This window comes from Hemibagrus wyckioides, linkage group LG02, assembly GCF_019097595.1.
Source record: "Hemibagrus wyckioides isolate EC202008001 linkage group LG02, SWU_Hwy_1.0, whole genome shotgun sequence".
NCBI lineage: Eukaryota > Metazoa > Chordata > Actinopteri > Siluriformes > Bagridae > Hemibagrus > Hemibagrus wyckioides.
In genome coordinates this window covers 20260714-20332802 of record NC_080711.1, presented here as the reverse complement: position 1 = coordinate 20332802, position 72089 = coordinate 20260714, and the positions used below count along the sequence as shown (strand labels likewise).

The following is a 72089-nucleotide window of genomic DNA, read 5'->3' as shown; positions in this document are numbered from 1 at the left end:
AAACACATTATCAAACTATCAAACTAAATAGGAGATCAGAAATACAGCAACATAAACTCAAAACTGAAAGAGGTAGAGGAACAATGATGTTCAGCAAACACAGAGGAAGACTTTATATAATCCATGAACAGTAAAAAGTCTATTTCATGAATATATATTTTCTTAAAAATTAAATTGTGGACCCTTATATACAAACTTGAGTAACTATTGATTTTCTAATTAAAATCCTCAGCTTTGCATTTTCTATGTTTACTTCGGATGGTCTAATCTGAAGGCGAAACAATAGAGGTAGAAATGCCCATTTTAATAACTTCAAACCTTTTAAATTTTTTTTTGATAAATCACATCTGAAAAATGTTATTTTGTCCCTCACACCCACCACATTACACCACAAACACCAACATTGTTGTTCTGATAAATATGTACATTTCTTTTTTTAATTAGATTGAGACACATTTACATTAAAAAAAAAATTAAAAATTAAAAAAAGAAATCTTGACAGAAATTATAGTGTGTATGATTGTTAAATTTTCAAATATTTATGAAATAGCTTGTAGTGTGCTGTGTGATGTGATTAGAGGTTGTGTGGTCCTACCTTCAATGTTCACCTGGAGAGTATAACTGCCTTTACTTCTCCCATCTACATCATAGATGATTAAAGTGTATGTTCCAGAGTCGTTCCTCTCCGCACTGGTTAGTATCATAGTTTTATTATCATTAACAAACTGCCATTTTGGGAGATGTGGTGTTGGTGGGGAACTTTGGGTTTTTCTATATCTTAAAATTAAACTAGTGGTCTTTAGGTCAAACCCATCCTCCTGGGGCATTTGCAGTTGCAGATGTTGTCCCACAGCTACATAACACTGATTCCTCTGAGTAAATCTACAGACCACATGATCCTGAAACAGCAAACCTGCAGAGGAAGAAAAAAAACATCATCAGCATTCTGTTAATATTATTACACACTGAAACACACCTCTGATCTGTGTAATCTTATTATAAACTTATCTTATCTAAGTGATTATTTACTTATTTGGTAAACTTTGGAATAAAATGTCAGGAAAAAACATTATAACAGCACAGGTGATTAAAAGATAGAAAAAATGATATTTCAGCAAACTGTTGAATCTTCTTGAAGAAGAATTTTTTTCTAAAAATATCATCCAAAGACTAGATGTTTAATTATACACAAAAATTATGCAAATTGACATAAAATAGATGATGCACCATTTGCATGAACACATAAAATTTTCCCCAGAATATCAGATCTTGTAGAATCATATTGTAGTAGCATATTGACTTTAAGTATTGTGATTAAATATTTTTGTCAGATCGCCAATCCCTAAGCTGCACTGTGAAAACTGCATTTGTTTAAGACTCCTTTAAAGCTACATGTTAACACTGATGATGGAAAGGAAAAACCTGCACAGGGTAAAGACATAGGATCAGAATAATTACATATTAAAATATATTAGACTTTTTTTATTAAATCATAATTTGATTGATGAAGAACATTCTCTACATTAGATGTACAGGAAGTATTCACTAAAAGACCATGAAGCTGAAACTGTACAACTGCAAAAGAATCATGCATTATTAGATAATAAAACCTATAAAACCTACCCATGGCATCTTGGGTGTAAATCAACAGGACTCCAAAAATGACCTGTATTCTCATTTCACCCAGAGAGCCGTCCTCTCTCTGTACTTGATGGAGATCTTGGTACTGAGGGATGAACGACTACAAAAGCAAGATGAAGCTCTTTCACAGCACTAATAACACTTTACTGAGAAAAAGTTCTGTGCATCATCTAGGCCTCTTCGACTGTGTAGAGCACCACTGTGGTTTGGTCGTCTTGTCTGAGTAAACATTTTTCACGCTTATACTTACATGGTCACACATGGTCTATAAACCTCTCACACCAGCCTGGTCCTTTTTTTAGGTATCATCATACTTCCACATCTTTGTTGTCTCATCATTATTGTGTTTTCCATTTCCCCCATGATCATGCTCACCTTTGTTGGATCATTCCTTTAGTTCCAAATCATTTAAGTGCATGTTTTCTCATTGTGTCTTGGTCTTGCTACTGATGCTACCATGTGCCTCATCCTTGTCCTCATGTTTGTATCTTTTAAGTCAGTGACAGTCCTAGTGTTTTTGTTTAGTTATCCTGGTTCACATATTAAGTTCTATTTGCACATTATAATAAATAGAATCTGCATTTATATCCACCTTTGTTTATTAGTACTACACATCCATTTAATCCTGAAATCCTGAGTTTGATTTTTCTATGTTTATTTCAGATATATTAATCTTAATAGGACCTGAAGGTGAGAACAAAAATCGAAATCAATCAATCTTCAATCAACCAGGGACGAACGATTCATCATTTATTTATTTATTTATTTATAGAAGCAAGCACAGCAATTACTCTCCATGAGACATGTAAGCTAAAAGACATTATTATTTTCTTACAGAAATATTAGAGAAATATGATTTCCATTAATTATTACATTATAACACAATTTTGAAATCTATATTTATAGGTTTAAAAAACAAACAAACAAAAAGAAACTCACTGTCTTTGCGGCCTGATCAGCCAGTCGCCTGCAGAAAAAAAAGTTTCTGCCCCGAGTTAACAGTGGTGTAAAACCTCAGGCGTTAACTCTTAAGGCACGATATCACACACACTCATAAACACAGTCTAACTGAACAAATTCCTTTTCTGGTATCATTTCACAGAAAACAAAAAGGAATTGTGCTGAGGTCTTATAGTGATAGATAATACAGAATATCAGGAATGAAATATACTTATATTTTTAAAAACATAATTTTAATAAATCAGTAATGAATGGGGTGGACACCACCGATGGTGCGGATCAAACCCGGATCTCCACCATAAGCTCGATCCCCCACAGTAGCAGATCAGACCCAAACACAGGGATCCAGTACATGCACTGCTTTCATTTAACAAAACAAAATACAACTACATTAACATTAACAGAAATAAACCAGAACTATGACATGGAAACTTAAATAACCTCAACAAAACATGACTATAACATAAAAACCTAAATAACACAGCGTCCGGCCTTACAGCACACATACACCGTTACGTCCACACATATATAAACATAATGACTGACACTGACCAAGACAGAAGGACAAACATATATAAAGCAGCGCATCAAGGGAAAACAAGGGACAGGTGAGAAATCGAGAAAACACATGAGGAAAGGGCGTGGCACCACCAACATAGGAATAACAATAATAAATAAACCACTTGTCAGGACCCCTAGAGGTCTGGAAAGGAACTGTCCCTATAACTCCTGACAGAATACAAGCCACAGACATTTAAATCAACACCAATGAAAGTTTTAGTCATCATATAAACTGAAAGTCTATTTACCGCTGAACAATATTAGACATTTTGATCATTTATTTCACTCACATAATCTTTTTTTTTAATAAAATATAGAAACTTCTTATATGCAGCTCTTTTGTTCAATAGAGAAGCAGAAATGTTATGATTAAGGACCATGGTGATGGCACAAGTGTGAAAAGAAGAAAAAACAACAGCAAAACTTACACATAAGCCTTTATTTCTAAACAAGAATATGGATATTTGTTAAGATATCTAATCTATAACAGTCATCTGAAATGCATCTCTCAGACACACACACACAAAGGGAAATTTAGCATAGTCAATACACCAACTAGCATGTTTTGGGAGGTCAGAGGAAACCACATGGATGCAGTGAGCACATGTAAAACTACTGACAAACCATTGTGCTGCTGTTCAGCCTGAAAAAATCAGCAATTGGATAACCAGATACTGAAATAGTTTCACTGTAAGTGGAGTTTAGTTTGTATGGGTGGAATGTCATCAACTTTCTCTACCAGGATGATCAGAGAAACAAAGCTATGTACAAAGGCTGAGATTGTGACACTCACTTACTGTGCTGGACCCCTGAGTACACACACTCTTCCTGTACTTTGGACACTTTGCTCTTCTTTTGTACAGGAGTGTTAAACACCAGCTCTCCGTACTGCACCTCGTCCTCTTTCTTCTTCTGGTTAGAAGTGACCACTGTGCCGTACTCCACACCCTCGTACTGCACTGGGGCTGAACCACAAGACAACACCACACAGAGAAATCACAGATGAAATTAAATTCATTCATGTACACAGTATTAAGCAGACTTTTAACTTATAAAATGGTAGATTCCATAACTATAACTCCTGATCAATTATACAATTATCTAATCAAGTGACAGCAGTACCAGGCATACAAGTCATGTAAAAAAAAAAATGGGTAAAGAGCTTCCATTAGTGACTTTGATTGCAGCAAAATCATTTCAGTGACTTTGACTATGGCATGATTTTGGTTCCAGGTGAGATTTCATGACTGTTTCAAAAACTGTTGATCTCCTGGGATTTTCACATACGAGAGTATGGCATCAGGGGGTGGGGGGGCATGGTTGAGCATTAGCTGTGGGTGGAGAGGAGGCGAGGTCTTATTACTGCAAGTTTACATCTGTTTGTTATGTCAGAGCTGAGCAGCACAAAACTCTGTGTGTGTGTGTGTGTGTGTGTGCGCGTGTGTGCACGTATGTGTATGTGTGTAAATACAGTCGCTGAAATGAGAGTCTGCCTAAGTTAACAATGGTGTAGAATGAAGTCAAAGGAAGCACACATTCAAATTAATCCACATTGCTGGGAGTGAAGTCACGCTTGATTCTATCTTCTATTGCACTTTTGTCTAAATAAATTCCTAAATAATCTGCAGATTATTCAGACTCCATGGCTCAGATTTGGAGAACAACTATTAGCTAAAATGTAAAAGAACTTACCAGACAAGGTTAACTGACTGGCACTAATAACTAAGAGCACAACAATAAACAGCATTAAACATTTCAGATTTCCTATATTATGTCTCAATACTGATGTATCAAAAGTCACGTACTGGGTCTTGTCTTTGTCCTGTTCATGGCTGTATGGGAGATAAATATGACTATATGTCAACAAAACACACATCTATTAAACTACATAATGCTACAGAAGATCACAAAAGATTCAGAAATACACTCACCGTCTGCTTTATTATCCTCTACACCTGACACATGATTGGCTGTTATAAAATTACACAAGATCATACATGGATGTTTGATCTCTGAATGTTAAATGTATTTTGGACAATCATTCTGAAGTGATAATGTGTTTACAGGGCTAGTAAGTGGGTTTATGGGAAAAGGGTATGTTGGAGTGTATATGTATAAATATATGCGCATATCTATATATTGAGGTATATCTCTTTGTATGCATGTATATAGAGTATGTGTATGTATGTGTGTATCCTACGTGTGAATTATCTCTGAAAGTTATATGTAGGTCTAGTCTCTATTATGAGGAAACTCATGTTTCAATTGTTCACTAAGAAAAACTGTTCAGAGCTGCTGTCAGAGGCTAAAATGGAGGTCTCTCAAGTTCGAATAGCTCAGAAGATTTTTGTAACACATAGAAGCATAGAATATGTTCTAGCTGTTTGAAAGCACCTATGTTTGCACTGTGAGAGAAGCCATAAAAAAACAGCGTATACACTGATCTGTACCAGAACAAATGCAAATGCTAAGATCATTTTTGCTTAAAAGTCAGAGTTGGACTTTGTTTGAGAAGAGTCATTTGAATGTGCTATGCTGATGTTGAGCAGGATCACGAACTGACCCTTGGACAAGCAAGCAGAAAGGTTTAACAGTTATTAAGTGTTGATGAAATAAAAAGATGCAATTTGGGAAGAGAAACAAGCGGTTCGTGTCTTCATTCCTGTGAACATTTCACCTGTTTTTCAGGCCAGCCCATGCAGAGAGGGAAGCCATTGACTACAAGATCCTTATGTTGCTGAGACACTCATTCTCTTTGTGCCCGTGACATTTATTTATTTGTTAAAAGTTTGAAGAACGTTTTACACAAACCTGGGTAGAGCATGATGGTTTAAATGACAATGAGGATCTGGACAAGGATACTAACATGCCTCTAAAAACTTCATTTGTGAAATGACTGAAACCTGAAATCTCAAGAGCCCTCAAAATTCGAACAGCTTTCAATCAAATTATTAAGTGGTCAACAAAAATCGAAAGAACACATAAGGTTAAGCTCAGAACTCATCCTTAACACACATTAACCGGATCATGGGAAGTGATGTTCAAGAACAGAAAGTCGTAAGTATACATACAAAAAAAAAAGGAAGATACAATTATTGCAAAAAGAAGGACCTTGGGTTTGTGAATGCACATTTTCCCATCAGAGAACAGGCCGAAAAATTTATTTAAATTTGTTTACTGTAAACAGATTACTGTAAACAGACTGGTTAAGGAGCTCAACAACAAGGAGTGTAACTCCTTGCCTGCTATTTCTCGCCAAGCCACTCAGCAAATTTGGCACGGTCAGAAAAATAAGATGTATTTTGGTCAGGATGTGCATCATCACAAAGGTGAAATTAGTGATGAGGTAATGGTAAAGAACTGAAGAGATTCAGTTTGCAAGCTCTGCCACAAAGACTGACAACATGTTAAGAGCTCTCACAAAGATCAATTAAAATCATAAAAATCAAATTCAAATTCAAATTTTATTTGTCACATACATATACATACACAGTACAACATGCAGTGAAATGTTTTTTCATGACTGTCCGGTATGTAAACATTTATAAAAAAGTATTGAGAAAGAGATCCATAAAAATAAAGATAAAAATAAAGCTAGATTATCTTAAAAGTAAGAAAATAGAAAATAAAGTAAAATAAAATATAATGTAGATAAAAAAATTAAATTAAAATATGAAAATATAGGTTCAAGTAGATATGTTGTTATACATACATACATACATATATATATATATATATAATGTTATAATGTGTATATGCATATATTGAGGTGATCCAGTGTTTATCATGTGCTGGAATAATTGTATTATTCATATGTAGTGACTTGTGCCAGTCCAGTGTCAAAGTGTCAGTTTGTGCAAATGTGCGTGGTTGTGCAAAGTGATGGAAAGTGATGAGAAAAAAAAAGAAAGAAAAGCAGAGATAGTCTCCGTATCTGTATCAGGTGTTTCCTGGTTCAGACTCCAAAGGGCCTGCGGGAAGAAGCTCCTCCTCATTCTCTCTGTGTTTGCCTTCATGGAGCGGAAGCGCTTCCCTGAACGCAACAGAGAAAAGAGTCCATTGTTGGGATGGCTGAGGTCCTTCACAATCTTCCTGGCCCTGATCCGGCACCACTTGCTGTAGATGTCCTGCAGGTCAGGGAGCTCCACTCTCTGGAGGGCTCGCCTGTCCTGCATGGTGCTGTTTCCAAACCAGGAAGTGATGCTACCCGTCAGGACGCTCTCAATGGTGCAGATGTAAAAAGTCTTTAGCACCTGAGAGGGAAGATTAAAGTTCTTAAAGCGTCTCAGGTGGTATAGACGCTGCCGGGCCTTCTTCACCAGGGTGTTGGTGTGACAGGACCAAGTCAAGTCCTACGTGATGTGAACACCTAGGTACCGGAAGCTGTCCACTCTCTCCACTGGGGTTCCGCTGATCGTGGTCGGTTGGTATGACCGCTCCTGCTTTGTACTGAAGTCCACTATTAACTCCTTAGTCTTGCTGATGTTCAGGAGTAGGTTGTTCACCAGCTCTCCAGGTTTTTAATCTCCTGTAGGTAGGCCATCTCATCGTTGTTTGAGATCAGGCCCAACACAACAGACTTAATGATGGTGGTGGAGTTAGAAGTGGCCACACAGTCATAAGTGTACAGTGAGTACAGCAGGGGGCTCAGAACACAACCTTGAGGAGCTCCAGTGCTGAGGGTGATGGAGGATGAGGTGTGTTTGCCCATCCGTACGGCTTGTGCTCTGTCCATCAGGGGTGTGCTGAGACCTAGGACCTCCAACTTAGAGGTGAGCTTGGAAGGAAATATGGTGTTGAACGCTGAACTGTAGTCCACAAACAGCATTTTTACATAATTCCCTTTTCTGTAGTCCAGGTGGCTTGTTGTTGTGTGAAGGAGGTGTGAAATGGCGTCCTCAGTGGAGCGGTTTTGCCTGTACGCAAACTGTAGTGGATCCAGTGTGTCTGGTAGTGATGCAGTGATGAAGTCTCTGACCAGTCTTTCAAAGCACTTCATCACTACTGATGTCAGGGCTACAGGGCGGTAATCATTGAGGCAGGTGGGCTGGGGTTTCTTCGGGACAGGAACAATGGTGGACTGTTTGAAGCATGAGGGGACTGTAGACTGTTTCAGGGAGAGGTTGAAGATCTCGGTGAACACCGGTGCTAGCTGGTCAGCGCACGCTTTCAGAACCCGACCTGTGATGCCATCTGGTCCTGCTGCCTTCCTCATGTTCTCTCTCCTGAATGTCCTCCTCACGTCATGCTCCGAGATGGTGAACGCGTTAACCTCACCGGCTCTCTCAGCGTGCATGCTGTTTGTGCCGCTAGCGTGATTAGCTGCAGCCTCGAAGCGAGCATAAAAAGTGTTTAGCTCGCCTGCCAGAGAAGTGTCCGCATTCCCCATTATGGAGGATGGTGTTTTATAGTCCGTGATTGTTCTAAGTCCCTGCCACATGCTCCTAGAGCCGCCATGTTGGAACTGCGACTCTAGTTTACTCCCGTAGCGCCGCTTTGCCTCCTTCACCGTTCTGCGCACGCTGTAAGACGCAGCCTTGTAGTCGTCCATGTTCCCGGTGACAAGCCCCGCATTGTAGGCAGCAGAGCGGGATCTCAGGGCATCGCGGATGGTCTTATCCACCCACGGCTTCTGGTTGGGAAACGTCCTGATGATGGTTTTCTGTACCGTATCATCCGTTAGTTTCCCTACAAAATCTCACAACCACTTCTGTAAACATGCTGACATCATCAGAGCTGCGCCTGAACGTCCCAGTCTGCGTCATCAAGCACGTCCTGCAGAGCGGCCACCTATTGGTCCGTCCAGCGTGCGACCTCCCTCTGCACAGGGGCTTCCTGTTTCAGCCTCTGTTTGTATACAGGCATGAGGAAGATGGCGGCATGGTCTGATTTCCCAAACGGTGGTGGTGATTGTGCCTTGTAGCTGTTCTTAAATGGTGTGTAGCAGTGGTCTAGTGTCCTTTCACCCCTGGTAGGGCAGCTGATGTGCTGATGGAAATTCGGCAGTGCGAGCTTGAGGTTGGCACAGTTAAAATCACCCAAAACAATGAGTGCGGCGTCCCGGTGCTGTGTCTGGTGAAGGTTTAGTGTCTTGTGTAAGTCCCATATCGCAGTGTCCGTGTCCGCTTGAGGTGGAATATAAACGGCACTGACTATGACCGAGCTAAATTCCAGAGGGAGATAAAATGGGGCGACATTTGATGGTCAGAAGTTCAAGATTCAGTGTGCAGGAGCGTGAGAGGGGAACAATGCTCACACTGTCACACCAGTGGTTGTTCACCATCAGGCACACTCCACCTCCCCTTGTCTTCCCCAAGTCCAGTGTTCTGTCCATGCGGTAAACCGAGAAGAACTCGGCCGGCTGGATGGCGTGGTCCGGTACCACTGGGTTCAGCCATGTCTCGGTGAAGCAGAGAAGGTTGCAGTCCCGAATGTCCCTCTGGAACTTGACCCTTGCCCTGAGGTTGTCGAACTTGTTTTCCAATGACTGGACGTTGGCTAACAGCATACTAGGTAAGGGAGCATGGTGTGCGTGTGCCCTCAGCCTGTTCCTGACGCCGGCTCATTTTCCTCGTGGATGCCGGTATGGGTCGTGTCCTTTGTTCTTCCTCAGGATCTCACTCGGCCAAGATGGGTCCGGGTTCAAAAACGGCGAAAGGTGAGTGCAATGTGCAACAGTACAAATAAGAGTGGCCCTGTCAAACGTAGTGATGGCCATCTTTCAAAAAGAAACCGGTGTGTGTGTGTGAAAAAATACGAAAAATATACAAAAACAAGCAAGGTTTGGTCGGAGCAGTCGTGACAGTGGCAGATCTGAGGTTCTTTTAGTAACTAATGCAGCAGTTAAGGTAACAGGGAAAAATAAATGAATTCATATGAAACATTGCAAATTAGCTAATACACCTAGAGATTAGGGATAGATGGCAGTTGTGGCTCTAAGCTCTAGCTTGTCACCTGAGGATGAAGACATGAACATTCCACCACTTCCACAAGATCGCAATATCAAAGTAAAAAAAAAGCATTCAAGAGGATTCATATTTCACCATGAGCTCTTATTCTTTCATTTTAATTAATGGAGCCTGCATACAGAATACTGTATTCATGATCCATGAAAAGTTTAATTTGTGATCAGAAATGATCAAGGGGGGGATTGAAAGACTGTTATCATTAATCAAATAGATTTACATTGTGACTGCCTCTCAGAAAGAATCAGCTGTGTCTGTGGGGGTTTCATCAAGATGGCCCATACAGGAGACGGGTGTGGTCCAGACGACACACAAAGGACATTCACTTTTGTGTATTGAGGACCCTCCACAGGAGGTCCTTACAGTTCTGTATTCTTGTATAACGATCTGTCTCACAGACAGATCTTTGGGTTAAGATACTTTGAAGACCGACCGGCTAACACCACTGTTGAAGACCCGCTACACTGCTACCTTCCATAAATTCTTCTCCTCACAAGAACTCTGGTCAACCTTACTTATTTTATGTATTAGAGAAATCTGATACATTGGCGAGCCACCCAAACCACTGCTTAGCCAAATACAGCAAAATCTAACAATACATACAGAATGTTGTAGAATCATATTGAAGTAGCATATTGTCTTAAGTATTGTGATTAGATATTTTTGAATTTTATCAGATTGCTTTAGACTTCTTTAAAGCTACATGTTAACACTGATGATGGAAAAGATAAGGCTGCATAGGTTAAGCATTAGGATATATATATATATATATATATATATATATATATATATATATATATATATATATATATATATACACTATATTGCCAAAAGTATTCGCTCACCCATCCAAATAATCAGAATCAGGTGTTCCAATCACTTCCATGGCCACAGGTGTATAAAATCAAGCACCTAGGGATGCAGACTGTTTTTACAAACATTTGTGAAAGAATGGGTCGCTCTCAGGAGCTCAGTGAATTCCAGCGTGGAACTGTGATAGGATGCCACCTGTGCAACAAATCCAGTCGTGAAATTTCCTCGCTCCTAAATATTCCACAGTCAACTGTCAGCTGTATTATAAGAACGTGGAAGTGTTTGGGAACGACAGCAACTCAGCCACGAAGTGGTAGGCCACGTAAACTGACGGAGCGGGGTCAGTGGATGCTGAGGCGCATAGTGCGAAGAGGTCTCCAACTTTCTGCAGAGTCAATCGCTACAGACCTCCAAACTTCATGTGGCCTTCAGATTAGCTCAAGAACAGTGCGCAGAGAGCTTCATGGAATGGGTTTCCATGGCCGAGCAGCTGCATCCAAGCCATACATCACCAAGTGCAATGCAAAGCGTCGGATGCAGTGGTGTAAAGCACGCCGCCACTGGACTCTAGAGCAGTGGAGACGCGTTCTCTGGAGTGACGAATCGCGTTTCTCCATCTGGCAATCTGATGGACGAGTCTGGGTTTGGCGGTTGCCAGGAGAACGGTACTTGTCTGACTGCATTGTGCCAAGTGTAAAGTTTGGTGGAGGGGGGATTATGGTGTGGGGTTGTTTTTCAGGAGCTGGGCTTGGCCCCTTAGTTCCAGTGAAAGGAACTCTGAATGCTTCAGCATACCAAGACATTTTGGACAATTCCATGCTCCCAACTTTGTGGGAACAGTTTGGAGCTGGCCCCTTCCTCTTCCAACATGACTGTGCACCAGTGCACAAAGCAAGGTCCATAAAGACATGGATGACAGAGTCAGGTGTGGATGAACCTGACTGGCCTGCACAGAGTCCTGACCTCAACCTGATAGAACACCTTTGGGATGAATTAGAGTGGAGACTGAGAGCCAGGCCTTCTCATCCAACATCAGTGCCTGACCTCACAAATGCGCTTCTGGAAGAATGGTCAAAAATTCCCATAAACACACTCCTAAACCTTGTGGACAGCCTTCCCAGAAGAGTTGAAGCTGTTATAGCTGCAAAGGGTGGACCGACATCATATTGAACCCTATGGATTAGGAATGGGATGTCACTTAATTTCATATGCGAGTCAAGGCAGGTGAGTGAATACTTTTGGCAATATAGTGTATATATATATATATATATATATATATATATATATATATACCGAACAAAATTATAAATGCAACACTTGTTTTTGCCCCCATTTTTCATGAGCTAAACTCAAAGATCTAAGACTTTTTCCATGTACACTTCTTCTTTCGGCTTTTCCCTTCAGGGGTCGCCACAGCGAATCATCTCTCTCCACCTATTCCTATCTTCAGCATCCTCAACACTTGCACCCACTAGCTTCATATCCTCATTTATTACATCCATATACCTCCTCTTTGGCCTTCCTCTTTGCCTCCTGCCTGGCAGCTCCATGTCCAACATTCTCCTACCAATATACTCACTCTCCCTCCTCTGGACATCTGTCTAACTTTGTCCCCCAAACGTCCAACATGAGCTGTCCCTCTGATGTACTTGTTCCTAATCCTGTCCAACATTGTCACTCCCAAAGAGAACCTCAACATCTTCAGCTCTGCTACCTCCAGTTCTGACTCCTGTCTCTGTCTCAGTGATACTGTCTCTAAACCATACAGCATGGCTGGTCTCACCACTGTCCTGTACACCTTCCCCTTGATTCTCGCTGAAATTTTTCTATCACACAGAACTCCCGACACCTTTCTCCACCCATTCCAACCTGCCTGCACTCGTTTCTTTACCTCTTTCCCACATTCTCCATTACTCTAGACTGTTGACCCCAAGTACTTAAACTCCTGTACCTTCTTCACCTCTTCACCCTGTAATCTTACTGTTCCACTTCCCTCCCTGTCATTCACACACATGTACTCAGTCTTACTACGACTGACTTTCATTCCTCTTCTATCCAGTGCAAACCTCCACCTCTCCAGGTTTTCCTCCACCTTCTCCCTGCTCTCACTACAGATCACAATGTCATCTGCAAACATCATTGTCCAAGGAGACTCCTGTCTGATCTCCTCTGACAACTGGTCTGTCACCATAGCAAACAGGAAGGGGCTCAGAGCCGATCCCTGATGCAGTCCCACCTCCACTCTGAACTCCTCTGTCTGCCCTACAGCACACCTCACCACTGTCCTGCTCCTCTCATACATGTCCTGCACCACTCTGACATACTTCTCTGTTACTCCTGACTTTCTCATACAGTACCACAGCTCGTCTCTTGGCACCCTGTCATATGCTTTCTCCAAGTCTACAAACACACAGTGCAACTCTCTCTGACCATCCCTATACTTCTCCATCAACATTCTCAGAGCAAAAATTTAATCTGTTGTGCTCTTTCTGGGCATGAAGCCAAACTGCCGCTCACAAATTTCCACTACCTTCCTTAACCTAGCTTGCACTGCTCTTTTCCATAGCTACATTGTATGGCTCATCAACTTTATCCCCCTATAGTTGCTGCAACTCTGCATATCACCCTTATTCTTAAAGATCAGCACTAATATACTTCTTCTCCATTCCTCAGGCATCTTCTCACTCTCTAAAACCCTGTTAAACAGACTAGTTAAAAATTCCACTGCCACCTCTCCTAGACACTTCCAGACCTCCACCGGGATGTCGTCAGGACCAACTGCCTTTTCCAGTTTTCGTCCTCTTCAAAGCCTTCCTGACTTCATCCTTTCTAATCTTATCTACTTTCTGTTCCAGAGTTCACCCCATCTACTCTTTTTTCCCTCTCATATTCCTCATTCATCAGCTCTTCAAAGTACTCCTTCCATCTCCTCTGTACACTCTCCTCACTTGTGAGCACCTTTCCATCTCTATCCTTAATAACTCTAACTTGCCGCAAATCCTTCCCATCTTGATCCCTCTGCCTAGCTAACCTGTACAAGTCCTTCTCTCCTTCTCTATTGTCTAACCTAGTGTACAACTCATCATACGCCTTCTGCTTGGCTTTAGACACCTCCCTCTTCACTCTGCGCTGTAACTCCTTGTATTCCTGTCTATTCTCTTCAGTCCTGTCCGTGTCCCACTTCTTCTTGGCTAACCTCTTCCTTTGAATACTATCCTGAACTTCCTCATTCCACCACCAAGTCTCCTTATCTTCTTTCCTCCTTCCAGATGACACACCCAGCACGTCAAAGTCATCCTACACACCACCATTCTATGCTGTCTGGCTACACTCTCTCCCACTACCACTTTACAGTCACTAATCTCTTTCAGATTGCCACTTCTACATAGGATGTAGTCTACCTGTGTGCTCCTACCTCCACTCTTGTAAGTCACTCTATGCTCCTCCCTCTTCTGAAAATAAGTGTTAACCACAGCCATGTCCATCCTCTTAGCAAAGTCCACTACCATCTGTCCTTCAAGGTTCCTTTCCTTAACTCCAAACTTGCCCATCACCTCCTCATCACCTGTGTTCCCCTCACCAACATGTCCATTAAAATCTGCTTCTATCACCACTCTCTCACCTGTTGGAATACTCTCTATCACCTCATCTCATTCACTCCAGAATCTCTCTTTCTCCTCTAACTCACAACCTACCTGTGGGGCATAACCACTAACAACATTCAACATCATCCCTTCAACCTCTAACCTCAGACTCATCACCCTGTCTGACACTTTCTTCACCTCCAGAACATTCCTCACAAACTCCTCCTTCAGGACCACACCTACCCCATTTCTCTTACTATCCGCACCATAATAAAACAGCTTGAATCCTGCTACTATACTACGAGCCTTGCTACCCTTCCACCTGGTCTCCTGTACACACCGTATATCCACCTTCCTTTTCTCCATCATATCAGCCAGCTCTCTACCTTTCCCTGTCATAGTACTAATATTCACAGTTCCTATTCTCAGTCCTACACTCTTACCTTTCCTCTTCTCTCTCTATCTACGCACTCTCCTTCCTCCTCTACTTCTTCGACCAACAGTAGCCGAATTTCCACCAGCGCCCTGTAAGTCAACGGAAATATAAAATAATCCCCAAAAGATCAGATATCGTAGAATCATATTGTAGTAGCATATTGATTTTAAGTACTGTGGTTAAATATTTTTTGTCAGATCGCCAATCCCTAAGCTGCACTATGAAAACTGCATTTGTTTTAGAGTCCTTTAAAGCTACGTGTTAACACTGATGATGGAAAAGAAAAACCTGCACAGGGTAAAGACGTAGGATCAGAATAATTACATATTAAAATATGTTAGACTTCAATTTCTTAGGATTTTTTTTTTTTTACTAAATAATAATTTTATTGATGAAGAACATTACTTTTGATGTACAGGAAGTATTCACTAAAAGAACATGAAGCTAAAATTGTACAACTGCACAGTAAGTAAAAGAACCATGCATTATTAGATAATAAAACCTATAAAACCTACCCATGGCAACTTGGGTGTAAATCAACAGGACTCCAAAAATGACCTGTATTCTCATTTCGCCCAGAGAACCGTCCTCTCTCTGTACTTGATAGTTCTTGGTACTGAGTGATGAACAACTACAAAAGCAAGATGAAGCTCTTTCACAGCACTAATAACACTTTACTGAGAAACAGAGGAAGTTCCGTGCATCATCTAGGCCACTTGACGTTTAAGCAAGAAACTTGGAAGTGGTAGAGCACCACTGTGGTTTGGTCGTCTTGTCTGAGTAAATATTTTTCACGCTCATACTTACATGGTCATACATGGTCAATAAACCTCTCACAACAGCCTGGTCCTTTTTTTAGGCAACGTCATAGTTCCACATCTTTGTTGTCTCATCATTATTGTGTTTTCCATTTCCCCCATGATCATGCTCACCTTTGTTGGATCATTCCTTTAGTTCCAAATCATTTAAGTGCATGTTTTCTCATTGTGTCTTGGTCTTGCTACTGATGCTACCATGTGCCTCATCCTTGTCCTCATGTTTGTATCGTTTAAGTCAGTGACAGTCCTAGTGTTTTGCTTAGTTATCCTGGTTCACATATTAAGTTCTGTTTGCACATTATAATAAATAGAATCTGCATTTATATCCGCCTTTGTTTATTAGTACTACACATCCATTTAATCCTGAAATCCTTGTTTATTTCAGATATATTAATTTAATAGGACCTGAAAGTAGGAATAAATCAAAATTCCATTCCAATAATAATAATAATAATAATAATAATAATAATAATTATTATTATTATTATTATTATTATTATAAAAATAAAAATAAAAATAATAAATGAACGTTTTTTAAAAGCATTGCTTTTATTTAACAAAACAAAATACAACTACATTAAATGTACCATAACATAACATAAAAGCATCTGGCCTTACAGCACACACACACCGTTACGTCCACACATACACTATGTTGCCAAAAGTATTCACTCACCTGCCTTGACTCGCATATGAACTTAAGTGACATCCCATTCCTAATCCATAGGGTTCAATATGACATCGGTCCACCCTTTGCAGCTATAACAGCTTCAACTCTTCTGGGAAGGCTGTCCACAAGGTTTAGGAGTGTGTTTATGGGAATTTTTGACCATTCTTCCAGAAGCGCATTTGTGAGGTCACACACTGATGTTGGACGAGAAGGCCTGGCTCTCAGTCTCCGCTCTAATTCATCCCAAAGGTGTTCTATCAGGTTGAGGTCAGGACTCTGTGCAGGCCAGTCAAGTTCATCCACACCAGACTCTGTCATCCATGTCTTTATGGACCTTGCTTTGTGCACTGGTGCACAGTCATGTTGGAAGAGGAAGGGGCTAGCTCCAAACTGTTCCCACAAAGTTGGGAGCATGGAATTGTCCAAAATGTCTTGGTATGCTGAAGCATTCCGAGTTCCTTTCACTGGAACTAAGGGACCAAGTCCAGCTCCTGAAAAACAACCCCACACCATAATCCCCCCTCCACCAAACTTTACACTTGGCACAATGCAGTCATACAAGTACCGTTCTCCTGGCAACCGCCAAACCCAGACTCGTCCATGAGATTGCCAGATGGAGAAGCGCGATTCGTCACTCCAGAGAACGTGTCTCCACTGCTCTAGAGTCCAGTGGCGGCGTGCTTTACACCACTGCATCCGACGCTTTGCATTGCACTTGGTGATGTATGGCTTGGATGCAGCTGCTCGGCCATGGAAACCCATTCCATGAAGCTCTCTGCGCACTGTTCTTGAGCTAATCTGAAGGCCACATGAAGTTTGGAGGTCTGTAGCGATTGACTCTGCAGAAAGTTGGCGACCTCTTCGCACTATGCGCCTCAGCATCTGCTGACCCCGCTCCGTCAGTTTACGTGGCCTACCACTTCGTGGCTGAGTTGCTGTCGTTCCCAAACACTTCCACGTTCTTATAATACAGCTGACAGTTGACTGTGGAATATTTAGGATCGAGGAAATTTCACGACTGGATTTGTTGCACAGGTGGCATCCTATCACAGTTCCACGCTGGAATTCACTGAGCTCCTGAGAGCGACCCGTTCTTTCACAAATGTTTGTAAAAACAGTCTGCATGCCTAGGTGCTTGATTTTATACACCTGTGGCCATGGAAGTGATTGGAACACCTGATTCTGTTTATTTGGATGGGTGAGCGAATACTTTTGGCAATATAGTGTATATAAACATAATGACTGACACTGACCACGACAGAAGGACAAACATATATAAAGCAGCACATCAAAGGAAAACAAGGGACCCATGAGAAATCGAGAAAACACATGAGGAAAGGGCGTGGCACCACCAACATAGGATTAACAATAATAAATAAACCACTTGTCAGGACCCCTAGAGGTCTGGAAAGGAACTGTCCCAATAAATCCTGACAAAATACAAGCCACAGACATTTAAAATCAACACCACTGAAAGTTTTAACCATCATATAAAATGAAAGTCTATTTAAAGCTGAACAAAATTAGACATTTTGATCATTTATTTTACTCACCTAACTGTGTTTTTTTAAATAAAATATGGACACTTATTATGTGCAGCTCTTTTGTTAAATAGAGAAGCAGAAATGTCGGTTTGAAAAAAAATTGCTCAACTCAAATAGTGTGTGATCTGCTTATGAAGCTGCAGCTTTGTGGGTTAACAGTTAAAACTACAAGAAACTTCCTTTTTATTTTCTCTACAATCATTAAACAATTTTTAATCCCAAAGGCCTTACTTATGATTAAGGACCATGGTGGTGGCACAAGCTTGAAAACAAGAAAAAAATTAAGCAAAACATATATATAAGCCTTTATTTCTAAACAAGAATGAAGATATTTGTTAAGATACCTTTTTGTGCTGTGAGTACAGAATCAGTGATGGGTGTTTTTGATTAAAATAAATAACTAACTATAAACACTGTTTAGTGTATAAACATCTATAGTCTATATGCAGAGTCTATAACAATCCTCCTCAATGCATCTCACACATGTACACACACACACACACACACACACACACACACAGGGAAATTTTGCATAGCCAATACACCAACTGACATGTTTTGGGAGGTCAGAGGAAACCACATGGATGCAGTGAGCACATGTAAAACTCCACACAAACAGTTACCTGAGTTCTAGAAAGCAAGACGGACAAACCATTGTTCTGCTGTTCAGCCTGAAAAAATCAGCAATTGGATAACCAGATACTGAAATAGTTTCACTGTAAGTGGAGTTTAGTTTGTATGGGTGGAATGTCATCAACTTCCTCTACCAGGATGATCAGAGAAACAAAGCTCTGTACAAAGGCTGAGATTGTGACACTCACTGACTGTGCTGGACCCCTGAGTACACACACTCTTCCTGTACTTTGGACACTTTGCTCTTCTTTTGTACAGGAGTGTTAAATACCAGCTCTCCGTACTGCACCTCGTCCTCTTTCTTCTTCTGGTTGGAAGTGACCACTGTGCCGTACTCCACACCCTCGTACTGCACTGGGGCTGAACCACAAGACAACACCACACAGAGAAATCACAGATGAAATTAAATTTATTCATGTACACAGTATTAAGCAAACTTTTAACTTATAAAATGGTAGATTTCATAACTATAACTCCTGATCAATTATACAATTATCTAATCAAATAGCAGCAGTACCAGGCATGCAAGTCATGTAAAAAAAAATGGGTAAAGAGCTTCCATTAGTGACTTTGATTGCAGCAAAATCATTTCAGTGACTTTGACTATGGCATGATTTTGGTTCCAGGTGAGATTTCATGACTGTTTCAAAAACTGTTGATCTCCTGGGATTTTCACATACGAGAGTATGGCATCAGGGGGTGGGGGGGCATGGTTGAGCATTAGCTGTGGGTGGAGAGGAGGTGAGGTCTTATTACTGCAAGTTTACATATGTTAAATATGTCAGAGCTGAGCAGCACAAAATTGTGTGTGTGTGTAAATACAGTCACTGAAATGAGAGTCTGCCTAAGTTAAAAATGGTGTAGAATGCAGTCAAAGGAAGCACACATTCAAATTAATCCACATTGCTGGGAGTGAAGTCACGCTTGATTCTATCTTCTATTACACTTTTGTCTAAATAAATTCCTAAATAATCTGCAGATTATTCAGACTCCATGGCTCAGATTTGGAGAACAACTATTAGCTAAAATGTAAAAGATCTTACCAGACAAGGTTAACTGACTGGCACTAATAACTAAGAGCACAACAATAAACAGCATTATTCTGCATACACAAGCTCCTTGTCATCCTGAGAAGAGGCTGTCAACAAAACACACATCTATTAAACTACATAATGCTACAGAAGATCACAAAAGATTCAGAAATACACTCACTGTCTGCTTTATTATCCTCTACACCTGACACATGATTGGTTGTTATAAAATCATCATAAAGTACAATTTATACAAGATCATACAGATACAGATCAAGCGCAAGCACAAAAAAATAAATATGTGATCTTATACACTATATTGCCAAAAGTATTCGCTCACCCATCCAAATAATCAGAATCAGGTGTTCCAACCACTTCCATGGCCACAGGTGTATAAAATCAAGCACCTAGGCATGCAGACTGTTTTTACAAACATTTGTGAAAGAATGGGTCGCTCTCAGGAGCTCAGTGAATTCCAGCGTGGAACTGTGATAGGATGCCACCTGTGCAACAAATCCAGTCGTGAAATTTCCTCGCTCCTAAATATTCCACAGTCAACTGTCAGCTGTATTATAAGAACGTGGAAGTGTTTGGGAACGACAGCAACTCAGCCACGAAGTGGTAGGCCACGTAAACTGACGGAGCAGGGTCAGCGGATGCTGAGGCGCATAGTGCGAAGCGGTCGCCAACTTTCTGCAGAGTCAATCGCTACAGACCTCCAAACTTCATGTGGCCTTCAGATTAGCTCAAGAACAGTGCGTAGAGAGCTTCATGGAATGGGTTTCCATGGCCGAGCAGCTGCATCCAAGCCATACATCACCAAGTGCAATGCAAAGCGTCGGATGCAGTGGTGTAAAGCACGCCGCCACTGGACTCTAGAGCAGTGGAGACGCGTTCTCTGGAGTGACGAATCGCGTTTCTCCATCTGGCAATCTGATGGACGAGTCTGGGTTTGGCGGTTGCCAGGAGAACGGTACTTGTCTGACTGCATTGTGCCAAGTGTAAAGTTTGGTGGAGGGGGGATTATGGTGTGGGGTTGTTTTTCAGGAGCTGGGCTTGGCCCCTTAGTTCCAGTGAAAGGAACTCGGAATGCTTCAGCATACCAAGACATTTTGGACAATTCCATGCTCCCAACTTTGTGGGAACAGTTTGGAGCTGGCCCCTTCCTCTTCCAACATGACTGTGCACCAGTGCACAAAGCAAGGTCCATAAAGACATGGATGACAGAGTCTGGTGTGGATGAACTTGATTGGCCTGCACAGAGTCCTGACCTCAACCCGATAGAACACCTTTGGGATGAATTAGAGCGGAGACTGAGAGCCAGGCCTTCTCGTCCAACATCAGTGCCTGACCTCACAAATGTGCTTCTGGAAGAATGGTCAAAAATTCCCATAAACACACTCCTAAACCTTGTGGACAGCCTTCCCAGAAGAGTTGAAGCTGTTATAGCTGCAAAGGGTGGACCGACGTCATATTGAACCCTATGGATTAGGAATGGGATGTCGCTTAAGTTCATATGCGAGTCAAGGCAGGTGAGCGAATACTTTTGGCAATATAGTGTATGAGTAACTTGTTGTTTGTCAGATGGGCTGAATTAAATTTCAGAAAGTACAAAAATCCTAAAATATGATTTTAAAAAAGTGACTTTAACGGTTGAATGTTTGTGAGTGTCAGGCAACGAATTTCACACGTTTTTGAGCCAACTCTGTGTAGATGCCTTCTGACCTTTTCTCCTTAGACCTTGTCTCTTCTTGTAGACACAGAACGCTAAGACAACTAGTACCATGAGAATCCCACAAACCGAGCTCAGGATAAGCAGAATGAGATCTCCAAGAAGAACAGACAAAATGATTTCAGTAATTTATTGTGTACATATGTGAAGAGAAATTCAGGCCATGAAATTGACAACAATGTTCCCAAGTGATAATGCTGCCAGTAATGCCTTATCGTTACTGTAACTGTTAATGAATTTATTATTAAAAAAAAAACTCACCAGTACATTTCAGGAGTTCGATGGAATTGTGGTCACGACTGATATGATTGTCGACATGGCAGGTAACGTTTTCATTATGCTTTTTATCCAGTACGAGAGTTCTGTTGTCTTCGTCCAATCGAGTGATTGATCCAGAAGTCCAGTTGAAGTGGAGGTTGTCTCCATCAGCAGAACAGTACACTTTCCTGACCTTAAGAAACAAGCAGCTGTAGGACAATTTCACTGAGGACACCCTGGCTGTAGATTAGAGATAAACATGTCAGAATGAATCAATAAACACATTATCAAACCAAAAATGCATACGTTTGTATTTTTAATTAGATGGGGCCTCATTTGCATGAATAAAAAAATAAAATATAAAAGGAAATCTTAAAAAGACTATGGTGTAGATGAATGTTTATATTTTATATATTTTTAAATTAAATTGTAGTGTGCTGTGTGATGTGATTAGAGGTTGTGTGGTCCTACCTTCAATGTTCACCTGGAGATTGTAAATCCCTTTATTTCTCCCATCTACATCAAAGATGTGTAAAGTGTATGTTCCAGAGTCGTTCCTCTCTACACTGGTTAGTATCATAGTTACTGCCATCTTGTGAGAGGTGGTGTTGGTGGGGAACTTTGGGTTTTTCTATATCTAAAAATTAAACTAGTGGAATTTAGGTCAAAACCCATCCTCCCAGGGCATTTGCAGTTGCAGATGTTGTCCCACAGCTACATAACACTGATTCCTCTGAGTAAATCTACAGACAGCAGGATCCTGAAACAGTGAACCTGCAGAGGAAGAAAAAAATCATCAGCATTCTGTTAATATTATTGCACACTGAAACACCTCTGATCTGTGTAAACTTCAGAATTGTGTGTTTATCTTCTTCAGTTGATTATTTACTTATTTGTTGAGAGTTTGAAGAATGCTTTAGACAAACCTGGCTAGAGCATGCTGGTTTAAATAACAGTAAGGATCTGGACAAGGATACTAGCATGTTTATAAAAACTTAATTTGTGAATGGACTGAAACCTGAAATCTCAAGAGCCCTCAAAATTTGATATGATGAATGGGATAGTTTTGGAACAGCTTTCAATCAAATTATTGAGTGGTCAACAAAAATCGAAAGAATACATGAGGTCAAGCTCAGAACTCTTAACACACATTAACCAGATCATGGGAAGTGATGTTCAAGAAAAGAAAGGTCATAAATATACACACACACAAAAAAAAAAAGGAAGATTCAATTATTGCAAAAAAGAAGGACATTGGGTTTGTGAATGCACATTTTCCTATCAGAGAACAGGCCGAAAAATTGATTTAAATCAGTTACAGACTACTGTAAACAGACTGGTTAAGAAGCTCAACAACATGTGTAACTCCTTGCCTGCTATTTATCACCAAGCCACTCAGCAAATTTGGCACGGTCAGAAAAATAAGATGTATTTTGGTCAGGATGTGCATCATCACAAAGGTGAAATTAGTGATGAGGTAATTGTAAAGAACTGAAGAGATTCAGTTTGCAAGCTCTACCAAAAAGACCAACAACATGTTAAGAGATGGTCCCACTCAGATCAATTAAAATCATAAAAATCTGAGGTAGTTTTAGTAACAAATCCAACAGTTAAGATAACAGGGAAAAATAAATAAATTCATGTGAACCATTGCAAATTATCTAATACGCCTAGAGATTAGGGATAGATGGCAGTTGTTTCAGGACTACGGATTTTAGGCTCTAGCTTGTCCCCTGAGGATGAAGACATGAACATTCCACCACTGATAAACACTATAGTGTCCTGCCAACCTTAAACAGGGACAGCTTTAGTGGTAGTTAAGCATGATTTACTTAAAATCTTTTCCCCTTTTTTCTCTTGTGTGTGATTGCAGGTGTTCCAGCGTTTCAAAGGAAGAGCAAGGACATTCAACGCTTGGACCCTACTGCACTGGCCACCAAGATGGACATGCCTGGACATCCGCATAACACAGCAACATCCACCACTTCCACAAGATTGAAATGGGAAAATTAAAAAAAAATGGACTCAATCATTCAAAAGGATTCATACTTCACCAGGAGCTCTTATTCTGTCATTTTAAGTAATGGAGCCTGTATACAGAATGCTGTATTCATGATTCATAAAAAGTGATCAAAAATGATCAAAGGGGGGATTGAAAGATTATGTTATCATTAATCAAATACATTTACATTGTGACTGCCTCTCAGAAACAATCAGCTGTGTCTGTGGGAGTTTCATCAAGATGGCCCATACAGGAGATGGGTGTGGTCCAGATGACACACACAAAGGACATTCACTTTTGTGTATTGAGGACCCTCCACAGGAGGTCCTTACAGTTCTGTATTCTTGTATAAAGATCTGTCTCACTGACAGATCTTTGGGTTAAGATACTTTGAAGACCGACCAGCTAACACCACTGTTGAAGACCCGCTACACTGCTACCTTCAATAAATTCTTCTCCTCACAAGAACTCTGGTCAAGCTTACTTATTTTATGTACTAGAGAAATCTGATACATTGGCGAGCCACCCAAACCACTGCTTAGCCAAATACAGCAAAATCTAACAATACATACAGAATGTTGTAGAATCATATTGAAGTAGCATATTGTCTTAAGTATTATGATTAGATATTTTTGTCAGATTGCTTTAGATTTTTTTAAAGCTACATGTTAACACTGATGATGGAAAAGAAAAGGCTGCACAGGGTTAAGCATTAGGATCAATTCTGTTTGTCAACATGTCATTTATATATATATATATATTTATTTATTTATTTATATATACAGTATATCTGCACAGCTCATATTCACTTGGACGTATATGCATGAGATCCGGTATACATTTAGTTCTCATTGAGCTAAATGACGTTCATCCACCTGTCATGGGATCTGCATAACAGGAAGTCAGTTATTTTGGGATGTTTGAAAAACGCACCCAGTGGAATTTGATATAGTCCTCCTAAGGGATTTGTATGATTTTGACCAAACAGGGTCCAATATGATCGGACGACATTGAGGATCTAAAGTTGATAAGGAATTTTTGATATCTCAAACGGTTCAGCCGTGAGGAGCCCTTAAACTTATGACGAATAAAAGGAAACAGGAAGTGGCTAATGTCTTCGGTGTATATTGTGTGATGTACATCAAACCTCAAATTTATGTTAAGAGAAGAAAGCTGATCACATGGACATGAGTACTGTCAGTGTCAGTCATAGCGCCACCAACTGGCAGCAGGACGTGTGTCACTTTTAGAAATCTCTAATGTTTTCCCTTACTTTCACCTGATTTGGTTGAAAATCAGTCAGAATAATGTCAGGACATGGCTGATGTGAAACTGTGAAGGAATTTGTGATATTTTGAATGATGTTGCTATTGTCAGGACATAATAGAAGATAATTTATGTTCTTATATCTTAACAGTGGAAAGCCCTAATGTTTCAAAATTTTTTACATAGAAAGAACAACTGGTTGTGAGTAATTCTGCTTAGTTTCATGATTTTGTGACACTCAAACGGCTCACAACAAATTTTTACATTCATCAGTCCATTGACTGGACATGGTTTTGGCCTGACTCCAGCAGTACTAGACTATGTCCACTAGAGGCTCTTTCCCCTTTATTTTAATTTCTTTACAATATTGCTTCATTTTCACAATTCATATATACAGAGTCAACCAAAAAATGTACATACACTTTATAGTATGATGTAAATAATATTAGTATAATATTAATAATATTATCATAATATTATCATAAAAAACAATCTAAAACGTATAGCAATAAATTTAGTGATTAAATATTTATACAAATTTTTGTGTAAAAAAATTTCTTAAATCCTGAAATGGGTATACATTGTATAAATGTGTATACATTGCTTACAAATGTATACGTGTCCCATTTTTCTGGGTGACTCTCTCTCTCTCTCTCTCTCTCTCTCTCTCTCTCCATATATATATATATATATAAATATATATATATATATATATATATATATATATATAAACTGATATAGTAATACAGTTTAGAGGGAGAGTCATTTTGTCCCTTTTGACATCACTGGACATTGCTATGATCTGTTTCATTACACCCAAACTGTCCCTTTTGTCCTTATATAGTTTAGAAGGAAAGTCAGTTTTCGTTTTGCCATCAGTGGACTTTGCTGTGATCACTTTCATTAGACCCAAATTGTCACTCTTGTTCTTTTGGTATTTCCCCTTTTAATGCATGTACCCACTGTGCTCACTGTGTCTGGTGCGCCTGGGTGGCGATGGCACCGTGTAGTGATGGCCCATAGTGCAAGGGCCCATCATTGCTGCTTGCAGCGATATTTTATATTGGATTTTTTTCTGAAAAAAAAAAAAGACAGGAAAACAATATTTATAAAAGCATCAGTGAATTAAGGATAAATAAATGCTATTTCAGCAAACTGTTGTTTTTCACTAAAAATTGTGTTCCCATTGAAATAAATCATTTTTTTCCCCAAAGAAATTTTAATTATAAAATACATCAATCAGGCATAACATTATGACCTAATATTGTGTTGGTCCTCATTTTGCATCCTGGTGCCATGTTTTCCGCAGGTAAGCGATGCACACACACCCAGCCATCCACATGATGTAAAACAAAAGATCATTCATCAGACCAGGCCACCTTCTTCCATTGTTCCGTGGTCCAGTTCTGATGCTCACATGCCCATGCCTTTGGTGGTGCAAAGGGGTCAGCGTGGGCACCCTGACTGGTCTGCGGCTATGCAGCCCCATACACAACAAACTGTGATGCACTGTATATTCTGACACCTTTCTATTAGAACCAACATTAAATTCTTCAGCAATTTGAGTAACAGTAGCTCATCTGTTAGATCGGACCACACAGGCCACTGTTCCATTCTTGGACCATTTTTGAAAGCTACTGACCACTGCAGACTGGGAACACCCCACAAAAGCTGCAGTTTTGGAGATGCTCTGATGCAGTCCTTTAGCCATCACAGTTTGATGTTCCATTTGCAGAAACATTTGCAGAAACATTAAAAAACAATACGATAAATATACAATGTTGTAGAATTATATTGTAGTAGCATATTGTCTTTAAGTATTGTGATTAAATATTTTTGTCAGATTGCTTTAGACTTATTTAAAGCTCCATGTTAATGACGGAAAAGAAAAGATAAGAATTATGATCAATTCTGTATGAAAACATGTCATTTTTAAAATATATATTGGACCGTTTACTGCATGTGGAACTCTTGATTTATTTAGGATGTTTTTCATCAAATATCTTTTGATTGAATGTATTCAAAGATAAAAACGATATATTTTGTACTATTGAGTGTTCTTTAAAAGATGACTGATGTGATGGGTGTGGGTGGGGTTAGTCACAAGTGTCTGTGGGAGTGGGTAGGATTAGTCAAGAGTGTCTGTGGGAGTGGGTGGGGTTAGTCAAGAGTGTCTGTGGATGTGTAAATAGAATTATTCAGTAGTGTCTGTCTTGGAGTTAAAACTTATGGAGAGGTGACAAGGATAAATCAAACTTTGTGAAGGAGCAGGTGAGATTGTTTAAGACTGTATATGATGACAGGAAGGATTAGTCAAGCCTGTCCTCAGGATGATTTGGGTTCTATCTGTTTTTCCTCTGTGTTCACAAACTGCTGCATTGGATTTTTGTTCATCAAATCATTCTTTATGAAAAAAAAGACCAAGGACATTGGTGGAGTTCAACAGTATTGTGGTTACGGCTGACATTATTGTTTACATGGCAGGTGAGATTAGCTTCATGGTCTGGTTCCAGTGTGACAGTACTGGTCCCGTTCTCCAGCTGAGGGAGAGCGATAAAATCAGAAGTCCAGCTGAAGTGGAGATTGTCTCCATCAGCAGAACAGTTCACTTTCATGACTCCAGGGGGCAAGCAGCTGTATGACACTTTCACTGAGGACACCTGAGCTGCAGATTAGAGATAAACACTTCAAAAAAATTACTAAACACATTATCAAACCAAAAATACAAGACCATGAGCACAGCAACAAAAACTCAAAACTGAAAGAGGTAGAGGAACAATGATGTTCAGCAAACACAGAGGAAGTCTTTACGTACAATATATATTTTCTTAATAATTAAATTGTGGACTCAGTACTTAATATACCAACTTGGGTTAATGTTGATTTTCTAATTAAAATCCTTTAAACAGCTTTGAATTGTCTATGTTTACTTCAGATGGTCTAATCTAAAGACAAGAAAATAGAGGTAGAAATTCCCATTTTTATCACTTCAAACTTTTTAAATTTTTTTTACATAAATCACATATAAAAAGTGCTTTTTTGAACTATTTCTATAATCCCCAAAAATATCAGATCTTGTAGAATCATATTGTAGTAGCATACTGACTTTAAGTATTGTGATTAAATATTTTGGTCAGATCATCAAACCCTAAGCTGCACTGTGAAAACTTTTAAACTTTTAATGTTTAAAACAGTTGTTTTAAACTTCTTTAAAGCTAAATGTTAACACTCATGATGAAAGAGAAAAGAAGAACCTGCATAGGGTTAAGATGTAGAATAAGAATAATTACATATTCAAATATACTAGACTTCATTTTCTTAGGATTTTTTTTTTAACTAATTCATAATTTGATTGAAGAACATTCTCTACTTTTGATGTACAGGAAGTATTCACTAAAAGACCATGAAGCTGAAACTGTACAACTGCACATGTAGTAAGTAAAAGAATCATGCATTATTAGATAATAAATCTATAAAACCTACCCATGGCAACTTGGGTGTAAATCAACAGGACTCCAAAAATGACCTGTATTCTCATTTCGCCCAGAGAACTGTCCTCTCTCTGTACTTGATAGAGATCTTGGTACTGAGTGATGAACAAATACAAAAGCAAGATGAGGCTCTTTCACAGCACTAATAACACTTTACTGAGAAACAGAGGAAGTTCTGTGCATCATCTAGGCCCCTTGACTTTTAAGCGAGAAACTTGGAAGTGGTAGAGCACCACTGTGGTTTGGTCGTCTTGTCTGAGAAAATATTTTTCACGCTCATACTTACATGGTAATACATAGTCAATAAACCTCTCACACCAGCCTGGTCCTTTTTTAGGTATCATTATACTTCCGCATCATTGTTGTCCCCCATGATCATGCTCACTTTTGTTGGATTATTCCTTTAGATCCAAATCATTTAAGTGCATGTTTTCTCATTGTGTCTTGGTCTTGCTACTGATGCTACCATGTGCCTCATCCTTATCCTCATGTTTGTATCTTTTAAGTCAGTGACAGTCCTAGTGTTTTTGCTTAGTTATCCTGGTTCACATATTACGTTCTGTTTGCACATTATAATAAATAGAATCTGCATTTATATTTTTACTTTATTTATTAGTACTACACATCCATTTAATCCTGAAATCCTGAGTTTGATATTTTCTATTTTGTTTATTTCAGATATATTAATCTTAATAGGACTTGAAAGTAGGAATAAATCAAAATTAATAATAATAATAATAATAATAATAATAATAATAATAATAATAATAATAATAATAATAATAATAATAATCAAGAATAAAAAAAGCACTGCTTTTATTTAACAAAACAAAATACAACTACATTAAATGTAACAGAAGTAAACCAGAACTATGACATGGAAACTTAAATAACCTCAACAAAACATGACTATAACATAAAAACCATATATAAAGCAGCACATCAAGGGAAAACAAATGACAGGTGAGAAATCGAGAAAACACATGAGGAAAGGGCGTGGCACCACCACGCAGACCCCTAGAGGTCTGGAAAGGAACTGTCCCTAAAACTCCTGACAAAATACAAGCCACAGACATTTAAATCAACACCACTGAAAGTTTTAGCCATCATATAAACTGAAAGTCTATTTACAGCTGAACAATATTAGATATTTATCATCATTTATTGCATAACCTTTTTTAAAAAATAAAAATATGGACACTTCTTATGTGCAGCTCTTTTGTTAAATAGAGAAGCAGAAATGTTGGTTTGAAAAAAAATTGAGCAACTCAAACAATGTGTGATCTGCTTAGGAAGCTGCAGCTTTGTGGGTTAACACTTAAAAATACAACAAGATACTTCCTTTTTATTTTCTCTACAATCATGAAACAATTTTTTAATCAAGTCCCAAAAGCCTTACTTATGATTAAGGACCATGGTGATGACACCAGCATGAAAACAAGAAAAAACAACAGCAAAACTTATATATAAGCTTTTATTTCTAAACAAGAATAAAAAATTTTGTTGAGATCTATAACAGTCATCTGAAATGCATCTCTCTTTCTCATACACACACACACACACACACAGGGAAATTTAACATAGTCAATACACCAACTGACATGTTTTGGGAGGTCAGAGGAAACCACATGGATGCAGTGAGCACATGTAAAACTCCATATAAACAGTTACAAACAGTTACAGCTTGAAAAAATCAGCAGTTGCATAACCAGAAACTGAAATAGTTTCACTGTAAGTGGAGTTTAGTTTGTATGGGTGGAATGTCATCAACTTCCTCTACCAGGATGATCAGAGAAACAAAGCTCTGTACAAAAAAAATCTATGTTAATGCTTCATCCTGAAACAGACTGAGATTGTGTCACTCACTGACTGTGCTGGACCCCTGAGTACACACACTCTTCCTGTACTTTGGACACTTTGCTCTTCTTTTGTGCAGGAGTGTTAAACACCAGCTCTCCGTACTGCACCTCGTCCTCTTTCTTCTTCTGGTTGGAAGTGACCACTGTGCCGTACTCCACACCCTCGTACTGCACTGGGGCTGAACCACAAGACAACACCACACAGAGAAATCACAGATGAAATAAAATTTATTCATGTACATAGTATATGGTGGAGCATTAGCATTAGCATTAGCTGTGGGCGGAGAGGAGGCAAAGTTTACATATGTTTTGTATGTTAGAGCTAAGCAGCACAAAACTGTGTGTGTGTGTGTGTGTGTGCATGTGTGTAAATATAGTCGCTGAATCCATACCGCTGGGAGTGAAGTCACGCTCTATTGCACTTTTGCACTTCGGTCTAAATAAATTCCTAAATAATCTGCAGATTATTCAGACTCCATGGCTCAGATTTGGAGAACAACTATTAGCTAAAATGTAAAAGATCTTACCAGACAAGGTTAACTGACTGGCACTAATAACTAAGAGCACAACATTAAACAGCAATAAACATTTCAGATTTCTTATATTCTGTCTCAATACTGATGTACCAAAAGTCACGTACTGGGTCTTGTCTTTGTCCTGTTCATGGCTGTATGGGAGACCTCCGCGTACACAAGCTCCTTGTCATCCTGAGAAGGGGCTGTCAACAAAACACACATCTATTAAACTACATAATGCTACAGAAGATCACAAAAGATTCAGAAATACACTCACTGTCTGCTTTATTATCCTCTACACCTGACACATGATTGGCTGTTATAAAATCATCATAAAGTACAATTTATACAAGATCATACAGATACAGATCAAGCGCAAGCACAAAGAAATAAATATGTGATCTTAAATAAATAACTTGTTGTTTGTCAGATGGGCTGAATTAAATTTCAGAAACTACAAAAATCCTAAAATGTGATTTTTAAAAAAATGACTTTAACGGTTGAATGTTTGTGAGTGTCAGGCAACGAATTTCTCACGATTTTGAGCCAACTCTGTGTAGATGCCTTCTGACCTTTTCTCCTTAGACCTTGTCTCTTCTTGTAGACGCAGAACGCTAAGACAACTAGTACCGTGAGAATCCCACAAACCGAGCTCAGGATAAGCAGAATGAGATCTCCAAGAAGAACAGACAAAAAGATTTCAGTAATTTATTGTGTACATATGTGAAGAGAAATTCAGGCCATGAAATTGACAACAATGTTCCCAAGTGATAATGCTGCCAGTAATGCCTTATCGTTACTGTAACTGTTAATGAATTTATTATTTAAAAAAAAACTCACCAGTACATTTCAGGAGTTCGATGGAATTGTGGTCACGACTGATATGATTGTCGACATGGCAGGTGACGTTTTCATTATGCTTTTTATCCAGTACGAGAGTTCTGTTGTCTTCCTCCAACCGAGTGATTGATCCAGAAGTCCAGCTGAAGTGGAGGTTGTCTCCATCAGCAGAACAGTACACTTTCCTGACCTTAAGAAACAAGCAGCTGTAGGACAATTTCACTGAGGACACCCTGGCTGTAGATTAGAGATAAACACTATTACTACAGACACCATGAGAGTTAAACTGGTAATCATACAAAAATGCAAGAACAAATCAAAAACACAGCAAGATAAACTCAAATATAGATGTGACAAATAAATATTTAATTTCTAACAACATTAATAGTCTAGATTTTTTTGTTGTTGTTTTGTTAAGTATGTGCATGTCTGCATTTTTAATTAGATGAAGCCTCATTTGCATGAATAAAAAATAAAATATAAAAAGAAAGCTTGAGAGACTCTGTTGTGTGGATGAATATTTAGATTTCATATGTTTATGAAATCACTTGTAGTGTGCTCTGTAATGTGTTTTTCTTTTGAATAAAATAAAGGCAGACAAACAATATAGATAACAGCACAGGAGATTTAAAAATAAATAAATGATATTCATAAGAATGTTCTCACAATGTTTTGAGATTGGGCAGAATTTTTTCTGGTCTGGGTGCAAGTGGGGTAAACGCAGCTTGTTTTACCAGACATCTGTCTGTTTTCTCTCTGTATTCACAAACTCCTTCATTGGATTTTTGTTCATCAAATCATTCTTTATAAAAGACAGACTCACCAGGACATTGGTGAAGTTCAACAGTATTGTGGTCATGACTGACGTGATTTTCTACATGGCAGGTAACTTTTCCTTGATGGTCTTGTTCCAGTATGACAGTGCTGGTCCCATTCTCCAGTTGAGGGAGCGCGTTAAACTCAGAAGACCAGCTGAAGTGAAGGTTGTCTCCATCAGCAGAACAGTTAACTCTCATTCCAGGGTACAAGCAGCTGTATGTCACTTTCACTGAGGACACCTGAGCTGCAGATTAGAGATAAACACCTCAGAATAAATTAATAAACACATTATCAAACAAAAATGCAAAATTCTAACATAAAAAACCCTAAATTTATTTCTGCAAATAAATATGTACATTTCTGCATTTGAATTTAATGGAGCCATAAAAAAAAATCAATTAAAAAAGAAATCTTGACAGAGAGACTATAGTGTGGATGAATGTTTATATTTAATATATTTTTAAATTAAATTGTAGTGTGCTGTGTGATGTGATTAGAGGTCGTGTGGTCCTACCTTCAATGTTCACCTGGAGAGTATAACTGCCTTTATTTCTCCCATCTACATCATAGATGTTTAAAGTGTATGTTCCAGAGTCGTTCCTCTCTGCACTGGTTAGTATCATAGTTTTAGTATCATTAACAAACTGCCATCTTGGGAGACGTGGTGTTGGTGGGGAACTTTGGGTTTTTCTATATCTTAAAATTAAACTAGTGTTTGTCTTTAGTTCAAACCCATCCTCCCAGGGTATTTGCAGTTGCAGATGTTGTCCCACAGCTACATAACACTGATTACTCTCATTAAATCTACAGACCACATGATCCTGAAACAGCGAACCTGCAGATGAAGAAAAACATCAGCAGCATTCTGTTAATATTATTGGGCACTGAAACACACCTCTGATCTGTGTAAATGTCTCCAAATGATAATTTACTTATTTGTTAAATTGTATTTGGGAATAAAATGTCAGGAAAAACATAACAGCACAGGTGGTTAAAGCAGTGGTTCCCAACCTAGGGGTCGTGACCCCCACCAGGGGTCGCTAAACATTTATGAGGGGTCATCAAGCTCACTCTAGTTTTAGGGTTACAAAAATTTTTTTTATATTGTATTATATTATTATTATTATTATTATAATTCAATTTGTAATATTTTAATAATGGTTAATATATGAAAAGTAATTTCCCTAACATTGCGAATTTCACACTGTGTATCGCGAGAGTGGGAATAGACAGAGGCAGCTTAAAATACACACATGGGACAAACAAAAAGACGCGGTAAAGCGAATATGTCAAAGCGCCAGGGAGAAGAGAAAATGTTTGTGCTAAAAAGAAAACAAGGATTTATTTGGACAGTTATCATGAACTCGGTTTCATTCAAGCAATGGACAAGGTGAGAATTGAGTGTGTAATCTGTGGAGAGAGACTAGCTAATGAAAGCGTGAAGCCCTGCAAACTGAGGAGACATCAGAGCACCAAACACCCACAGATGGTTGGTAAACCCCGAGAATTTTTCCAAAGGAGAAAAGAACTTGTTATATCAAATAGGCCCCAGAACATCAGAGATGCAGTGTCTAAAGTTGGAAATGAAAATAGACAGGCAATGGTTGCATCCTTTGAGTGCGCTCTCTTGATTGCCCAGTCAAAAAAGCCGCCCACCATCGGGGTAACTCTGCTCAAACCCGCATGTGTAAAAATGGCAGAAATAATGTGCAGGACACAAGTGGCTTCTAAACTTAAAACTGTACCTCTGTCCAATAATACAGTAAAAGACAGAATTGATAGAATGGCGAATGATGTTGAGAACACGTTGGTTGAAAAAAAGTTAAAGATCCATCCATTTTCTATCCAAATTGATGAAACTTCCAATGTGGCAGATGAGGCGGTACACGTTGCATATGTGCAGTACATTGAAGATGCCAAAATAAAGCAGGACATTCTTTTGTCTACTTTTGTGCGGATGCAAATATTCTGGAATGCAAGAAAATTGTTGACGCATTTGTGCAGAAAGTGGAATTCAAAAAGAATAAACTGATAAAATGGGACCTACAACACTTTCCATCACTTCTCATACAGACTGGGGCACATTTACCCAAATCCTTCAGCAGTGAGTTCACACATCACATGGATCTGCTACAGGAGGAAATGAAATCACGATTCTCAGATGTTGATGAGCATAATGCACATGGGTAATGGAGCCATTCACTGCAAAGGAGGAGGATGTGGACGTGGTTTAGCAGCAGAGGATGAGCTCTTGGATGTCAAGTCAAATTCTTTTCTGAGGAGATTCTTTACCGATCACAGGTACAAACGGTTCTGGCTGGTGAAAAGATCCGACTTTGCGTCTAAGCTTGCGCGCTACGCCACAACCAGACTCATCCTGCCTTTCACCACAACATACCTCTTTACATGTTAACACTGATAATGGAGAAGAAAAACCTGTACAGAGTTAAGCAGTAGGATCAGAATTATTACATATTAAAATATATTAGGCTTTATTTTCTTAGGATTTTTTTTTTATTAAATCATAATTTGATTGATGAAGAACATTAGATGTATTAGATTAGATTCTCTACATTAGATGTACAGGAAGTATTCACTAAAAGACCATGAAGCTGAAACTGTACAACTGCACATGTAGTAAGTAAAAGAATCATGCATTATTAGATAATAAATCTATAAAACCTACCCATGGCAACTTGGGTGTAAATCAACAGGACTCCAAAAATGACCTGTATTCTCATTTCGCCCAGAGAACCGTCCTCTCTCTGTACTTGATAGAGATCTTGGTACTGAGTGATGAACAAATACAAAAGCAAGATGAAGCTCTTTCACAGCACTAATAATACTATACTGAGAAATAGAGGAAGTTCCATGCATCGTCTAGGCCTCTTGACTTGCAAGCAAGAAACTTGGAAGTGGTAGAGCACCACTGTGGTTTGGTCGTCTTGTCTGAGAAAATATTTTCACGCACATACTTACATGGTCATACATGGTCAATAAACCTCTCGCAACAGCCTGGTCCTTTTTTTAGGTACAGTAATCCCCTGCTATATCACGGTCCCGGTGTATCGCAATATATTATTTGTAACATAACGAATTTTTTTGCGGATTTTTCCAGTATAACTGTATAGTTTTTTATTTATTAATCAAAAAAAATAATACAAATACAATTGTTAATTACAAAATATAAACATTAATTACAATAAAGTAAAATGTTAATAATATATCAAATACTGTACAGCGTAGCGTTGTTTAGGAAAGCCCAGTGCGGGGAAGCTGAAAATCAAAATACAACATGGCTGGAGGAACGAGTCTGGCCACTCAGAATGTCCCATTCATTTAATCATGGTAATAATTCTCCAGCATCCAAGTTCTTCACATGTCACTGTCCCGAGTGTTTCATTTTGTTCTGTGTACGCTGTATTTTTTTTTACGGTTTTCCTCAATCCCTATTATGTCGTCCAAACACTCTGCATCTTCTAAGGCTTCTGCCAAGGAGCATGCATACATACAGTACTCACTATAAATGTGATATTTCGATGAATTTACCCAAAATTCACTCGCTATATGCTTGCAAATGTTTTCTGTGTTTAAAGAGTTTAAACATTAAAAAAAAGCATTTGCGGGTGGCGTCTGTGTATCGCGGAATTTTTGGAACTTAACCCCCACGATAAACGGGGGATTATTATTGTGTTTTCCATTTCCCCCATGATCATGCTCACCTTTGTTGGATTATCCCTTTAGTTCCAAATCATTATAACACAATTTTGAAATCTTTATTTATAGGTTTAAAAAAAGGAAGAAAAAACTCACTGTCTTTGCTGACTGATCAGCCAGTCGCCTGCAGAAAAAAAAAGTTTCTGCCCCTGAGTTAACAGTGGTGTAAAACCTCAGGCGTTAACTCTTAAGGCACGATATCACACACACTCATAAACACAGTCTAACTGAACAAATTCCTTTTTTGGTATCATTTCACAGGAAACAAAAAGGAAATGTGCAGAGGACTTATAGTGATAGATAATACAGTGTATCAGGAATGAAATATACTTATATTTTTAAAAACATATTTTTAATAAATCAGTAATGAATGGGCCGATGGTGCGGATCAAACCCGGATCTCCACCATAAGCTTGATCACCCACAGTAGCAGATCAGACCCAAACACAGGGCTCCAGTACATGCACTGCTTTTATTTAACAAAACAAAATACAACTACATTAACATTAACAGAAATAAACCAGAACTATGACATGGAAACTAAATAACCTCAACAAAACATGACTATAACATAAAAACCTAAATAACACAGCGTCCGGCCTTACAGCACACATACACCGTTACGTCCACACATATATAAACATAATGACTGACACTGACCAAGACAGAAGGACAAACATATATAAAGCAGCACATCAACGGAAAACAAGGGACAGGTGAGAAATCGAGAAAACACATGAGGAAAGGGCGTGGCACCACCAACAGGAATAACAGTAATAAATAAACCACTTGTCAGGACCCCTAGAGGTCTGGAAAGGAACTGTCCCTATAACTCCTGACAGAATACAAGCCACAGACATTTAAAATCAACACCAGTGAAAGTTTTAGCCATCATATAAACTGAAAGTCTATTTACAGCTGAACAATATTAGACATTTTGATCATTTATTTCACTCACATAAACTGGACACTTTTTGGGCAGCACAGTGACTTAGTGGTTAGCACTGTTGCCTCACAGCAAGAAGGTCCTGGGTTTGAGTACCAGGTTCGAACAGGCAGGGGCCTTTCTGTGTGGAGTTTGCATGTGTGGGTTTACTCTGGTTTCCTCCCACAGTCCAAAACATGTACATTAGGTTGACTGATAATTCTAAAATACCCAAAGGACTAAGTGTGTGTGGTTGTCTGTCTATATGTGTGGCACTGTGATGGACTGGCAACCTGTCCAGGGTGTACCCCTGCCTTTGCCCAATGTGTGCTGGGATAGTCTCCAGCAGATCCCCGTGACCCTAATTAATGAATAAAGCGTGTATAGAAAATGGATGGATGGACGGATGGACACTTCTTATGTGCAGCTCTTTTGTTAAATAGGGAAGCAGAAATGTTCGTTTGAAAAAAAATTGAGCAACTAAATAAAAAGGAAGTTTCTTGTTGAAGTTTTAAGTGTAAAAAACCACAAAGCTGCAGCTTCCTAAGCAGATCACACACTATTTGAGTTGCAATCATGAAACAAAGTTTTAACTGAGTCCCAAAGGCCTTACTTATGATTAAGGACCATGGTGATGGCACAAGCGTGAACACAAGAAAAAACAACAGCAAAACATACATATAAGCCTTTATTTCTAAACAAGAATAAAGATATTTGTTATATACAAGATATCTTTTTGTGCTGTGATTACAGAATCAGTGATGAGTGTTTTTAATTAAAATAAATAACTAACTATGAACACTTTCATTGTGGGGAAAAAATGTATAGTCTCTATGCAGAGTCTATAACAGTCCTCTGTAATGCATCTCTCTTTCACACACACACACACACACACACACACACACACACACACACACACACACACACACACACACACACACACACACACACACACACACACACACACACACACGGAAATTTAGCATAGCCAGTACACCAACTGGCATGTTTTTTGGAGGTCAGAGGAAACCTCATGGATGCAGTGAGCACATGTAAAACTCCACACAAACAGTTACCTGAGTTCTAGAAAGCAAGACGGACAAACCATTGAAAAAATCAGCAGTTGCATAACCAGATACTGAAATAGTTTCACTGTAAGTGGAGTTTAGTTTGTATGGTTGAAATGTCATCAACTTCCTCTACCAGGATGATCAGAGCAACAAAGCTCTGTACAAAGGAAAGAAACAAAAAAATCTATGTTAATGCTTCATCCTGAAACAGACTGAGATTGTGTCACTCACTGACTGTGCTGGACCCCTGAGTACACACACTCTTCCTGTACTTTGGACACTTTGCTCTTCTTTTGTGCAGGAGTGTTAAACACCAGCTCTCCGTACTGCACCTCGTCCTCTTTCTTCTTCTGGTTGGAAGTGACCACTGTGCCGTACTCCACACCCTCGTACTGCACTGGGGCTGAACCACAAGACAACACCACAAAAAACAATCACAGATGAAATAAAATTTATTCATGTACATAGTATTAAGCAGACTTTTAACTTATAAAATGGTAGATGCCATAACTGTTTCTAAATGATTCCTGCTCAATTACGTAACGATCTAATCAAGTGACAGCAGTACCAGGCATACAAGTCATGTAAAAAAGAGCTAAAGAGCTTCCATTAGTGACTTTGACTGCAGCAAAATCATTTCAGGCTATGGCATGATTTTGGTGCCAGATGTACGGTGGCTGAGAAATGCAAAACAAAATAACAAATCAGAAAATACAATAACAAAATCTAAAACACAACGTCAATTTAGACCAACCGAAAAAGATAGTTATAGTTTGCGAATGGAATTCTTACCGCTGATTGGAAGAGACATCTGTCAGGATATACAGGAAGTACAGCTGACTGCAGCAGTAGAAAATTGATTGGTGTGTGTATGAAACCAGCTCTGCTCTTATAGCATTCCTTACATCACTTAATCTGGAATAGTTTTGTGTTTGACACATACCCATGTTTTTTATGTGTGTTTTTAGAGATCACAAACTAATTTTATGCCATGACACGCTATCAGTATATCCATAAATCATGACATATGAATTGTCCCTTCTCAAAAGTAGCGTTCAATGAATTCCATTTTCTTATAAATATACACTGTCATAACATTATGACCACCTGCCTAATATTGTGTTGGTCCCCCTTTTGCTGCCAAAACAGCCCTGACCCATCAAGGCATGGACTCCACTAGATCTGTGAAGGTGTGCTGTGGTATTTGGCATCAAGATGTTAGCAGCAGATCCTTTAAGTCCCGTAATTTGTGAGTTGGGGCCTCCATGGATCAGACTTGTTAGTCCAGCGCATCCCAAAGACGCTCGATTGGATTGAGATCTGGGCAATTTGGAGGCCAAGTCAACAGCTTAAAGTCATTGTTGTGCTCATCAAACCATTCCTGAACCATTTTTGCTTTGTGGCAAGGTGCATTATCTGGTGCCATGTTTTCCCCAGGTAAGCAACACGCGCAGCCAATCATCCATGTGATGTAAAAGAAAACGTGATTCATCAAACCAGACCACCTTCTTCCATTGCTCCACAGTCTAGTTCTGATGCTCATGTGCCAATTGTTGGCACTTTTGGCAGTGCACAGGGGTCAGCATGGACACCCTGACTGGTCGGCGGCTATGCAGCCCCAAACACAATAAACTGTGATGCACTGTGTATTCTGACACCTTTCTATCAGAACCAGCATTATTTGTTGCTGTATTTATTGTTATTATTATTATTATTATTATTATTATTATTAACTTCTCTGAGCAAATATCCAACATGGCTTCATTCACTGAAAAAGAACAATTTCTAGTGGTTTTTATGTTTATTTACTTGTTGGCCAAAATGAGCTAAAAGCTGTGGCTGAGGCCTTGTTGAGGTAGGGCAAACATTCATTTTTAAAGACCCTGAGTTTGGTGTAGAATTCAGTGACACACATTCAAACTGATCCACACTGCTGGAACTGAAGATATTCATCTGTGATTCATAATTCTATGATCTATTGCACTTTTGTCTAAATTCCTACATAATCTGCAGATTATTCAGACTCCATTGCTCCATTGATTTGGAGAACTTCTATTAGCTGAAATGTAAAAGAACTTATCAGAAAAGGTTAACTGACTGACACTAATAACTAAGAGCACATCCATGAAAGACATTTGGATTAATCCAGTGCATGCATTATTAACGTGTGGTAAAGTCTTACATGTACTGGGTCTTGTCTTTGTCCTGTTCGTGGCTGAATGGGTGACTTTTGCGTACACAAGCTCCTTGTTGTCCTGAGAAGAGGCTGTCAACAAAACATACATCTATTACATAATGCTACAGAAAATTACAAAAGATTCAGAAATGCACTCACTGTCCAATTTATTATCCTGTACACCTGACACATGATTGGCTGTTGTAAAATCAGCATAAAGTACAATTTATACAAGATCATGCAGAACAAGCACAAATAATAAATGTGATTTTAAATAAGTAACTTGTTTTTTGCCAGATGGCCTGATTTAAATTTCAGAAACTACAAAAGTCCTAAAATGTGATTTCAAAAAAAGAGACTTTGACAGCTGAATGTTTGTGAGTGTAAGACAAGAGATTTCACACGATTCTGTGAAAAGCCAGATTCCTTCTCACCTTCTTTCTTCTTTAGGCCTCGTCTCTTCTTGTAGAAGCAGAATGCTAAGACAGCTAGTACAATAAGGATCACACAAACCGAGATCAGGATAGGCAAAGTGAGATCTAAAAGAAGAAAGACAAAAGCATTTCAGTCATTTAAAGTGTAGATATGTGAAGAGAAATGATGATAAAAACTAATTGAATTTGAACTCAGGCGTATATTTAACGTTTTATTATATAGAACATGACAAAGTTTTTTTTTTTTTTTTTTATTCATTAACACATGACTTTGCTCATCTCTGACATTATCAACTAACCATTAGATCACCTTCGTCATTGTGAAAGCCAGTGAAGTATCACTAATACGTTCTCTAATGGCAATCTATGGAATTGTCATACATGGGCCAAACTGAAAGGAAAGTGTAGGTATAATAAATAAGCAGTTGTTTAGCACTAGGTCTCATCATTCTTGTGTTTTTCATTTCCCCCATGATAACGCTCACCTGTGTTGGACTTTCCCTTTTGTGCCAAATCATTTAAGTGCATGTTTTATCATTGTGTCTTGGTCTTGTGATTGTTGATACTACTGTGTCTCATCCTTGTCCTCATGTTTGTATGTTTTTAGTCATCACCTTGCCAGTCCTTGTGATGACTCGTTAGAGGCAGGTTGGATAGAATCCATTTGCAGATTTATTGAAGACAGCAGGAACAACTTGTAAACCTTTAGCAGTGCAGAAGTCAAAAAACCGGAAAACCAAATAACACTAGCGACAAAACCAAAACATAAACCAAAACTCGTAAATGAGAGGATAAACAGGCAAAAGTCCATACACAATAGTCCATACAAGAAAGGGAGTAATCCAAGGCTTGGTAAGTCACATGGCAACGTTACTTTGCAAAGAATGCTGGTTAGCATGCTGCTTATATCCTAGCGTGCTACCAGGAAGTGAACCCAGAGGGGTTAGTATTCAGGTGAGGGCTCCCTCTGGTGGGCTGGATGATGTTGTGACATTACAGAACCCCCCCCCTATAAGAACACCTCCTGGTGTTCGTTGACGTGGGCGCCCTCTGGGGCGTGGGCCAGGCCTGTTAGGAAAAGTGCGGTGGAACTCCTCAATTAAGAAGGGATCGAGGATGTCAGCAGATTCTACCCAGCAACGCTCCTCTGGGCCGTACCCCTCCCAGTCCACCAAATACTGCAGTTGGCGGCCGACACGATGGGAGTTCAGGAGGGCATGGACCCGGTAAGCTGGTGCCCCATCAATGTCTAGGGGAGGAGGAGGTTCGATGGTCTCGTGGGTCTCGGAGCGAGTCTCTCTGACCGGTTTAAGCAGCGATACATGGAACGTGGGAGAGATGCGGTAGGAAGCAGGCAGTTCCAGGTGATATGCCACTGGATTCACTTGACAAAGTATGCGAAAGGGGCCAATAAACCGGGGACTGAGCTTTCGACATGGGAGCTGCAGCTTGAGATTGCGGGTGGAAAGCCAGACTCTTTGACCCACTCTATAGGCAGGATGAGGACGACGATGACGGTTAGCCTGAATCCGTTGTCTCCTCACTGCTCTCTGAAGGCGCACATGAGTCCGTTCCCAGACCTCCTGGCTCCTTCTTGACCACTCATCCACCGACGGCACATTTGAAGGCTCTCCGGACCACGGGAACAACAGGGGCTGGTAGCCTAGAACACATTGAAAGGGTGCAAGTCCGGTGGAGGAGTGCGTCAGAGAGTTCTGGGCATACTCTGCCCAGGGGAGAAACTCACTCCACCGGTGTTGCTCTCTGCTACAGTAGGCCCTCAGAAACCTCCTGAGTTCTTGGTTTAACCATTCTGCTTGGCCATTAGACTGGGGGTGGTATCCGGAGCTCAGGCTGATGTTAATGCCCAGTTGTGAGCAGAAGGCCTGCCAGACTCGTGAAGTAAACTGTGACCCACGATCAGATACAATGTCTTCTGGGAGGCCGCAGTTCCGGAACACATGGAGGAACAAGGCTTGGGCTGTTTCCATGGCTGTGGGCAGCCCCTTCATGGGGATAAGTTTGCAGGCCTTGGAAAAGCGATCGATCATGACCATGACTGCAGTATACCCTTGGGACTCAGGAAGGTCTGTGAGGAAATCTGTAGATATGTGGGACCAGGGCCGACGTGGGATAGGTAAGGGCTCCAGCAACCCTTCTGGCAGTTGGTGGCTGGTGCGGGATTGAGCACAGGTGATACAGGCCTTGACGAACCCCTCTGCATCTGCTGTGAGTGATGACCACCAGAACTTGTGTCTGAGTAATTGGGTGGTGCGCCGAATGCCTGGGTGTCCAGAACCAGGGCTCTCATGAGTCCACTGCATGACACGGTGGCGCAGATCGGTGGGTACAAAGAGTTTTGACAGTGGACAGGTCGGCGGAGGGGGTTCTCTGGTGTTTGTCTGCTGAATCTCCTCTATTAGGCTCCACTGGATGGGGGCTAGAATAACTGATGGTGGAAGAATGGATTCGGGGTGAGTGTGCTGCTCATGGGTTTCAAACTGTCGAGATAGGGCGTCAGCTTTACCATTCCTGGAACCAGGGCAATAAGTAACTGAGAACCTGAATCGGGTAAAGAACAATGCCCACCGGGCTTGGCGTGGGTTCAAGCGTTTCGCCCCTCTGAGGTATTCCAGGTTTCTGTGGTCTGTGAGAATTAGGAACGGGTGTTGGGCCCCCTCCAGCCAATGCCGCCATTCCTCCAAGGCCGCCTTCATGGACAATAATTCTCGATTCCCCACGTCATAGTTCGCTTCGGCGGCCGAAAGTTTTCTGGAGAAGTAAGTGCAGGGGTGTAACTTTCCAGAGTGTCCTTGGCGCTGGGAGAGCACTGCCACTGCTTGATGCATCAACCTCGACAACAAACAGGAGGTCAGAATCAGGGTGACAAAGTATAGGAGCGGTAGTAAAACTTAGTTTCAGCTTTTGGAATGCCCCTCTCGCCTTGTCAGTCCATACCAATTTCTTGGGTTTTCCTTTCAGCAAGGAGGTCCAGGTGGCCCAGCTATGGTGCTGTAGTTGCGGATAAATCTCCGGTAGAAATTGGCGAAACCCAAGAAGCACTGCAAATCTTTGATACTGGTGGGCTCTGGCCAGGAAGTGACAGCTGTGACTTTGGACTGGTCCATCCCAATCCCTTCTTCCGAGATGATGTAGCCCAGAAATGATGTGGACTGTCTATGGAACTCACATTTTTCTAGCTTGGCATAGAGATTGTGTTCTAGGAGCTGAGAGAGTACAGAATGGACGTGCTTGATGTGGACTGTGAGATTAGCAGAGTAGATCAAGATGTCGTCAATGTAAGCGATAACAAAGCGATTCAGCATGTCTCTGAAGACCTCGTTTATGAGCGACTGGAACACTGCTGGTGCGTTAGTGAGTCCATACGGCATAACTAAATATTCATAATGCCCCTGGGTGGTGTGGAAGGCCGTCTTCCATTCATCTCCCTCTCTTATCCGTACAAGGTTGTATGCACTCCGTAAATCCAACTTAGTGTAAAACTTGGCTCCTTGTAGTTGTTCCAGTGCAGCAGGGACTAAAGGCAGTGGGTAAGGGTATGGCACTGTGATAGAGTTCAGTCCCCGGTAATCTATACAAGGACGTAGGCCCCCGTCCTTCTTTTCCACAAAGAAAAAGCCTGCAGCGGCTGGAGAGGTGGATGGACGAATGTACCCTGCTGCCAGGGCTTCCTCGATGTACTCCTCCATGGCTTTCTTTTCAGGAAGTGAGAGAGGGTAGATATGGTTCTTAGGTGGCATGGTGTTGGGCAGTAGCTCAATGGCACAGTCATATGAACAATGAAGCGGGAGTTTGGTGGCTTTTTCTTTACTAAATACAGCTCTGAGGTCGTAGTATTCACGGGGTAATGTCACTGTAGCTGTGACCATGGGACTCTCAAAGGAGGTAGTGAGACATGGGCGAGGTGTAGGGTTATGGATGCAGGTGTTGAGGCAGAAATCCAACCAGCGTCTCAGTTCCCCCTCTCTCCAGGATATATGAGGGTCATGCTGTTGCAGCCAGGGAAAGCCGAGGATAATGGGGTTGGCAGGTGACACGATGACATAGAATGATAGCTTTTCATGGTGAAACAGTCCGATCTCCAGGTCTAAAGCTGTGGTTTGGTGTGTGAAACCACGGCAGCGGTCGGCTGATCCATCAAACTTTTCGGGGAGAGCGAAACATGGTAGTTCATGGTGTGGTTGCGGTGTGGGAGCCGAAGTGGTAGCAGCGTGGTGGGCTTGTTGTTGTAGCTGCTGGTTGGTAGCTTTAAGCGTCTCCACTTCGGCTTGGTAGGCACGGATAATCACCCCATGGCGCCATATTGCTGCCTGTAAATCCCCTGGATTTTCAGCTGGCAAAGTTACCTGTGATGACTCGTTAGAGGCAGGTTGGATAGAATCCATTTGCAGATTTATTGAAGAAGACAGCAGGAACAACTCGTAAACCTTTAGCAGTGCAGAACTCAAAAAAACGGAAAACCAAATAACACTAGCGACAAAACCAAAACATAAACCAAAACTCGTAAATGAGAGGATAAACAGGCAAAAGTCCATACACAATAGTCCATACAAGAAAGGGAGTAATCCAATGCTTGGTAAGTCACACGGCAACGTTACTTCGCAAAGAATGCTGGTTAGCATGCTGCTTATATCCTAGCGTGCTACCAGGAAGTGAACCCAGAGGGGTTAGTATTCAGGTGAGGGCTCCCTCTGGTGGGCTGGATGATGTTGTGACATTACAGTCCTAGTGTTTTTGCTTAGTTATCCTGGTTCAGTATTTAGTTCTTTTTGCACATTATAATAAATAGAATCTGCATTTACACCTGCCTTTGTTTATTAGTACTACACATCCATTTAATACGGAAATCCTTAGTTTTATATGTTTCTGTATTTTCTGTGTAAACGTTTTCTATGTTTATTTCAGATATATTAATCTGACCTGTAGGAAGGAATAATAATAATAATAATAATAATAATAATAATAATAATAATAATAATAATAATTATTATTATTATTATTATTATTATTATTATGCAGCAACAAATTATATCAATGAACCAGTGATGAATCATTCAACATTTATTTTTTAAATACATTTAAAAATAATAATAAAAATTTTATTTATTTATTTATTTATTTATTTATTTATTTATTTATTTATTTATTTATTTATTTATTCATTCATTTTTAGAAGTAGGCTCTGCAATTGCTCTCTACTAAGCTCATAAGCTGAAAAACTTTATCATTTGCTTACATGAATATAAAAGAAATACTTTTTTCCATTCTTTATTACAATATAGCACTAATTTGTTAATAATATAAACAAAAACAGACATTGACTTGTCTGACACTGCAGCAAAAAAAGTTTCTGCCAATGAGTTAACAGTGGTGTAAAACCTCAGGCATTAATTCTGAAAGCACGATATCACACACACTCATGAACACAGTCAGAATAAACAAATTCCTTTTTTGCTATCATTTCACAGAAAACAGAAAGGAAATGTGCTGAGGTCTTATATAGGAATAGATAATACAGTATATCTGCACATTTTTTTAAAATGCCATTTTAATAAATACCACAGACATTAAATCAACACCACTGAAAGTTTTAGCCATTATATGAACTGAAAATCTATTTACAGCTGAGTACAGAATCAGTGATGGGTGTTTTTCATTAAAATAAATAACTAACTATGAACAATGTTTCATTGTGGAAAAATCTATGGACTTAAAATGGAAAATTATGCATTTATTATGAAATTATATAAATTATATAATTATATATAAATTATATAAAATTATGCACAACACTGGGAGTCATTGATTTGGAGTCTATAATGGTCCTCTACAGTGCAACACATACACACACACACACACACACACACTCTCTCTCTCACACACACACACACACACACTCTCTCTCTCACACACACACACACTCTCACACACACACACACACACAGAGCAAACCTGCAGAGGAAGAAAAAGCAGCGAGGAGAAATCAATCTTTGTGAAGGAGGAGGTGGGAATATTTAAGACTGTATAAGGGGACAGGAAAAAACACTAGAACAAATCAGAAACACAGCAAAATAAACTCAAAACAGAACGAGGAAGAGGAACAATGACTTTCTCCTGAGAGCTTCTTCACTGTCTAACAAAGATTTAAAATGTAAAATCAAAAACCCTAGATTTATTTGGTGAAATTAAATATGTTCGTGTTTGCATTTTTAATTAGATGGGGTCTCATTTGAATGAATAAAAAATGTAACTTTAAAAGGAAATCTTAAAAAGACTATAGTGTGGATGAATGTTTATATTTTATATATTTTTAAATTAAATTGTACTGTGATGTGATTAGAGGTTGTGTGGTCCTACCTTCAATGTTCACCTGGAGTGTATAATTGCCTTTACTTCTCCCATCTACATCATAGATGTTTAAAGTGTATGTTCCAGAGTCGCTCCTCTCTGCACTGGTTAGTATCATAGTTTTATTATCATTAACAAACTGCCATCTTGGGAGACGTGGTGTTGGTGGGGAACTTTCATTTTTTCTATATCTTAAAATTAAACTAGTGGTCTTTAGGTCAAACCCATCCTCCCAGGGCATTTGCAGTTGCAGATGTTGTCCCACAGCTACATAACACTGATTCCTCTGAGTAAATCTACAGACAGCAGGATCCTGAAACAGCGAACCTGCAGAGGAAGAAATAATCATCATCAGATATCTGTTAAAATTATTGGGCATTGAAACACACCTCTGATCTGTGTAAACTTCAAACTTTTGTATTTATCTTCTCCACTTGATTTACTAATTTGCTGGACTTTGATTGGAAAAAAATGGCAGACAAACTATTGATAACAGGATCAGTGATTATCTGATAAATAAATGCAAACTGCTGTGTTTCAATGAAAATTGTTTTCCCATTGAAATTATCGTTTTCCCCCCAACATCCCCCAAAGACTAGAATTTAATTACATTCAAAACAAGAAAAATGGCTCAATTTGGATGATGCAACATTTGAATAAACTCATAAATTTCAATAAAATATATATTGATTGTTATGGAATCATAGTGTAGTAGCATATTGACTTTAAATATTGTGATTACATATTGTTTTCAGATTACTTCAGACTCTTTTAAAGCTACATATTAACACTAATATTGAAAAAGAAAAGCCTGCACAGGGTTAAGCATTAGGATCAATTCTGTATGTCAACATGTCATTTAATATATAATAAAAATATATATATTAGATCATTTATTGCTGGTGGAATTCCTGATATTCTTAGCATTATTTTCCTCAAATATCATTGGATTAATGGATGCATTCACAGAAACATAATTACATATTTTGTACTTTTCAGTACAAAACAGATGACAGATGTGACAAGTGTGGGTGGGGTTAGTCTGTGGCTGTGTAAATAGAATTATTCAGTGGAGGAGCAACAAGGATAAATCAAACTGTGAAGGAGCAGGTGGGATTGTTTAAGACTGTATATGATAACAGGAAGGATTAGTCAAGGCTGTACACAGGATGGTTTGGGTTCTCTCTGTTTTTCCTCTGTGTTTACAAACTGCTGCATTGGATTTTTCTTCATCAAATCATTCTTTATGAAAAAAAAAAGACAGACTCACCAGGACATTGGTGGAGTTTAACGGTGTTGTGGTCACGGCTGACGTGATTTTCTACATGGCAGGTGATGTTTCCTTGATGGTCTTGTTCCAGTGTGACAGTACTGGTCCTGTTCTCCAGTTGAGGGAGAGCGATAAAATCAGAAGTCCAGTTGAAGTGGAGGTTGTCTCCATCAGCAGAACAGTTCACTTTCATGACTCCAGGGGGCAAGCAGCTGTATGACACTTTCACTGAGGACACCTGAGCTGCAGATTAGAGATAAACACTTCAAAAAAATTAATAAACACATTATCAAACCAAAAATACAAGACCATGAGCACAGCAACATAAACTCAAAACTGAAAGAGGTAGAGGAACAATAATGTTCAGCAAACACAGAGGAAGTCTTTATGTACAATCCATAAAAAGTCTATTTCACGAATATATATTTTCTTAAAAAATTAAATTGTAGACTCAGTTCTTAATATAAAAACTTTAGTTAATTTTGATTTTCTAATTAATTATTATTTAAATTCTCTATGTTTACTTCAGATGGTCTAATCTAAAGGCAAGACAATAGAGGTAGAAATTCCCATTTTAATCACTTCAAACCTTTTTTCATTTTTTTAGATATATCTCATAGGATAAGTGATTTTGTAAAAGCTATTTCTTTGTCCCTCACACCCACCACATTAACTGAAACCCAGGGGTCCTGAATGTGTTTAATTATATACAAATTATATGAGCACATAAAATAATCCCCAAAAATATCAGATATTGTAAAGTCATACTGACTTTAAGTAATGTGATTAAATATTTTCGTTCGATCGGACATCCCTAAGCTGCACTGTGAAAACTGCATTTGTTTTAGACTTCTTTAAAGCTAAATGTTAACACTGATGATGGAAAAGAAAAACCTGCACAGAGTTAAGCAGCATAAGAATTGCTATATATTAAAATATATATTAGACTTTACTTTCTTAGGATTTATGTTTTATTTTTTATTATTATTTATTTATTTAGTGAATAATAATTTTATTGATGAAGAACATTACTTTTGCCGTACAGGAAGTATTCACTAAAAGACCATGAAGCTGAAACTGTACAACTGCACATGTAGTAAGTAAAAGAATCATGCATTATTAGATAATAAATCTATAAAACCTACCCATAGCATCTTGGGTATAAATCAACAGGACTCCAAAAATGACCTGTATTCTCATTTCGCCCAGAGAACCGTCCTCTTTCTGTACTTGATAGAGATCTTGGTACTGAGTGAAGAACAAATACAAAAGCAAGATGAAGCTCTTTCACAGCACTAATAACACTTTACTGAGAAACAGAGGAAGTTCTGTGCATCATCTAGACCACTTGACTTGCAAGCAAGAAACTTTGACTGTGTAGAGCACCACTGTGGTTTGGTCGTCTTGTCTGAGTAAATATTTTTCACGTTCATACTTACATGGTCATACATGGTCTATAAACCTCTCACAACAGCCTGGTCCTTTTTTTAGGTATCATCATACTTCCACATCTTTGTTGTCTCATCATTATTGTGTTTTCCATTTCCCCCATGATAACGCTCACCTTTGTGGAATTATCCCTTTAGTTCCAAATCATTTAAGTGCATGTTTTCTCATTGTGTCTTGGTCTTGCTACTGATGCTACCATGTGCCTCATCCTTGTCCTCATGTTTGTATCTTTTAAGTCAGTGACATTCCTGTTGTTTTTGCTTAGTTATCCTGGTTCACATATTAAGTTCTATTTGCACATTATAATAAATAGAATCTGCATTTATATCCACATTTGTTTATTAGTACTACACATCCATTTAATCCTGAAATCCTGAGTTTGATATTTTGTTTATTTCAGATATATTAATCTTAATAGGACCTGAGGGTAAGAATAAATTAAAATTAATAATAATAATAATAATAATAATAATAATAATAATAATAATAATAACAACAATAATAACAACAATGATGATTTACAAGGAAAAATATATTTTTTAATTATTTATATATTTATTTATTAATAGAAGCAAGCACAGCAATTACTCTCCTTGTGGCATGTAAGCTAGAAGACTTTATTATTTTCTTACAGAAATATTACAGAAATATGATTTCCATTAATTATTACATTATAACACAATTTTGAAATCTATATTTATACGTTTCAAAAAAAAAGAAAAGAAACTCATTGTCTTTGCTGACTGATCAGCCAGTCGCCTGCAGAAAAAAAAGTTTCTGCCCCCGAGTTAACAGTGGTGTAAAACCTCAGGCGTTAACTCTTAAGGCACGATATCACACACACTCATAAACACAGTCTAACTGAACAAATTCCTTTTCTGGTATCATTTCACAGGAAACAAAAAGGAAATGTGCTGAGGTCTTATAGTGATAGATAATACAGTGTATCAAGAATAAAATATACTTATATTTTTAAAAACATAATTTTAATAAATCAGTAATGAATGGGCCGATGGCGGGGATCAAACCCGGATCTCCACCATAAGCTTGATCACCCACAGTAGCAGATCAGACCCAAACACAGGGCTCCAGTACATGCACTGCTTTCATTTAACAAAACAAAATACAACTACATTAACATTAACAGAAATAAACCAGAACTATGACATGGAAACTTAAATAACCTCAACAAAACATGACTATAACATAAAAACCTAAATAACACAGCGTCCGGCCTTACAGCACACACACACCGTTACGTCCACACATATATAAACATAATGACTGACACTGACCAAGACAGAAGGACAAACATATATAAAGCAGCACATCAAGGGAAAACAAGGGACAGGTGAGAAATCGAGAAAACACATGAGGAAAGGGCGTGGCACCACCAACATAGGAATAACAATAATAAATAAACCACTTGTCAGCACCCCTAGAGGTCTGGAAAGGAACTGTCCCAATAACTCCTGACAGAATACAAGCCACAGACATTTAAATCAACACCACTGAAAGTTTTAGCCATCATATAAACTGAAAGTCTATTTACAGCTGAACAATATTAGACATTTTGATCATTTACTTTACAGACATAATCACACAATCTCACAATCTTTTTTTTAATAAAATATGGACACTTCTTATGTGCAGCTCTTTTGTTAAATAGAGAAGCAGAAATGTTGGATTGAAAAAAAATTGAGCAACTCAAACAATGTGTGATCTGCTTAGGAAGCTGCAGCTTTGTGGGTTAACACTTAAAACTGCAACAAGAAACTTCCTTTTTATTTTATCTACAATCATGAAACAATTTTTAAACGAGTCCCAAAAGCCTTACTTATGATTAAGGACCATGGTGATGACACAAGCATGAAAACAAGAAAAAAACAACAGCAAAACTAACATATAAGATATCTTTTTGTGCTGTGAGTACAGAATCAGGGATGTGTGTTTTTCAATAAAAGAAATAAATAACTATGAACACTGTTTCATTGTGAAAAAAACTTTATATATGTAACATCACCACTGGCACCCAGCTGCCCGAGGAAGCCCTTGCCTGAATTTAGATCCACCGCCGAAGGAATACTTCCTGGATTTAAGCAGCATGCTTCCCACACTACAGTGCGAAGTATCATCACGCCTAATGAGGTATCAAGCCGTGTGAGTTATTTGAGTAAGGATTATTTGTGTTACTGGACGTTGCCTGTTTCTTGTGGATTTTGCCATAGCTTTATTTGGATTTACGGACTTTGACCTTTTGTTCTGTTTTTTTCGACTACGAGTGGATTGGATCCAAGATGGCGGCACGGCAATAGCATGCCACAGCCACTTTGAACCAAAAATGGTGCTATTGTCCTATGATAGCTCAACTTTTGTGGCATATGGACACCAGATACAACGGTGTTCATGTGTACTACCACCAGATGCTGCGTTATGTTATGGGAATGCGTTAAGTTATGGGAATCGTGCACGTTGGCATGATGACCTACGGAGAAAGCTTCGTGATCTCGACTTGCTCCGGAGACCAGGCCCCAAGCTTTCAGCATCGCCTGATGCCAGTGGACGGGAGAGGAGTCAACGGAAGACGGTAATAAGGCGGGTGTCCGTGCTAGGCTAAAAACAAACCCTAGCTGGCCAGCACTCCTCTTCATATTGCTATCAAATGTCTGCTCCCTGGATAATAAACTGGACTACATCCAACTCCAGCAAACTACATGGCATGAGTTCAGAGTCTTCTGCGTTTTTGTTTTTACGGAGACGTGGCTCAGCGACAGAGTTCTGGACGCCACCATTCAGCTAGCCGGGCTAACTGTGTTTCGTGCCAACAGAAATGCAACTCTGTGTGGCAAGACTCACGGTGGCACTGTGTGTGTTTACATCAACACGGAATGGTGTAAGGACTCTGTGCTTGTGTCTAATAACTGTTCTTCGCTAGTGGAGTTTGTGACTGTTAGATGCAGACCTTTTTACTTACCCAGGGAATTCACCACCACTTTCATTGTTGGAGTGTACATTCCATGCAGCGCTAATGCTAAGGAGGCTCTGTGTGAGCTCTATGGAGCTATTAGCGAGCTGCAGAATGCTCACCCCGACGGACTGTTTATTGGACTGTTTATTGCCGGAGATTTCAACCATGCAAATATCAAGTCTGTTCTCCCTAAATTCCAACAGCATGTGGACTTTGCGACAAGAGGGGCGAGCACGCTGTATCTTGTTTACACAAACATTCCCGGCATGTATCGTGCAGAGCCCCACCCCTACCTTGGTTACTCAGACCACATCTCTGTCATGTTGATGCCAGCATACAGACCACTCGTCAGATGCTCTAAACCGGTTCTGAAACAGGTTAAAACCTGGCCAGGAGGAGCCATCTCTGCTCTTCAGGACTGTTTCGAGTGCACTGACCGGAACATGTTCAGGGAGGCTGCGACCAATGGCAACACCACAGACTTGAAGGAATAAACATCATCAGTGATCAGCTACATCAGAAAGTGCATCGATGGGGTGACCATCTCCATGTCCATCACCACACGATCAAACCAGAAGCCGTGGATGACCGCAAAGGTGTGTGCGCTGTTAAAATCCAGAGACTGTGCCTTCAGAGCTGGAGACAAGGATGCACTAAGAACAGCATGGGCCTAACTGTCTCGAGCCATCAGAGAGGCAAAGCATGCACACTCCCAGAGAATCCACGGCCACTTCCAGAGCAGCGGTGGCACTCTGCGCATGTGGCACGGCATCCAGTCCATCACCAACTACAGGCCAGCTCCACCTGCCTGTGACAGTGATGCCTCCCTTCCAGATGTGCTGAACAGCTTCTATGCTCGGTTTGAGGCACGAAATGACGTCACAGCGAGGAAGAAAATCCCCTCTCCAGCGGACCAGGTGCTCTGTCTCACCACAGCTGGTGTGAGGAAAACTCTATGCAGAGTTAACCCACAGAAAGCTGCTGGACCAGACAACATTCCTGGCAGAGTGCTCAGGGAATGCACAGAACAGCTAGACCCCATGCACTTTGCGTATCGTCCAAATCGCTCCACAGACGATGCCATCAGCACAACCCTCCATCTGGCCCTCACACACCTGGACAATAAAGACACTTACCTACGAATGCTGTTTACTGACTTCAGTTCAGCATTAAATACAATCATTCCTCAGCAATTGATCGAGAAGCTGAGTCTGCTGGGCATCAACACCTCCCTCCGTAATTGGATCCTGGATTTCCTGACTGGAAGACCTCAGTTAGTCCGGATCAGGAACAGCATCTCCAGCACCACCACACTGAGCTCTGGAGCTCCTTAGGGCTGCGTGCTCTTTCCACTCTGCTGACTCATGACTGTGCAGCAATGCACAGCTCTAACCACATCATTAAGTTCACTGATGACACGACCATGGTGGGTCTCATCAGCAAGAACGATGAGTCAGCATACAGAGAGGAGGTGCAACAGCTAACAGCCAGGTGTAAAGCCAACAACCTGTCTCTGAACGTCGACAAGACTAAAGAGATGGTTGTTGACTTCAGGAAAGCACAGAGTGACCATTCTCCGCTGCTCATCGACGGATCCTCTGTGGAGATCGTAAAAAGCACCAAATTCCTTGGTGTTCACCTGGTGGAGGACCTCACCTGGTCACTAAACACCAGCTCCATCAACAAGAAAGCCCAGCAGCATCTCTACTTCCTGTGAAGGCTGAGGAAGGCTCATCTTCCACCTCCCATTCTGTCCACCTTCTACAGAGGGACCATTTGGACATTCAGACCCGCACAACCAGACTGTTGAACAGCTTCCCTCAGGCAATCAGGTATCTCAACAGAGAACTGAACTGAGCTGGATACACACACACACACACACACAACTGAGATCTGATATCAACAGAGACACTAAACTGTGCTGGACATGGACACACACACACACAACACACACACAATATAAGAATCTATAGTCTATATGCAGAGTCTATAACAATCCTCTGCAATACATCTCTCTCTCACACACACACACACAAAGGGAAATTTAGCATAGTGTCAGGAATAGCTGGACAGTTCCCTGCTAGGCCTGGAGAGAGCGCTGGCAGGTGAATTTTGGAAGCCTGCTTCTTTGTGTGTTTTGTGCCATGCCCTTCCTATTGTTCTCATTCCTGTTGTATCACCTGTTCCCCCTTTACCTTAATGTCTAGCCCTATAAATAGGAATCCTTGTGTTCCTGTCCCTGTCGGTCATTGTTATCTATGCCGTGGTTTTTGTGTTTAATGTTTTGGTTTGTTTGTTTATGCTATGCTCATGTTCTCAGCCAGGTTTTACGTTTTGTTTTAGTTTCTTCGTCATGTTTTGTCTAGTGTTAGGTTAGTCTGCCCCATATCTTGTGTTTGTGTAAATAAAGTAGTGCTTCATTGAATCCTGTACTTGGGTCTTATTCCATGGTGTGCAGGTGCATGCACCCCCACAGATTGGGTTTGATCCCCGCACAGGGTGGAGGTCCTGGATGTGACACATAGCCAATACACCAACTGTCATGTTTTGGGAGGTCATGGGTTTAGGAGGAATGTCATCAAAAAAGCTATGTACAAAAACAAAAAAAATCTTATATTAATAATTTATTCTTAAACAAGCTGAAATTGTTACTCACTGACTGTGCTGGTCCCCAAGTACACACACTCTTCTTGCACTTTGGGCACTTATTTTGTGCAGGAGCTCGCCATACTGCACCTCCTCCTCTTTCTTCTTCTGGAAGTGACCACTGTCCCATACTCCAGACACTTGTACTTCTCTGGGGCTGAACCTCAAGACAACATAACAGAGATGAATTGCTGATGAAATAAACATTTATTTATGTACATAGTATTAAGCAGACTTTTAACTTATAAAATGAAAAATGCCATAACTGTTTCTAAATGCTCAATTATGTAATTATCTAATCAAGTAGCAGTAGTACCAGGCATGCAAGTCACATAAAAAAGGGGTAAAGAGCTTCCATTAATGACTTTGACTGTAGCAAAGTAATTTCAGTGACTATGACTGTGGCATATTTTCGGTGCCAGATGAGATTTCATGAATGTTTCAAAAACTGTTGATCTCCTGGGATTTTCACATACAAGAATATGGCATTGCGAGGCGTGACTAATCTGCAGATTTGTCAGATTCTATGGTTCAGTTTTGGATAACATCTACAGAGCTCAAAAAAATTAAAGGAACACTTTTTAAGTATAGCATCAATTCAATTAAACTCCTGGGATATTGATCTGCTCAGTTAAGTAGCCCAGGGGGTTGTTAATCAGTTTCAGCTGCTTTGGTGTTAATGAAATTAATAACAGGTACATTAGATGAGCAACAATGACAAAGACAACCCCCAAAACAGGAATGGTTTTACAGGGGGAGGCCACTGACTTTTTTTTTTGCCTACTCATGTTTTCTGACTGTTTTTCACTAGTTTTGCCATTTGGCCAGGGTCAGTGTCACTACTGGTAGCATGAGGTGACATGAGGTAACATGGACCCTACAGAGGTTTCAACTCCTCAACGATGGCACATCAATACATGCCATTGCCAGAAGGTTTGCTGTGTCTCCCAGCACAGTCTCAAGAGCATGGAGGAGATTCCAGGGGACAGGCAGTTACTCTAGGAGATCTGGACAGGGCCGTCGAAGGTCCTTAACCCATCAGCAGGACTGGCATCTCCTTTTTTAGAAACAGACATAAGGGTGGCCTAATGATCCAACGGAAGTGTCCCTCGTTGGTAGAGTCAAACCTCAGACGAGGGCTCCCTCTGGCGGGCAGTTGGTGGTGTTGACGTTACACAGACGACAAACACAGATTCCCTCTGACCTTTGTTTCTTAGGCCTTGTGTCTTCTAGCAGACGCAGAAGTACAGATGCAGAAGACAGCTAGTACAATTTGAATCCCACAAACTGAGCTCAGGATAAGCAGAATGACATCTACAAGAAGAAAGACAAAAACATTTCAGCCATTTAAGATGTAGATATGTGAAGAGAAATTCGGACTATGACATTAACAACAACAATGCCACCAAGTGATAATGCTGCCAGTAATGCATCACTAGTTCTTTTTCCACATTATAATAAATAGAAAGCTAAAGTGAATATACATATTTAACATATTTTTCCTCTGTAGTGTCATCCCTTAATTGTGCATTGTAAAGCCATGAAAGGTTTATTCCTCTATTTATTTCCTATCCTAGATATCTTACGTTTATCAAATGGCTTTGTGATTTGACCTGATGTCCTACCGTCAATCTTCAGCTGGAGATTATAAAATGTTTTAATATTCCCGTCTGCATCATGGATGACTAAAGTGTATTTCCCAGAATCACTGCGTTCTGCAATGTTTAGTATCATAGTTTAATTGTCATTAAAAAACTGCCATTTGAATATTTGAAAATAAAATGATTAGTACATTTATTGTCACTCACTATTAGGAAAAACCCATCCTCCTCAACCATTGCAGGTGCAGATGTTGTCCCTGAGCTGCATAACACAAAGTAAATACAAAATGTGTAAATTTATAGACAACAGCATCCTGAAACAGAAAATCTGGAAAAACTAAAGACAAAGCAATTTGGACATTGAAACAATCTACTGTGGCACTTAAATAGCATGCAATTATTATTAGCCAGCAAGATTATGAAGGACCTCAGCCATCCCAACAATGGACTCTTCTCTCTGTTGAGGTCAGGGGAACGTTTCCATTCCTTGAAGGCAAACACAGAGAGAATGAGGAGGAGCTTCTTCCTGCAGGCCATTCGGGCCCTCAACCAGTACACCTAGGATCTGGACTCTCTGGTCTTACCCCCACACAACATAACATAACATTCTACCTCAGCTGATTGTTGCACATGCTAATATTGCACTACACTGTACACACAATAACACTCACTGTACATCTTCTCTGTACATCTTTGTGTGTGCACTGCACTGTCACTTTACTCCCTGTTAAACTGGACATTATATTTTGCCTCATATACACTTCTACAATATATTTATATATTTATCTACATATGCACACTGTACATACTATACTCTTTTGCAACACCATTTCAATGTTGACCAAACAGCACCATGTTGACCATGTTGACCATTTTATCTACATATTCATATACTGTATCTTCTGTACATTATAGCGTCTACACATATATTTATTTATATTGTTTTATTCTTCACATATACTATATATACTATATATATAATATATACTATATATACTGTATATATAATATATACTATATTGAACTATATATATATATATATATATATATATATATATATATATATTTATATTTGTTTTTGTTTTTATATTTTTACACTTTTATATTTGTTATATATACATATATAGACATATATTTGCATATGCATATCTGACAGTTGATTTTCAAGTTTACCATTTTAACTTTTTTTTTCCCTATTTTTCCCTATACTTCTTAACTATATCCCCTATCTTATCATGTCCACACATTTTCTTTTTTTACTCTTTCCTCTTTCATGTAAGACAGTCGTAAAAAGCATTTCACTCCATGTCGTACTGTGTATGATTTCGTATGTGACAAATAAAATTTGAATTTGAATTTATAGGAAAGTGTATTCAGTAAAATCACTAAAAAACAACTTAAATACTGTTTGTGCATGTATTCTCTGCCTTTTCTCCACATTCATTAATTGGAGACTCAAATGTTCTTATATAAAATATATTTATACTTTTTCCTGATAAAGTGGAAAAAATAAATTCCACCTACATTCTTAAGATTTTTATTCCATTAGGCACAAAAAGCGGAAACCTACCTGAGGAACCTCTTGTAAAAATCCACAGGATTCCAAAGACGATGTGGATTTTCATTTTATCCACAGGACAGTACCCTTGCTTTCTCTTTCTCTGTCTACTAGCTAGAGATCTTGTTCATAAAAACAATAACAAAATAAAGCTAATTTTATATCAATAATATCACTGTCCTGAGAATTAGAGGAAGTACCATAGTATTAAAAGGCAATAGGCAAAAAGGAAATCGATGGACAGATGTTTATTGAAAAAAAATTCTATAATTTACTTATTATTCTTTTTTTTATTTCATTCCAACAATTAACAGCTATCAGGAAAATGCAAGATAAACACCAGGTTGTGTTCAAGGTACTGAGCCATCTCAGGACACAAATACACACACACACACACCCTGGATAATCTGTGTCTGTGGTCAAGGGTTGCCCTTTTTGTTAGTGACATCCTTCCTGCCATTGTTCCTCCTTAACTGTATGCTACTGTATATTCAGACCACAGAACCGTATAGAACATGTGAGTGTTTAGGTGTGTTAGATAAAAAAAATACTAAAAGTACTAATTAATAACTCAAACAGAATTTATTTCAGCAACACACACACAGTACATATGACATAAAAATTGGATTTACATTTCAAAATATTTAATATATTACATTGTTGCCATAATTTCAATAGTAACTTCAAAGCATTACATTGTGGTTAGAATATTAGAAATAAAACATAACAAACAACATTAGCACTCAGTTTATCAATGAATCTGCAGGAATCATGAGGCTGGTTTAGTTTTTGAAAGTCCAGATGTGGATTGAGGAAGTTTCTGTTAAGCATCTATTATAGTTACAGTTACATTTTTTTATTAGATTTCAGTCTGGATGAGACAGAGAGTGATGGCTGTCCATATAGAGGAGATCAGCCAGAGTCTGCCTCTTCTAATCCTGGTCTACAGAGCTTCCTGGTCCTGATTTTTGGATGGAAAACACAAATCTCTGGTGATCAGCTTTAGACATTCAGTTTTCTAGTTTTTCTTGCTCTTCTGTTTTTACATTTTACATTCATTATGTTTCAATATGGCTAGCAAGTGTTAAAGTCTTACTTTCTGGTGTTCTCTGTTTCCTGTAGAATCTGGGGTAGATGTACAATGTCCCCACTAACACAGACAGCAGCATGATGACCTCGAAGAGCCACACGAACACAAACACAATGGTGAAATCTAAGAAAAAGAGAGAGCGAGAGAGAGAGAGAGAGAGAGAGAGAGAGAGAGAGAGAGAGAGAGAGAGAGAGAGAGAGAGATGCTTTGATTTGGTCAGTGAGTAATTATTTCTCTCAGGGAGGGGATCAGCACATACATCCATGTGAGGACATCAGAAAACTACAGAAACTAAAAGACTGTGTGCAACTGGTCATATTAAGCAGATCATCTAGTAAAGTCAGTACTGAGAGCCTGGGCTAATTAAAAAAAATCTGGACAATTGCATGTTATATGTAAATAGAGCCATAACCATTCTATAAGTAAGTACACACAATGTCCACATTATAGGAGCAACTGGAAATGTGTGAAAAACATTCATTAATATTAATTTAATGATCTTTGTGACTTTAATCATGGCATGAATGTTGGGCTGGTTTAAGTATTTCAAGTCCTGGAATTTTCACGCGCAACACTCTCTAGAGATTACAAAGAATGGTGTGAAAAACAAAAAAAAGCATCCTGTGAGTGGTAAGTAAAACATCTTGTTTTTACAACTGTGATAAGAGATGTGACTGTTGTGTGTGAAATTCTGCAGTTTATGAAATTCCCAAACCAGCTCATCTGGTAGGAACAACAATGTTACAGTAAAAGTCACAGAGATCAAACACATTGTTCGCTGATTAGATAACTACATGAATGTGTACAGATGTTTTCTAATTAAGTGAATGGTGCAGGTAAGTAGAAAGCACTGGACAATAGTGTTAGTGATATTTATTATTAAATATTAATGCAGTGTTATTATTTATTTATTTTTTTTTAAAAAAGAGGACTCACCGGCACATTCTGGGAGTTCGATGGAATTGTGGTTATGACTGATATGATTTTCGACATGACAGGTGACTTTGTCATTATGCTTTTTATCCAGAACGAGAGTTTTGTTGTCGTCCTCCAACCGAGTGATTGAATCAGAAGACCATCTGAAGCGGAGGTTGTCTCCATCAGCAGAACAGTACACTTTCCTGATCTTAAAGAAGAAGCATCTGTAGGACAGTTTCACTGAGGACACCCTGGCTGTAAATGACAGAATGTAGAAATGTAATAACTGTTGTTAATGATTTCTTCTCTGCTGCATCGCTCACAACTAATCTTGATATTTAGCCTCATCACGACTTGTTAGCCTGTTAGATAATGACATCATGCATGTATTAATACTGCAGGTCAGAGTCCTGGGTTCACTGGTTATATGATCCTGGCTATATATCTTTAGTCTGTATGTTTGACAGAAACCTTGAATATTGCTGTTCCCGCACTATGATGATGAGGATCATGGTGATGATGATGATGATGATGATGATGATGATGGCAAAAAGCAAAAACATCTGGCAAAAACATCCAAATAAAATTTCTTCATAGCCGAAGGAGGGAATTTAAATTAAGTACATTATTCTCATTTAATGTTCTCATGAGTACAAATTTTCATTTGACATTGTATACATACATCTTCACCTGTTATTAAAAGAAAAGACTTTCCAAATAATCAGATTTGAGAATTAAGTAGAGTTTCATCATTTGTGCCACAGTTTTACTGTTCTGGAATTAATTCAGATAGACTAATGTTGAAGTGTGTTTTAAAACTATTACAGATGTGATTAGAGGTTGTGTGGTCCTACCTTCAATGTTCACCTGGAGAGTAGAACTGTCTTTACTTCTCCCATCTACATCAAAGGTATTTAAAGTGTATGTTCCAGAGTCGCTCCTCTCTGCACTGGTTAGTATCATAGTTTTATTATCATTAACAAACTGCCATCTTGGGAGACGTAGTGTTGGTGAGGAACTTTGGGTTTTTCTAAATCTTAAAATTAAACCAGTGGTCTTTAGGTCAAACCCATCCTCCCAGGGTATTTGCAGGTGCAGTGTTTGTCCCACAGCTACATAACACTGATTCCTCTGAGTAAATCTACAGACAGCAGGATCCTGAAACAGCGAACCTGCAGAGGAAGAAAAAAATCATCAGCATTCTGTTAATATTATTGCACAATGAAACACCTCTGATCTGTGTAAACTTCAGAATTGTGTGTTTATCTTCTTCAGTTGATTATTTACTTATTTGTTGGAGATTAATCTGATAAAAAGATAAAAGGCAGCCAAACAACATTGCTAACAGAACAGGTCATTTAAGGATAAATAAATGATATTTCAGCAAATTGTTGTCTTTCAATGAAAATTGTTTTCCTAACTAAATTAGTATTTTCCCCGTCATCATCCAAAGACTACAATTTTAATTATATACAAACCATGAAAAATGACTCAATATAGATCATTTACATAAACACATAAAATATCTCATAAAATAAATACAGAATGTTGTAGAATCGTATTGTAGTAGCATATTGTCTTTAAGTATTGTGATCATTGTGATTTGATATTTATGTCAGATTGCTTTAGAATCCTTTAAAGCTGCATGTTAACACTGATAATGGAAAAGAATAGCTTGCACATAGGTGGGGTTAGTCACAAATGTCTGTTGGAGTGGGTGGGGTTAGTGAAAAAAGTCTGTGGGAGTTGGCAGAGTTAGTCAAAAATGTCTGTGGGATCAGGGTGGGGTTAGTCAAGAGAGTCTGTGGGAATAGTGGGGTTAGTAACTAGTGGCTATGGGAGTGGGCGGTGTTAGTCAAAAATGTTTGTGGCATTGGGTGTGGTTAGTCACTACTGTTTGTTGGGGTGGATGGGTTTAGACTCAATTGTCTGCAGGAATGGGTGGGGTTAGTCACTAGTGTCTAAGGGAGTGGGTAAGGTTAGTCAAAAAATGTCTGTGGCAGTGGATGGGATTAGTAACATGTTGGAACAGGTGTGGTTAATTAAAAGTGTCTGTGGCACTGGGTGGGGTTAGTCACTAGTGTCTGTGGGAGTAGGTGGGGTTAGTCAAGAGTGTCTGTGGATGTGTAAAGATCATTCCTCAATAGTGTCTGTGGGAGTGAATGGGATCAGTTAAACTTCGTAAAGCATCAATGAGGAGAAATCAAACTTTGTGAAGGAGCAGGTGGAATTCTTTAAAACTGTGTATGGGGACAGGCAGGATTAGTCAAGGCTGTCCTCAGGATGTGTTCAGATCAGGCTTTTTTGTCTCTGTATTCACAAACAGCTGCACTGGATTTTTGTTCATCAAATCATTCTTTATAAAAGACAGACTCACCAGGACATTGGAGGAGTTCAACGGTATTGTGGTCACGGCTGACGTGATTTTCTACATGGCAGGTGATGTTTCCTTGATGGTCTTGTTCCAGTATGACAGTGCTGGTCCCATTCTCCAGTTGAGGAAGTGTGTTAAAATCAGAAGTCCAGCTGAAGTGGAGGTTGTCTCCATCAGCAGAACAGTTCACTTTCACGATTCCAAGAGACAAGCAGCTGTATGACACTTTCACTGAGGACACCTGAGCTGCAGATTAGAGATAAACACCTCAGAATAAATTAATAAACACATTATCAAACAAAAATATAAGAACAAATCAGAAACACAGCAACAAAAACTCAAAACAGAAAGAGGAAGAGGAACAATGACGTTCTCCTGAGAGCTTCTTCACTGTCTAACAAAAATTTAAAATATAAAATGAAAAAAACCCTAGATTTATTTTGTGAAATTAAGTGTGTACATGTTTGCATTTTTAATTAGATGGGGCTTTATTTGCATGAATAAAAAATTAAAATATAAAAGGAAATCGTAAAAAGACTATAGTGTGGATGAATGTTTATATTTTATATATTTTTAAATTAAATTGTACTGTGATGTGATTAGAGGTTGTGTGGTCCTACCTTCAATGTTCACCTGGAGAGTAGAACTGCCTTTACTTCTCCCATCTACATCAATGATGTTTAAAGTGTATGTTCCAGAGTCGTTCCTCTCTGCACTGGTTAGTATCATAGTTTTATTATCATTAACAAACTGCCATCTTGGGAGATGTGGTGTTGGTGGGGAACTATACCTTTTTCTATATTTTAAAATTAAACTAGTGTTTGTCTTTAGGTCAAACCCATCCTCCCAGGGCATTTGCAGGTGCAGATGTTGTCCCACAGCTACATAACACTGATTACTCTTATTAAATCTACAGACCACATGATCCTGAAACAGTGAACCTGCAGAGGAAGAAAAAAAACATCATCAGCATTCTGTTAATATTATTACACACTGAAACACACCTCTGATCTGTGTAATCTTATTATAAACTTATCTTATCTAAGTGATTATTTACTTATTTGGTAAACTTTGGAATAAAATGTCAGGAAAAAACATTATAACAGCACAGGTGATTAAAGGATACAAAAAATGATATTTCAGCAAACTGTTAAATCTTCCTGAAGAAGACTTTTTTCTAAAAATATCATCCAAAGACTAGATGTTTAATTATACACAAAAATTATGCAAATTGACATAAAATAAATGATGCACCATTTACATGAGCACACAAAATAATTCCCAAAATATCAAATATCGTAGAATCGTATTGTAGTAGCATATTGTCTTTAAGTATTGTGATCATTGTGATTTGATATTTATGTCAGATTGCTTTAGAATCCTTTAAAGCTGCATGTTAACACTGATAATGGAAAAGAAAAGCTTGCACATAGGTGGGGTTAGTCACAAATGTCTGTTGGAGTGGGTGGGGTTAGTGAAAAACGTCTGTGGGAGTTGGCAGAGTTAGTCAAAAATGTCTGTGGGATCAGGGTGGGGTTAGTCAAGAGAGTCTGTGGGAATAGTGGGGTTAGTAACTAGTGGCTATGGGAGTGGGCGGTGTTAGTCAAAAATGTTTGTGGCATTGGGTGTGGTTAGTCACTACTGTTTGTTGGGGTGGGTGGGTTTAGACTCAGTTGTCTGCAGGAATGGGTGGGGTTAGTCACTAGTGTCTAAGGGAGTGGGTAAGGTTAGTCAAAAAATGTATGTGGCAGTGGATGGGATTAGTAACAAGTTGGAACAGGTGTGGTTAATTAAAAGTGTCTGTGGCACTGGGTGGGGTTAGTCACTAGTGTCTGTGGGAGTAGGTGGGGTTAGTCAAGAGTGTCTGTGGATGTGTAAAGATCATTCCTCAATAGTGTCTGTGGGAGTGAATGGGATCAGTTAAACTTCGTAAAGCATCAATGAGGAGAAATCACTTTGTGAAGGAGTAGGTGGAATTCTTTAAAACTGTGTATGGGGACAGGCAGGATTAGTCAAGGCTGTCCTCAGGATGTGTTCAGATCAGGCTTTTTTGTCTCTGTATTCACAAACAACTGCACTGGATTTTTATTCATCAAATCATTCTTTATAAAAGACAGACTCACCAGGACATTGGAGGAGTTCAACGGTATTGTGGTCACGGCTGACGTTATTTTCTACATGGCAGGTGACTTTTCCTTGATGGTCTTGTTCCAGTATGACAGTGCTGGTCCTGTTCTCCAGTTGAGGAAGTGTGTTAAAATCAGAAGTCCAGCTGAAGTGGAGGTTGTCTCCATCAGCAGAACAGTTCACTTTCATGACTCCAAGAGACAAGCAGCTGTATGACACTTTCACTGAGGACACCTGAGCTGCAGATTAGAGATAAACACCTCAGAATAAATTAATAAACACATTATCAAACAAAAATATAAGAACAAATCAGAAACACAGCAACAAAAACTCAAAACAGAAAGAGGAAGAGGAACAATGACGTTCTTCTGAGAGCTTCTTCACTGTCTAACAAAAATTTAAAATGTAAAATGAAAAAAACCCTAGATTTATTTTGTGAAATTAAGTGTGTACATGTTTGCATTTTTAATTAGATGGGGCTTTATTTGCATGAATAAAAAATTAAAATATAAAAGGAAATCGTAAAAAGACTATAGTGTGGATGAATGTTTATATTTTATATATTTTTAAATTAAATTGTACTGTGATGTGATTAGAGGTTGTGTGGTCCTACCTTCAATGTTCACCTGGAGAGTAGAACTGCCTTTACTTCTCCCATCTACATCAAAGATGATTAAAGTGTATGTTCCAGAGTCGCTCCTCTCTGCACTGGTTAGTATCAGAGTTTTATTATCATTAACAAACTGCCATCTTGTGAGACGTGGTGTTGGTGGGGAACTTTGGGTTTTTCTATATCTTAAAATTAAACTAGTGTTTGTCTTTAGGTCAAACCAATCCTCCCAGGGCATTTGCAGGTGCAGATGTTGTCCCACAGCTACATAACACTGATTCCTCTGAGTAAATCTACAGACAACATGATCCTGAAACAGTGAACCTGCAGAGGAAGTAAAAAAAACATCATCAGCATTCTGTTAATATTATTACACACTGAAACACACCTCTGATCTGTGTAATCTTATTATAAACTTATCTTATCTAAGTGATTATTTACTTATTTGGTAAACTTTGGAATAAAATGTCAGGAAAAAACATTATAACAGCACAGGTGATTAAAGGATACAAAAAATGATATTTCAGCAAACTGTTAAATCTTCCGGAAGAAGAATTTTTTCTAAAAATATCATCCAAAGACTAGATGTTTAATTATACACAAAAATTATGCAAATTGACATAAAATAAATGATGCACCATTTACATGAACACATAAAATAATCCCCAAAATATCAGTTGTTGTAGAATCATATTGTAGTAGCATATTGACTTTAAGTATTGTGATTAAATATTTTTGTCAGATCACCAATCCCTAAGCTGCACTGTGAAACTCCTTTAAAGCTACATGTTAACACTGATGATGGAAAAGAAAAACCTGCACAGGGTTAAGCATTAGGATCAGAATTATTACATATTAAAATATGTTAGACTTTTTTTATTAAATCATAATTTGATTGATGAAGAACATTCTCTACATTAGATGTACAGGAAGTATTCACTAAAAGACCATGAAGCTGAAACTGTACAACTGCACATGTAGTAAGTAAAAGAATCATGCATTATTAGATAATAAAACCTATAAAACCTACCCATGGCATCTTGGGTATAAATCAACAGGACTCCAAAAATGACCTGTATTCTCATTTCGCCCAGAGAACCGTCCTCTCTCTGTACTTGATAGAGATCTTGGTACTGAGGGATGAACGACTACAAAAGCAAGATGAAACTCTTTCACAGCACTAATAACACTTTACTGAGAAAAAGAGGAAGTTCCATGCATCATCTAGGCTACTTGACATCTAGGCATGATATCACACACACTCATAAACACAGATAATACAGTGTATCAGGAATAAAATATGAACACATAAGGCACACATATGACATGTGACTGACACTGACCAAGACAGAAGGACAAATATGTATAAAGCAGCGCATCAAGGGAAAACAAGGGACAGGTGAGAAATCAAGAAAACACATTAGGAAAAGGGCGTGGCACCACCAACATGACAAAAAAAAACATGACAATGACAACAATAAATAAATCAGTTGTCCCAATAACTCCTGACAAAATACAAGACAGAGACATTTAAATCAACATCACTGAAAGTTTTGGCCATCACACAAACTGAAAGTCTATTTACAGCTGAACAAAATTAGACATTTTGATCATTTATTTTACTCACATGACTTTTTTTTTTTTTTAAATAAAAATATGGACACTTCTTATGTGCAGCTCTTTTGTTAAATAGAGAAGCAGAAATGTTGGTTTGAAAAAAATTGAGCAACTCAAACAATGTGTGATCTGCTTAGGAAGCTGCAGCTTTGTGGGTTAACACTTAAAACTGCAACAAGAAACTTCCTTTTAATTTTCTCTTCAATCATAAAACAATTTTTTAATCGAGTCCCAAAATCTTTACTTATGATTAAGGACCATGGTGATGACACAAGCATGAAAACAAGAAAAAACAACAGCAAAACTTATATATATGCCTTTATTTCTAAACAAGAATAAAGATATTTGTTAAGATATCTAAACTATAACAGTTTTCTGAAATGCATCTCTCTTTCTCATACACACACACACACACACACACAGGGAAATTTAGGATAGTCAATACACCAACTGACATGTTTTGGGAGGTCAGAGGAAACCACATGGATGCAGTGAGCACATGTAAAACTCCATATAAACAGTTACAAACAGTTACAGCTTGAAAAAATCAGCAATTGCATAACCAGAAACTGAAATAGTTTCACTGTAAGTGGAGTTTAGTTTGTATGGGTGGAATGTCATCAACTTCCTCTACCAGGATGATCAGAGAAACAAAGCTCTGTACAAAGGAAAAAAACAAAAAAAATCTATGTTAATGCTTCATCCTGAAACAGACTGAGATTGTGACACTCACTGACTGTGCTGGACCCCTGAGTACACACACTCTTCCTGTACTTTGGACACTTTGCTCTTCTTTTGTGCAGGAGTGTTAAACACCAGCTCTCCGTACTGCACCTCGTCCTCTTTCTTCTTCTGGTTGGAAGTGACCACTGTGCCGTACTCCACACCCTCGTACTGCACTGGGGCTGAACCACAAGACAACACCACACAGAGAAATCACAGATGAAATAAAATTTATTCATGTACATAGTATATGGTTGAGCATTAGCATTAGCATTAGCTGTGGGTGGAGAGGAGGCAAAGTTTACATATGTTTTGTATGTTAGAGCTAAGCAGCACAAATCTGTGTGTGTGTGTGTGTGTGTGTGTGTGTGTGTGTGTGTGTGTGTGTGTGCATGTGTGTAAATATAGTCGCTGAATCCATGCTGCTGGGAGTGAAGTCACGCTCTATTGCACTTTTGCACTTCGGTCTAAATAAATTCCTAAATAATCTGCAGATTATTCAGACTCCATGGCTCAGATTTGGAGAACAACTATTAGCTAAAATGTAAAAGATCTTACCAGACAAGGTTAACTGACTGGCACTAATAACTAAGAGCACAACAATAAACAGCAATAAACATTTCAGATTTCTTATATTCTGTCTCAATACTGATGTACCAAAAGTCACGTACTGGGTCTTGTCTTTGTCCTGTTCATGGCTGTATGGGAGACCTCCGCGTACACAAGCTCCTTGTCATCCTGAGAAGGGGCTGTCAACAAAACACACATCTATTAAACTACATAATGCTACAGAAGATCACAAAAGATTCAGAAATACACTCACTGTCTGCTTTATTATCCTCTACACCTGACACATGATTGGCTGTTATAAAATCATCATAAAGTACAATTAATACAAGATCATACAGATACAGATCAAGCGCAAGCACAAAAAAATTAATATGTGATCTTATATGAGTAATTTGATTTTGAGCCATCTCTGTGTAGATGCCTCCTTAGGCCTTGTCCCTTCTTGTAGACGCAGAACACTAAGACAGCTAGTACCATGAAAATCCCACAAACCGAGCTCAGGATAAGCAGAATGAGAAACAAAGGCAGACAAACAATATTGATAACAGCACAGGAGATTTAAAAATAAATAAATTATATTTTAACAAACTGGTGTCTTTCTCTGAAAACCATTTTCCCAAAGAAATTTGCACTGTTTTGCCCCAAATCATCCAAAAACTAAAATTTTAATAATATACAAAGCATGATTGATGCATAGATGATGCACCATTTACATACACACAATAAAAAAAACAAGTAAATACATATTAAATGTTGTAGAATCATATTGTCTTTAAGCTTTGTGATCATTATGATTAGATATTTTTGTCAGATTGCTTTAGACTCCTTTAAAGCTCCATGTTAACACTGATGATGGAAAAGAAAAGCCTGCACAGGGTTAAGCATTAGGATCAATTCTGTATGTCAACATGTCACTTTTGAAATAAATATTAGACCATTTACTGCATGTGGAACTCAAAAAAAGGCATTCTCAAAAAAGTCTGAAATCTCTGTAGGAGTGGGTGGGGTTATTCAGAATGTCTGTGGGAGTCGGAGGGGTTAGTGACTAGCTTCTACAGGAGTGGGGGGGGGGGGTAAGAATGTTCTCAGGATGTGTTGGGATTGGACAGAATTTTTTCTGGGTGCAAGTGGGGTAAACGCAGTATGTTTTACCAGACATCTGTCTTTCTTTACAAAAAAAATCATTCTATATAAAAGACAGACTCACCAAGACACTGGAGGAGTTCAACGGTATCATGGCCACGGCTGACGTGATTTTCTACAGGTGATGTTTCCTTGATGGTCTTGTTCCAGTATGACAGTGCTGGTCCCGTTCTCCAGCTGAGAGAGTGCGATAAAATCAGAAGTCCAGTTGAAGCGGAGGTTGTCTCCATCAGCAGAACAGTTCACTTTCACGACTCCAAGAGACAAGCAGCTGTATGTCACTTTCACTGAGGACACCTGAGCTGCAGATTAGAGATAAACACCTCAGAATAAATTAATAAACACATTATCAAATCAAAAATGCAAGAACAAATCAGAAACATAGCAAAACAGAACAGAAAGACAGAAAGAGGAAGAGGAACAATCAGAGCAATGACTATCTCCTGAGAGACTGTCTAACAAAAATTTTAAATTGGAAAATGAAAAACCCTAGATTTATTTTGGGAAATTAAGTGTGTACAGGTTTGTAAACATTTGTAATTAGATTTGCATGAATAAAAAAATTAAATATAAAAGGAAATCTTAAAAAGACTATAGTGTGGATGAATGTTTATATTTTATATATTTTTAAATTAAATTGTAGTGTGCTGTGTGATGTGATTAGAGGTTGTGTGGTCCTACCTTCAATGTTCACCTGGAGATTGTAAATCCCTTTATTTCTCCCATCTACATCAAAGATGTGTAAAGTGTATGTTCCAGAGTCGTTCCTCTCTACACTGGTTAGTATCATAGTTACTGCCATCTTGGGAGAAGTGGTGTTGGTGGGGAACTTTGGGTTTTTCTATATCTAAAAATTATACTAGTGGTCTTTAGGTCAAACCCATCCTCTCAGGGCATTTGCAGTTGCAGATGTTGTCCCACAGCTACATAACACTCATTCCTCTGAGTAAATCTACAGACAGCAGGATCCTGAAACAGTGAACCTACAGAGGAAGAAAAAAATAATCAGCATTCTGTTAATATTATTGCACAATGAAACACCTCTGATCTGTGTAAACTTCAGAATTGTGTGTTTATCTTCTTCAGTTGATTATTTACTTATTTGTTGAGAGTTTGAAGAATGCTTTAGACAAACCTGGCTAGAGCATGCGGTTTAAATGACAATGAGGATCTGGACAAGGATACTAGCATGCCTCTAAAAACTTCATTTGTGAAATGACTGAAATCTGAAATCTCAAGAGCCCTCAAAATTCGATATGATGAATGGGAACAGCTTTCAATCAAATTATTGAGTGGTCAACAAAATCAAAAGAACACATGAGGTCAAGCTCAGAACTCAGAAATCTAGATCCTTAACACACATTAACCAGATCATGGGAAGTGATGTTCAAGAAAAGAGAGGTCGTGAATATGCACACAAAACCACAACGTCAAGGAAGATTCAATTATTGCAAAAAAGAAGGACACTGGGTTTGTGAATGCACATTTTCCCATCAGAGAACAGGCCGAAAAATTGATTTAAATCAGTTACAGACTACTGTAAACAGACTGGTTAAGAAGCTCAACAACATGAGTAACTCCTTGCCTGCTCTATCGCCAAGCCACTCAGCAAATTTGGCACGGTCAGAAAAATAAGATGTATTTTGGTCAGGATGTGCATCATCACCAAGGTGAAATTAGTGATGAGGTAATGGTAAAGAACTGAAGAGATTCAGTTTGCAAGCTCTGCCACAAAGACCGACAACATGTTAAGAGATCCCACAAAGATCAATTAAAATCATAAAAATCTGAGGTTCTTTTAGTAACTAATCCAGCATTTAAGGTAATAGGAAAAAAATAAATGAATTCATGTGAACCATTGCAAATTATCTAATACGCCTAGAGATTAGGGATAGATGGCAGTTAACTGTGGCGGGGCTAGGGATTTTAGGCTCTAGCTTGTTGCCTGAGGATGAAGACATGAACATTCCACAATTAGGCATGATTTACTTAAAATCTTTCCTTTGGAAAGATACGTTCCCTTTTTTCTCTAGTGTGTGATTGCAGGTGTTCCAGCGTATCAAAGGAAGAGCAAAGACATTCAACGCTTGGACCCTACTGCACTGGCCACCAAGATGGACATGCCTGGACATCTACATAACACAGCAACATCTGCCACTTCCACAAGATCGCAATGTCAAGAAAAAAAAATGGACTCAATCATTCAAGAGGATTCATACTTCACCAGGAGCTCTTATTCTGTCATTTTAAGTAATGGAGCCTGTATACAGAATGCTGTATTCATGATTCATAAAAA

At 39.0% G+C, this 72089-nt stretch overlaps 1 protein-coding gene across 1 annotated transcript; it reads right to left on the bottom strand.

The window, feature by feature from the left end:
* Positions 1-29288: 29288 nt before the first annotated feature.
* Positions 29289-32681, bottom strand: LOC131371112 (uncharacterized). The gene is made up of 5 exons (XM_058418885.1): positions 32443-32681; positions 31620-31856; positions 31352-31453; positions 30905-30982; positions 29289-30443 (listed from the first exon to the last, which is right to left on the bottom strand). Exons 1-5 carry the CDS (start codon positions 32633-32635, stop codon positions 30268-30270), a joined length of 786 nt encoding a protein of 261 aa, XP_058274868.1. The 5' UTR covers positions 32636-32681; the 3' UTR covers positions 29289-30267.
* Positions 32682-72089: the final 39408 nt, after the last annotated feature.

Bases quoted from the DNA above. Each gene is read 5' to 3' on its own strand.
- LOC131371112 (XM_058418885.1), bottom strand. From the start codon at position 32,635: ATGAGAGTTAACTGTTCTGCTGATGGAGACAACCTTCACTTCAGCTGG. The intron at 31,454-31,619 runs GTGAGTTTTTTT...TTCTTCTTGGAG, and splicing joins CGAACTCCTGAAATGTACTG to ATCTCATTCTGCTTATCCTG. The intron at 30,983-31,351 runs GTCAGAAGGCAT...TTTTGTTGACAG, and splicing joins ACAAGGTCTAAGGAGAAAAG to CCCCTTCTCAGGATGACAAG.